This window comes from Myotis lucifugus, unplaced genomic scaffold (assembly GCF_000147115.1).
Source record: "Myotis lucifugus unplaced genomic scaffold, Myoluc2.0 scaffold_314, whole genome shotgun sequence".
Classification (NCBI taxonomy): domain Eukaryota; kingdom Metazoa; phylum Chordata; class Mammalia; order Chiroptera; family Vespertilionidae; genus Myotis; species Myotis lucifugus.
In genome coordinates, this window is record NW_005871362.1 from 1285313 (window position 1) to 1353499 (window position 68187).

General features: G+C 42.6%; 1 protein-coding gene across 1 annotated transcript; it reads right to left on the bottom strand.

Annotated features, from left to right (window-relative positions):
- Nucleotides 1–11745: 11745 nt before the first annotated feature.
- LOC102422817 (carcinoembryonic antigen-related cell adhesion molecule 1-like) lies at nucleotides 11746–59344 on the bottom strand. The gene is made up of 4 exons (XM_006100493.1): nucleotides 59095–59344; nucleotides 55281–55526; nucleotides 20733–20978; nucleotides 11746–11873 (listed from the first exon to the last, which is right to left on the bottom strand). Exons 1-4 carry the CDS (start codon nucleotides 59342–59344, stop codon nucleotides 11746–11748), a joined length of 870 nt encoding a protein of 289 aa, XP_006100555.1.
- Nucleotides 59345–68187: the final 8843 nt, after the last annotated feature.

Genomic DNA, 68187 nt, shown 5'->3' on the forward strand with positions numbered 1-68187 from the left:
ATGTGGTTTCATGGTGTAGAAAGACTCATTACTAGGAATTCTTAGTTTATCTAGCTGAACTATGGACCATTGGGGATAGGGCAAGACTGTAACCTTGAATGAAAGTCAAGGTCATATTTTCTCAAAAGTGAAAAGCAGGTAAATGGGAGCCAGTCAGGTTCCACTGGTCTTCACTAAGAAAAACACTTTGTCCCAGAACAGTGTTGCTAAGTGATTTGAGTATCAGCCTGCAGTTCTTGGTCAAGGTCATGTGTCTGGGTTGTAGGTTCAATCCCTGGTCCCAATCAGGATACATGCAGGAGACAGCCAATTGTGTCCCTCTCATATCGATGTTCCTCTCCCTCTCTCTTTTTCTCTCTCCCTCCCTCCATCCTCTCTCCCTTCTACTCTTTCTAAAAATCAGTTTAAACAATATCCTTGGGTTAGGATTTAAACAAACAAACAAACAAACAAACAAAAAACACACTAAAAAATAAAGAAAAACATTTTGGGTCATTCCTAACCTATAAGCTATCATGATCCAAATTTTGCTGCCTGTCTCATTTCTCTGTCTTTTTCATTGAGTATCATATTTGCTTATAGTTTGAGGGCACACTATACACCTCTTAAGTTTTCACAGTCTGATCATGAGATGGGTTCTCATTTACAATGGTCCACTTATTTCCCATTAGAAACACTCAAGGGTCATTCATTATTAATCTGATTCCTGTTGGTTGTGCAATTGGGAACTGTAATCATATTTGGGGACAAGGCTATAAGAACCCAATGGTGTATATTACAATTATCATCTAAAAATTTCATAGACCAGGAATACAGTAAGAATATCATAAGTAAATTTCCTGTGCCTCAGCAGCAGTTATAGAAGGCCAAGTTTTATAACTACTTCAGCCTCATTTGAATTAATATGGTTAGTAGTCTTTGTTGGGTTAGGGCAGCCGTGGGCAAACTACAGCCTGCGGGCCGGTTCCAGCCAGTTCGGCTGTTCTATCTGGCCTGCGGAGCCCAAAGAGCGGAGGGTTCTCTTGCTTTCCCCTCTGCTCCTTCACCAGCAGCAGTGTTAACATGGCAATGTCGGGAAACATGGCCGCAGCTCCTTCTTCTGAGTGGGCGGATTTATATCCGCCCATTCAGTAGAAGGAACAACCTCTCAATCTTCCAGAGGATCCTTGTAATGCCCGCGGACACATATGAAATCAAATGTCCATATCTAATACTTGGATGAAACCCTTTCCTAGTAATGACAGCCTGAAGTCTTGTACTTATGGCCATCACCAGAAGCTGGGTTTTCTCCTTTGTAATGCTCTGCCAGGCTGTCACAGTAGGGGTATATATATAATGTCTATGCATTCCCAGTGTCCCGACATCACCCTGGGAATGCGTAGACAAGTTATCCTGGTGATGTAGGGAGACACACCCCTGGAGAGCACAGTATCAGAACCTTTCTGAGGTAAGATTAAGAGCTCTACTCAAACACAATTTTTTCCTGTTCCCACATTCTGTACATCACAATGACTTGTTAATAAAACAACAAAGACTTTCAGGGCTTGTATCCACTGCAGTTTTTTTTCCCACTGCGGACGCGTGCAGCAGGGAAAAAGACACACAGAGGACATGTCACACTAGCCATGCTGCGGCTGCATTTTTTTGCTGATACAGATGTGATATCAGTAATGCTACCGTGGCTACTAACCGCATGTGTTAGCGGCAAAACAAATGCATTTTGCGCTGCATTTGCTTCTCCCCCTTGTGCCTGTAAAAACGTGTGCTACAGGGCATTTTTGTTAACATGCACCACTGCACATTAGCATCAACGCAAACATGATGGAAACCTGTGTACCCTGCATTAACCCTTGCTGCGCTGCATTGCAGTACTGCACCACTCTGCAAAGGCAGCAAGGCTAGTGTGAACGAACCATAATTCAGTGGGTTGAACAAAAAGATTGCATAGAAATGTGATGAACTAAAGATTTTATTACAGAATCGCTAATTTCAATGTTTCAGAAGTAATTGGACAAATGAAAAACTGAAAATCAAATGTTCATATCTAATACTTGGATTAAACCCTTTCCTGGTAATGACAGCCTGAAGTCTTGTACTTATGGACATCACCAGATGCTGGGTTTTCTCCTTTGTAATGCTCTGCCAGGCTGTCACAGTAGGGGTATATATATAAATATCCTGCCATTTCCAGCTTTTAATAAGAAAAAATGTTGCAATGGGCATTTAAAAGTGGCACTTGGTTGTTTTTATAGAGTCCAGTGGATGCAATCTGACATTGATAATGGGCTCTTTCACACTATGTGCACTGTGGCTCTTTTTTGCAGGAATGGAAGTGCTAGTGGTATCTACTGGTTACCCATGTCTTGCACTGCCCTAGCACCTCCCATACAAGTGTGTCTGGAAGACACAGCAATGTGCAGCTATGTGTGTTACCATAAACAAAGGGTCTGTGTGAAAGATACACAGGTTTCCTATGGAGGAAAGGGGTTGTTCTCTATGGTCAGGGTGTGCCTCTGTCCCATGTCTGAACTTTTTCAGATGATTTTGTTATATATATATATATATATTTCTTAGAAGACCAAACATGTTATAGTAGAGCAAATTTAATCACTTGTTTTTGTACTTTACTGTCTTATTTTAGTAAAGAATTTAATAAGAGAACAGTACTGTTGGTTTTAGCCCAATATTAAACATGAGTGGACCAAAGAAAAGGAAAGTGGACAGTGAATGCCGAGTGTTTAAGAGGGAGTGGACAACAAAATATTTTTTCACCGAAGTCCGATCAATGCCGGTATGTCTGATATGCCAGGAAACACTTGCAGTCTTCAAAGAGTACAATCTCAGCCGTCACTTTGCCACAAAGCATGGCAACTATGCTAGCAAGCAGTCACCTTAAGAAAGGGAGGCTACTGCACAGAGGTTGATGGCTAAATTACAGGCTCAGCAAAATGTCTTTCACAGACAAACTGCAATTCAAGAGACAACTACCAAAGCAAGTTTTATGCTATCATTCAAATTAGCAAAAGCTAGCAAACCTCTCTCTGAAGGCGAGTTTTTGAAAGAATGTATCATAGAAACAGCAGGTCTCTTGTGTCCAGAGAGCAAAGGCAAGTTTGAAGAACTCAGCTTCTCTCGCAAGACAGTGACTTGTCGAGTGGGACTGATTGATGAAGACTTGGCCAGCAAGTTAAATAGTAAGGCAGAGTTCTTTAAGTTTTATTCACTAGCATTGGATGAAAGTAATGACGTAAAGGACACTGCTCAGCTCTTAATTTTTATCCGAGGGATTAGTGACAATTTTAAAATTACGGAGGAGTTTTTAGCCATGGAGCCACTGAAAGGAAAAACACGGGGAGAGGACTTGTATGACCAGGTGTCTACTGTCATCGAGAAAATGAAGCTACCATGGAGTAAACTTGCTAATGTCACGACAGATGGATCTCCAATTTTAACAGGAAAAAATGTTGGACCGCTAAAAAGAATTCAGGAAAAAGTGAAAGAGGAGAACCCTAAAGAAGATGTTATTTTTCTTCACTGTATTATTCACCAGGAATCACTGTGCAAGTCTATATTACAACTTAATCATGTTGTTAATCCAGTCGTAAAGCTTGTTAATTTCATTCGAGCAAAGGGACTTCAGCACCATCAGTTTATTAAGTTTCTGGAGGAAACTGATGCGGATCACCACGACTTACTTTACCACTCTCATGTCCGCTGGTTGAGTTTGGGCAAAGATTTCCAATGAGTGTGGGAGCTCAAAGAAGAGATTGGTGCATTTTTGAAATTAAAGGGGAAGTCTGACGAATTTACTGAGCTGAGTGACAAGAATTGGCTGTGTGACTTTGCATTTGCTGTAGATATATTTTCACATTTGAATGAGCTAAATGTGAAGCTACAGGGAAAAGATCAGTATGTACATGACATGTACACTAATGTGAAAGCCTTTAAATCGAAGCTGATTTTCTTTTCCAGACAAATTTCAGACAAAGTCTTCACTCATTTTGCCACACTAGCCACACAGAAGGAGACCATCCAAAACGTGAAGAAATACAGCAAATCACTGGATGACCTGCATGCAGAATTCTGTCGTCGGTTTTCTGATGTTGAAAAAATTGACCAGTCACTTCAACTGGTGGCCTGTCTTTTGTCACAAAACCCTGAAACACCACCAGAAGAGGTGCAACTGGAACTCATCGATCTTCAGTCTGACTTTGTCCTAAAGGAGAAATTCAGCTCTCTTGAACTAAGAGACTTTTATGCTTCACTTAATGAAGCCACTTTTCCAAACATCCTGAGGATGGCACAGAAGATACTGGTGCTGTTTGGGTCAACCTATGTTTGTGAACAGACATTTAGCGTCACGAACATCAACAAAGCCCCTCACAGATCCAGTTTAACTGACGAACACCTCAGATCTATCCAGAGAATAGCCACAACAAAACTAACTCCAGACTTTGATGCATTAGCTAAAAAAGGAGACCAACAACACTGTTCCCACTGAAGTTGATGTTTTAAAGACCAAAAAACTTTCAACTCAGTCTACATTGCCATCTACATCTACATCCCGGGCATAATTTGGAAGTTGAACTAAAGAAAATGTTTAATTTACTGTTTACACATTTTGTTCTTTTTTATTTGTTTTAGTTTTAAATTATTTTATTATATTTAAGTTTAATTTGAAAGGCTTTTGTACCTTTCCTTTGTTAGGCAATTTTATTTTGCCTTTGCCATCTTCAATATAAGGTATGTTATTGTGCTATGATTCCTCCATTTTTTTGAAGTTTCAAATTATAATAATTAGTGTTTACATTCTTATTGTTAAAATGTTTGAAATGAATAAAACTATTGAAATAAAAAAAGACTGTACCCTTTTATGTAATGATGTTTACTTTGAATTTATATGAGTTCACACAAACACACCATCCATGCTTTTGTTCCGGCCCTCCGGTCCAGTTTAAGATCCCATTGTGGCCCTCAAGTCAAAAAGTTTCCCCCACCCCTGGGTTAGGGTATAAGCATATCCTCATAATTAGGTTCTGGCATTTCTACATAACATTTCTCAATATTCCTTTTCCACTAACCTCTACAGCTTCCCTTGTTTTCAGTTTGCCTCTTTTTACTCATTCAGAAATAATTAACTTTTTATGTCAAACTACTTACTTTTAACTTCTCTTAAAAACACCCAGCCTGGCTGGCGTGGCTCAGTGGTTGAGCATCAACCTATGAACCAAGAGATCACAGTTCGATTCCCCGTCAGGGCACTTGCCTGGGTTGTGGGCTCGACCCCCCAGTGTGGGTTGTGCAGAGGGGAGCCAATCAATGATTCTCTCTCATCATTGACGTTTCTATCACTCTCTCCCTTTCCCTTCCTCTCTGAAATCATTAAAAATATTTTTAAAGAACACTCCCAGATCTCTTTCCTCCTTTTGCAATAGCATTCCCTCTACATTTCAAAAAGTTATCAGAAATAAAAGCCAGGCCCTGAGCGAATTTGCCTAAGACCAGCTGGTAGTGTGCAGGTACTTGATTTCATGCAGGAAAGATTGCAGAATATGAGTTCAGGTGATTTTGAGACTATGTTTATTAAAGCTGGGGGTAGTGACACAAGGAAGGGCCTGGGATACAAGAAGCAGTAGGAGAGAGACAAGGTCTTGCTGCTTTGGCTCTCTGGAAACTTTATGGGACAGAAGTGAGCCTATGCAAGGCTGCTGTCAGCTCACTGGAGAGTCAGAGGCAAGGAAACTTGGGGACAAGTTCAGGGAGTAGCCCAAGATGAGCTAGTGCTGCCTATTGTTCCCATTGTTGCAAGTCTCCTGGGTATCAATTAGGGTTTAGGTGAAAGAAAATTCACTGGAAAAGGAGATTTGAGTGGGTGTGCCCCAAGAGGAGCACATGCTGGCTTCTTTGCCTTGAGGGGTTCTATCTACTTTTCAAAGGTGGGGATTAGGGGAGGTCTCAGGGAAGATCTCAGTAGAATATTTATCAGCATTTCCAGATTTGCCCTTTCAGATCCTTGTCTCCACTGTTGTCAATGGCAGGACAGGAGGTCTAAGCCAGATGACCAATGATATGCCAGGGGAGGAAAGGCCACCCTGAAGGCAAGGTCTAGGATCAGTTTTGCCCATTGCTAGGTACCTGAGGCTTTCTGCCCTGGTGACCTTCTGCATCTGGCTGTAAATTACTAGGCCAGTTTATTCAGCTATCTATCTCAGATTCCCCATTCAACATGAAAGGAATATTCCTAACTTCTTACTGTAATTTGCATACATTTCTTGTGAATGACTTTCAAATATTTCTGACAGACTAGTGATGTGTCAAATGAACCAGTCACTAATATTCTTAAAATGGAAGGCTTCTAGTAAATAAGGTTTTTGTTTGTTTTTTTAAAGGTTCTTATTTATACAAGACAAAATAGTTACAGTTGAGCTAGAGTTGGCAGAAAAAAGAGGGTTGTTCAACAGAATAGAGTCATCCATGGGATTAGCAGCCAGTTACACCAGAGGAGGGAAATGGAAGGATGAGGGAAAGACTCCAGCTTACTTAACCCCCTCACATAGACCCTGGATCAAAGGTTCTGGAACCCTTTTCCTGTTCTCACCTCAGGGTGTCTTGGGCTAGGAGAGGTTTGTGAACTCCCTCAGAAGAATGAGTACAAAAAGATTGGAGAAAAAAAGAACGAAGCAATTGCTTCTTTAAAAATCCATCCCCATTAACAACACCACCATAAATTAGAAGATTTAATATTGTTAACTGTCCATACTACTCAAAGCAAACTGCAGATTCAATAAAATATATTGTAATCCCAAAGGCATTTTTAAACAAATAAAAATATCATTCTTAATTCATATGATATCTCAAGGACACTGAGGAGACAAAACAATCTTCAGTAATTTCCTGAAAACCAGTATTTAGTATAGACTGTATTGTATCTGTTTAATGCTACGCACATTTAAGCCAACTTTCTGTGATTTCTTTAAATTCAAATCTCTGAAGTACATCATAGATGGAGAACTTTTCTCTTTGAGCTACAGGGGTGGTGGAGGGGATGTCCTGGTCATTAGAGTAGAGAAAGACAAAACCCTTTCACATTCCTTCTCAGCTCCTTTAGGTTAGTTTGTTGTGGTGCCGCCCTCTGGTGGCCGTATTACAACTTGCACCTCTCAAATAGGGCCAAACCATTTTTTCTTAAGAAATTTTTTAAAAATTGATTTAAGAGAGGAAGGGAGAGGTAGAGAGAGGCAGAAACATCAATGATGACTGAGAATCATTGGCTTCCTCCTGCATGCCTCACACTGGGGATGGAGTCTGCAAACTGAGAATGTGTCCTGAGTGAGAATGAAACCAAGAACTCCTGGTTCATAGGTGGACACTCATCCACTGAGCCACACTGGCCAGGCTCAAAACATTTTTTCCAGCTCGGGGACTCTGCTAGGGACGTAATCAAGTAAAGTGAGTGCCATTAAGAATTTCAACAATGGTGGGTAAGGACACATATGTAATACCGTAATCAATAAAGAAAAAGAGAGAATTTCAAAATGCAAAAGCAAAGTATTAAACCTACTGCAGGCCCTTCTAAGTGACTTCACAGATTTTGATCCATGAAGGTGGCCCCCCCCTAGCAAGGGAAATGGATGTGTTCATCCTCTAAGTTAATTTCATCTCATCTTTAAGTAATAAAATACCTAGAGACTTACAGTCATCCTCAATGTGAGAACAAGAGACTCTCCCTCTAAAGATGAACAAAACAATAAGATTTCTAAGTACCTTAGTAAGACACCTGTGCTCTGAAGGGTGGAAGTGCATGCCTGCTGCTGTTGATGCTCTATGACAACAACATCAGTGATGACAGTGACAACAGTGTCAGGGTCAGTTCTAATGATCAGCAGTTTAAGCAAAGTATGAACTGTAAGGTCATTCAGGACTCTGACCATGCACGGGTCTGACATATCTATGAGGCCTTCATGGCTCCTATAGTCTGGGCCATGCTGGATGGTACTCTCCAGAGTAAAGGAGAAATTTCTGTGCTTGTACCTTCATCTAATCAATGTTAGGAGAATGAAAGGTGCTTTGTTAAGCCTCTTGTAATACCTCATAGAGAATGACATGCACATTCTTACGGTTTGGTTCTATTCTAAGGCAATAGAACAACAGCCATTGACCAGCTTCTAGGCCTCAGGAGAGACAGAGAGTCTGGACATGGGCTGTAAGGTGACCCAGTAGCCAGAACTGCTATTCATGATCTGGGTTCTATCATAGCCACCAACAGAAGGTTAGGTGGGGAGAGAAGCATCCATCACATCTAGAAGTGACAAAACCAGGATTAGATGAGAACAGGTGGCCAAGACCATGGGCACCTACCAATCAAGCCCTGTGACTGTCACAGAGCTATCACCTGTGGAATCATAGGAAGTTCACTTTGACTGGTCAAGAAAGAAGGAAAAGGCTCCACTCACTCCAGTTTATCCTGGCCCTCAATTCCTCCTCCCCCAACACACAGTCAGCTACTCCATTGCCTGTCCCTAGTCTCCTAGTCAGACTTACTCACTGACTCACAAATGCCCTGGGACACGGCTAACTTCTTGACTTAACTGAGCCACATCTAGGGATATGAGAATTAAATTTGCCCTTTCATGGCTCTCCCAGGTCATGTGGAAACTGCTGCCTCTTGGCAATGCTTTGAGATCCAGCTACACATGTCTCTACTGGGCCAAAACTGGACACCTCAGGCCCTCAATTTTGTCTTCAACTCCAAGCCTACCCTGCATTCCCCACCTTACCCCATTTCCATGCAACCCTTTTTCTAGGCTGACTACCCTGCACTACAACTCCCTTCCTGATACAAACCCCGAACTCCCAGGAATCATCGTCTATGTTCATAATGTCCCTATTCTACAATTCCTCATTTCTCTTCAGACTCCTAGTCACCAACTGGATGCTCATCTCCTTCTCCCCCTTGCCCCTATCACATGTCCTCTACCAGCCTGGTGCTCCCTCTTGTCCCAATGTCAGGGCATTATACGAAGTCTTCAACTACCTTGTCATTTCCTTTACCCTGTGTCTCACCCTTCATGCCCATCCAAGTCTAGGGGAATGGGACTCCCCCATCTTTCGCTACACCAGCTCCAGTGGTTTCTCCCTCAATAGCTAAGTCGGCCTCTCACTCATAATTCTAAACTTCATTCTGAGTCCCACCAAAGCTCTATTCCATGGCACCCTAGGTCCCTTTGAACACATAATGCGTAACATCCAAATATTCCCAGGCTTTATAATTTCTCATCCTTACACTGAGAAGACACCATCCCTCCATGTCCCCCCATCATACCCACCTTTTCTTAACCACAATCTTGCTCTGGCCAGGTCTCCAAGGATTTCAGCTAAATACCACAGAGGCCACATGGAGCAGAAAAGGAAGTAGAACCAGAAGAGAGATTTATTTCTGATTTCCCAGGTTCTGGTTATGGACTCTTTAAGAATAGGAATATGGAGTTTGTGAAATCAACAAAGAATGAGGACAGTGATGTCTGCCCTGTGCTCCAGGTCACAGAGGGCCCAAAATAAGTTCATTACTGCAGGCCTGAGCGTGACTGACATGACAAAGATCCTGCATATTTACTGGATTTCTTAAGTTTTATGACATAATATTTTTAAAATCTCTGTGACTTTTCTCTTGAAAGTGCAGTTAAAATGCATGTGGAATGAGAACTCTTAATGGTTAGGCTGCTGTGCAGGTGCACTCAGATTCTGGGACAAAGGCCACTCCAAGGCAACCTGGGGCCACGGAATGATCTGGGGAGTCAGGTCATCTGTTTTGGAGGGTAAGTCAGAGGTGAGGGAGGCAAGTTAGAAACATTTATTTGGAGGATTATAGCCAGATAAGGAAATATTGGAAAATTTGAAAATAAGGTAAGATGAGCAAGATGACAGGATCAGCTAATTACAGGTAGGTGATCTCAAAAGAAAACATGCATTGGGCAAATTGAAAGAGTCAAGAAACATTTTATTGAAGACTGACCATGCAATAGGACAGTGAGACTGAGCTCAACACCTTCAAAATAAAAGGCTGGGGAGATTTTAAGAATGGCAGCAGGAATCATAGGCATCTGTGTTTGCTAGTTGGCTTTACACAAAAGAAAAGTAAAACTTCTCATGAAATCCTGACAGGAGGTCCTTTCACCTCTTGGCTATTAATGTCCTCACCCAAGTTAGGCTGCTCCCCTCCCTCAGCGACTGGGACACAGGGACACCACGAGGATTACATTTCAAAAGAGTGGGCCCAGGCTCTTGAGACAAATATTCTATGGGACATAACACTGGCAAGAAGTTTTTAAGGAGACTTATGTATATTTCAAAAGGGCAGAGAAAAAATCAGCAATTGCAAATTGCGATTACATTTCTGAAGAAAATGCTCTAAAAGAATGGAAGTCAGAGGCCTGCAGTCAGGAAGAACCCATCTAAACATAAGTGACTCTGAGGCAACATGAAGGCCCCTTTGGTCATAACAAATCTGCTTTCTGCACAGTGGAGGGAAACACCATTAAATATCTTTCAGACAAGATCCAGTTTGCATCTTCATCAGTTCCTGCAATTTATAAGCAGGTGAAAAATAGCTGAGAGTCCCTGAACAGAGCCAGGATCTGATCTCCCAGAAGGCTGTGCATTGGAGTTTTCCATGGAGACATTACATTTCCCTCTATAGTCACCTTCCCTTTGATCAAACGAAATCTCCAAGGAAGAAGAGTATTTGAGATCCTACAAAATGGCTGATGTCCCTCAATTTGGCTGATTAGTGATCTAAGTGCAGAGGAATGACATTCACACATAGTTTGCTCTGTTGCACATGTTTCTATGAAACCTAAGATGAGAGTTCTAACAGCCTCTTGAGGCTAGGAAGCCTCACCTTTACACTTCACCTGCAGTCTCTCTCTCTTTGGGAGATGCCCTCTTCCCCATGAGATTTCAAAATACCCCTCAGGAGAAACTTAGCTCCATAAAAGTGAAGTAATTTCTAATTCTCAGGATATCAGGGTGAACTAGGACATTTGAGCCAAAGCCTTGGTTGTATTACCAGCATTTCTAATTATATCCTATTAACAAGGAAGACAGTATCCTACTGAACTTATGGAAATCGATCCACTGCCACAAAAATAAAAGGTATTTAAGAGTGCTTTAGAAATATTGGGGAGAAGTAAAACAGGGAGGAAAGATCAGTGTTGATACCCACATGGGAGTCCTTCTGTACATTCTTGCTGTACAAAACAGTGTCCAGGTACCCTACACAGGACCCATTGGAGAAAGGACAGAGCTTGGATGCCTGGAAGCTTATCACATGCTCCCACTGGTCATCACATGACCACTGCGCTTTATGGGAGGGACTCGATGTCATCTTCACTGTGGAGATGGTGCAAATGGGACCAACCAGAGGTGAGATCAGGTGTGGAATATTAGCTTCAGTCAACAGTAACCTCAATGCCAGCTCTCATTTTTGAGCATTTTTTGACTCAGTTCAAGTCTTCTACGGACTTTCCACATTCACAACAAATATATTTAAAGGGTGAAAAAAATTTATTCAGGGTTTAATAACATAGAGGAGGAAAGCAGGGTCACTAATATTTTACATGCAGCTCAACAGCTTCACTTTCAGGAGAACTGATGGGGTTGGACACTTCACACTGGTAGTTCCCAGCATCCTCCCTCCTGACAGGGTCTATGGTGAGAGTTCTGTTGCTCCAGGACAGCTTCATGCTCTTACAGACCCATGTTATTGAAGAACCACTGGGTGAGGATCACAGTTGAGTAGCAGTTCAGGACCACAGTATTCTCATGTCCTGTGACTGTGATGTTGCTCTCTAGTAGGGTGGGCACTCTTGTGAGCTCTGTGAAAAGACCAAGGACTGATTGAGAGTGGGCTTGGCACTTGGGGTCCTGCTACATTCTGAGACATCTCAGCCACTCATAGTCCCCAGTGAGCTCTGTGAGGTCACCAGGGGATGGTACTGACCTCTGCAGAAGGACAATTGTCTTTTTTCAGGTGACAATGTGTAAGGAGAGCGCTGCACTTCTTCTTTAACCCCACATAACCCCAGGGTGACGGCTGACCTATTCCCCAGACATCTCTGTAATATCAGGATAGGGAACACCTTCCCAGCTGATGTTTCCTATAACCTCATCATCAGTTAGTATTTTCCTCTCATGAGCTTTTATTAATTCTTTCTGTCATTAACTTCAAAAAAGATGAGGTCCCACTCTTTATGTAAAATTCCATGTATGTTGTGGAAGGCAGGCTACCACCTCTGTCCATCTCTGGGGCAAGGAAACTTTATAGAAAGTGAAAAGGCATTTAACTCTTTTTAAATAATTCATTAGGCAATAATGATGGCCCAACACAGTCTTCATGATCTTGGAAGTTCCAGCTAAATGACTTTTCAGTCTAAAAGGACTTTATTTCCTGGCCTGCAAATTGAATATCATGCCATAATAAGTCTCTAGAGAGAAGTGGTTATAGTTTTAAAAAAAGACATGAACTGTAAGAATAGAAGGAAACTATTCAATAAGATAAATGCTACACATGAAAGCCCACAGCTAACCCAACATTCCATGGAGAAACTTGGACAATGTTACTAACATCATGAACAAGACAAGAATGTTGTTTTTCTTTTTTCAAAAATATATTTTATTGATTTCTTAAAGTGAGTAAGGGGGAGGGATAGAGAGTTAGAAACATAGATGAGAGAGAAACATTGATCAGCTGCCTTCTGCACACCCCCTACTGGGGATGTTCCCGCAGCCCAGGTACATGCCCTGGCCCGGAATTGAACCTGGGACCCTTCAGTCCGCAGGCCAATGCTCGATAGAGCCAAACTGGTTAGCGTGTGGATGCTGTTTTTCCTACTTATTCACAATAGTAGTTTAAGAACTGGCTGGAAAAGTCAGGCATGATAATAAAATAAGAGGTATCCAAATTAGAAAGGTAGAAGAAAAATAATATTTTAAAAAAGACAACAAAATCAGATATAGAAAAACCTAAAAATTTCACCACACATACACACGCACACCATAAAGTTTTTAAGACCTGATAAAAAAGGCAAAGTTGTTGGAGACAATATCAACACTCAGTATCATTTCCATTTTTTTAACAAAAATGAACAATGCCAAAATAAGATTAAGAGAACAGTTCCATTTAAAAGAGCATCAAAGAGACTAGAATACTTAGAATTAAGTTAATTAATAAGATGAAGATACATACACTGAAAACTACCAAATGTCTCTGAAAGAAAGTAAAGGTGAAACAAAATACCTTGAAAAATATCCATGTTCATGGGTTGGAAGACCCCCAAATATCTTCTTATTTGATATGATCTTTATCTAATTCTCTATGCCTTTTTTCAAAAATAGGAAAATCCACTTTAAAATTCATAACGAATTACAATGAAGCCACAAATTGTTTTGATAACCATAGAAAAAAAGAACGAAATTGGACGTCTTACACTGACTAATTTCAAATTTTACTACAAAGCTGAAGTAACCAAACTATGATGACATTAGCATAAAGACTTCTATTTGTCAAAAGACAAAATCAAATGGTTTTGACAAAGGAGCCAAGACTGTTCAATGGAGAAAGGACAGTCTTTTAAACAAATCGTGTTGAACAGCAGCATCCACTTGCAAAAAAATGGAGTGGACCATTGCTTATACCACTAACAACAATTAAGTTAAAATGGGATTGAATCCTAAATGTGAAACCTAAAACTATAAAACTCATTAAAGAAATTATAGAGGCAAACATCATGACATTAAATTTGAAATGATTCAATATATGACTCTAAGAATACAGGTAAAAAAAGAAAAATAGATAAATTGGATAGTATCAAAATGAAAAACTTCTGTTCATCAAAGGACACCATCAACAAAGTGAAAAGTTACCTATGAAATGGTAGAAAATACTTTGAAATCATATATAAGATAAGGGGTTAATATCTAGTATATTCAAAGAATTCCCCCCACTCAACAACAAAATCAAATAACTTGATTAAAAATAGTTAAAACACTTGTACACTTATTTCTTCAAAGATGACATACAAATGGCCAGCATGGTTATCCTATATAATAAAGAGCTAATATGCTAATTAGACCTGATGGCAGAATGACCTTCCAGAATCACCAGGGGGGCAGGGGATGAAGGTGCAAGGCAGCTGGCTGAGGCAGCCCAGGCCGTGAGGGCCAAGCCCCTTGCACAAATTTTGTGAATTGGGCCTCTAATGAATTGATATCCAACATCACTGATCCTTAGAGAAATCTAATCCAAACAGCAATGAGATATCTTTGTATACACATTAGGATGGTCACTATTGGAAACATAGAAAATAACCTGTGTTGGCACAAAATGGAAAAATTGGAGCCAGGCTCACTGTGGATGAAAATGCAAAATGGTGCAACTACTATAGAAAACATTTTGGAGGCAGATAATAAATAGACTTACCATGTATCATGTGGTCCAGCAATCTCACTTCTACTTTTATATCCAAAGGAATGCAAAGCAGGACTTTGAAGAGATATTTACACATCCATTTTCATTGCAGAATTATTCACAATAGCCAAGAGGTGGAAGCAACTCTACTTTTAATAGACAGTAACATAAAAAATGTAGCACATACATATACAATGGTACCTTATTCAGCCTTATAAAAATGGTAATTCTGTATAGTATGCTCCAAAACAAGCCAGCCAAAAGAAGACACAAAAGTGTGTTCCACTTATATGTATCTCAAGTATTCAAATTTACAGAAACAAAGAATGTTGGTCACTGAGAGCAAGAGAGGCAGCAAGGATAATGCCAAGATTTCCTGGAAGGATAGATTTGACCTTGACTGAGAAGAAGAGGATTTGGGGAGGATCTGGTTTGGAGGTGGGGAGAATAAAGATCTTTGTTTTGCACACGTTACAATAGAGGTGCCCAATTATGTCTACGAAAGATATCCCAGATATGGTTAACTCATTTTCTCCTAAACCCATTGGGAAACACACACACACACACACACACACACACACACACACACACACAAACAAAAACAGAAACAAAAAAAAACAACAACTCAGAAGCTGGAGATAGCAAGAATATCTGACAACAGAATAGATGTGTGAGTTCTGGAGAAGGGAAGCGGTTTTGTGCGGTGTGGGTTTTGACTCTCCCACACTCAGGGCCATGGAGCTGGTGGGTCCTGGACTGTGGCTATGGAGGCTGCAGAGGGACTGTTACTCAAGACCAATGCAGCATGTCCATTTCCCAGTGTTTTCATCCAGGAAGTAACAGCAACACTTTAGCAAATCAAGTCACCAGTCCTGCCCTTAGAGATCATTCGGGAAACTGCAACTTTAGTCTGCTTCCCAACACATAAAAATTAAATTAAACAAGTAATATTTTCTTGAAAAGGAAGGCAGACCACTTATGGTCTGGTTAATGAACTGAACATAGTAATTTTTGTCTCTTTCATTTTATATTATTTTATTTTATTTCTATCACCATTTATTTTAATTTTATCCTCCTGGGCTTCAAGGACAAATCTTAATCAGTTTGTAAGACCCAGAGAAGGTAAATTGTTTTGAGGTGACCCTCTACAACCCAAGGAGATTTTACTCCCTCTGCAGGTGGAACATGAAATAGTTATTCCATGTCTGATATTCACACTGTAAGCAAAGCCAGGTCCCAGCTCTCTCCTGTTGGATGTTCTGTCTTTTATTTGTGACAACACTGAATGTTGCCTGATAAGCCCTGTGTCTCTCTGTGTGTTCTGTTAAAAATTATCACAGGAAGGTTCTGGTTTCTTTGGGCCATACTGAGGATATCTGCCCCAAACAATGAGAGCTCCCCTGGATGGAAGCAAAGTTCGTTAAATGACATTCTTTGAGCTTATTTATTAATTTTTTTACTTTGTGGCATTATCTACTGCAAGGTCTTTCCTCCTTGAAGATGAAACTCAGCTGATTTCATTTTCAGCACCAATTCTCTCTCTCTCTCTCTCTCTCTCTCTCTCTCTCTCTCTCTCTCTCCAGTCTCTCCAGTATTTTTTTGAAGACCAATATTTAGTGTAGGCTTATTGTGTCTGTTTAATGCAAATCACATTTGAGCCAACTACCTGAGATTTCTTTAAATTTGAATCTCCAGAGAACATCATAGACAGAGAACCTTCCTTCTGTGAGCTACAGAGGTGGGCGTGGGATGATCCTGCTCATTAGACACTTGTAATGCCATAAATAGAGTAGAAAAAGCCAAATACTTCTTTACATCCCTTCACAGCTTCTCCAGGTTTCCTTGCTGCTGTACTGCTCTCTGGTGGTCACATTACAGAATTTTCCGAACCAATGGTCAGGTCTGGGGGCAGGACTATGAAAAGTCACATGAAAGTTCTGGGCTCTAGTTCAAATTAAGAATTTCAGGATTACAAAAGCAGACTATTAAAACTACCACAGGCCCTTCTAAGTGGCTGTACAAATTACCAGCCCATGAAGCGGCCCTGGATTCCAGGGCAAATGTATGTGTTCATTCTCCAAGTTAATTCAAGGCCAAACTCAAGTCATAAAAATGGCGAGATCTAAAAGCTCTCCTGCTAAAGGTGAACAACACTGCAAGTTTCAAAATGCCTCAGTAAGACACTTGTGCTCCAAAGGGTGGAAGTGATGCCTGCTAACGTTGATGCTCTAACACAATGACATCAGTGATGACAGTGACACCAGAGACAGGGTCAACTCTTTTGATCAGCAGTTTAAGGAAAGCATGAGCTATAGGGACATCCACATCTGTGACTATTCAGGAATCTGCCACATCTATGTCTCCACTAATCTGGGCCATGCTGGACGTACCCTCCAGAGAAAAGGACAAGTTGCTAATTGATGTTAGAAGAATGAAAGGTGCTTTGTGAAACATCTGGTGAGACCTAATAAAATAATTATTCCTAGGCAGACTCCTTGTGAAATAGGCCGTATCTTCTACAGCAATAAAAAAACAGCTCCCGCCCTAACTGGTTTGGCTCAGTGGATAGAGCGTCAGCCTACGGACTCAAGGGTCCCAGGTTCGATTCTGGTCAAGGGCATGTACCTTGCTTGCGGGCACATCCCCAGTAGGGAGTGTGCAGGAGGCAGCTGATCGATGTTTCTCTTTCATCAATGTTTCTAACTCTCTGTCCCTCTCCCTTCCTCTCTGTAAAAAATCAATAAAATATATTAAAAAAAAACAGCTCCCAACAAGCTTCTAGCCCTGAGGAGAGATGGAGAGTCTGAACGTGGTCTATAATTTTACCAGGAAGGCAGAACTTCTCATCATAACCTGGGTTCTACCACACCCACCAACATAAGTTCAGGTGAGGAGAGAAGCATCCATCACAGATGCAAGTGACACAACCTGGATTAGACAAGGACAGGTAGGTATCTATCCCTCCATCCCTGTGACCTACCACAGAGCTCTTACCTGTGGAATCACAGAAAGTTACTGTCACTAGTCAACAAAGAAGGAAAATGATCCAACATTCCAAGTTCATGCCAGCCCTCAATTACTCCTCCCCCAACACAAACATACCCTTAGCCTTTTCCTTGCCTGTCCCCAGGCTCCTATTTAGACTTACTCACTGACACACAAATCCCCTGGGACATGGCTAACGTGTTTACTCAGCTGAGGCATGTCTTGGTGTATAGGGGTGAGATTGGCCTTTCATGGCTCTCCCAGCCTGTGGAAAAACTGCTTTGAGGGCCAAATGCACACATCTCTCCTGGGTTTGAACTGGAGGCTGGACAACTCTGGCCCTCAATATGGTCCTCACCCTCAAGCCTGCCCTGCATTCCCCACTTTCCCTAGGCTCCATGCCAACCCCTGTTCTAGTCTGACTACACTGGACTTCTACTAATTTCCTGGCTCAAATACCACATTACCTAGGCTCATCTTCTGCATTTATGGTGTCCCCATCCCTCCTCACTATTCAGAGTCCTAACTCCCTACAAGATGCTCATCTGATTTTCCTTCTTGTTTTTCTTATTTTATGTCTACTTTGTAACTCTTGCCAGCCAGTATATTTGGTGCTCCTTCTTGTCCCAAATGTCAGGACACTAATATGAATCTTCAAGAATCTTCTTCTTTCCCCCAACCTGTGTCTCACCCCTTTCGCCTGTCGAAGTTTGGGAGAACGGCACTCCCACTTCACTACACCAGCTCCAGTGGCTTCTCCCTCAACAGGTAGAAGGTAGCCCCTCACTCATATCACTGAGCCTCATCCAGAGCCCTCCCTAAAAGAGCCGACCTGCAGGGCACCATTAGGCCTCCTTGACCTCATATAATGCCTAACATCACCAAACCCACAGGCTTTACAATTTGTCATCCTGGCTCTGAACAGATCCTATCTCTCAACAGCTCCCCTCTAAGCCCACTTCTGCTTACCCACAATCCACCTCTGGCTAGCTCTCAAAGGAGTATAACTAAATATCCCAGAGGCCACAAAGTACAGGAAAGATTTATTTCCATTTCCCAGATTCGGGATGAGGATTCTCTAAGAACCGGCAGCTGGCAATTGTGAAAACAATGAAGAAAACATAGTATGAGAACACCTGTCTGGCATGAGCTCCAGGTCATGGGGGACAGAAAACAGCACCTTTAAGTGACAGCCTGTGGGTGGCTCACATGTCAGGGACCTGCACGTTTACTAGAGTTTGTAAGGTTTAAGAAAGAATATTTGTTAAAATCTCTGTGATCTAGTTCCTTGAAGGTGCAGTGAAAATGAATGTGAACACTGTAGATGGCTTGGTCCCTGTGGACATGTGCCCTTTCAGGCCTGCATGTCTTCTCAGATTCTGGGGCAAAGGCCATCCCGAGGCAACCTGGAGCCTCAGAAGCATCTAAGAAGTCACATCAGATGCTGTTTGGATGCCAAGTCAGAAGGAAGGCAGGAAAACTGGAGACTTATGTGGAGGATTTTAGCCTGATAAGGAAAGAAATTGGAAGATTTGAAAATAAGGTAAGGATCGACAATGTGAGCAAAATGACAGGATCAGCTAGTTATAGGTAGATGATGACAAACTAAAACAGGTATCCAACACATTTAAAGAGGCAAGGAAGACATTCTTCAGAACCATGCAATAGGGCAGTGAGATGAAACTCAACACCCCTGAAAGAAAAGGCTGGGGAGATTTTAAGAAGAAGAAGGAATTATAGGCATCTGAGTTTGCTAATGGGCTTTACAGAAAGGAAATGTAAGCCATCTCCTCAAGTCCTTGCAGGAGGTGTTTTCACATCTTGGTTGTAAATGTGCCCCTCAAGTTAGGCTCCTACTCTCCCTCAGAGTCTGGGACACAGGGACACCAGGAGGATTACATTTCAAACGGATGGGGCCAGGTCCTTGAGACAGTTATTCTCTGGGTCATAACACTGGCAAGAAGCTTTTGAGGAGACTTACGTATATTTCAAAAGTGCAGAAAAAGAATGTGCAATTACTACTTACATTTATAAAAGAAATTGTCTTAAGATGGAAGACAAAGGCATGTTTTCAGGAAGAAACTGTGTAAAGGTTAGTGACTCTGAGGGAACTGTAAGGCCTCTAGTTCTGAACAAAACTGCTTTCTGCACAGTGGAGGGAAACAAAACTATATCTCTTTCAGCCAAGACCCAGTTGACATCTTTATCATTTCCAGCAATTTATAAAGAAGTGTAATTTCCCAGCAATGTATAAACAGATGTAAAGTAGCGGAGAGATCCTGAACACAGCCAGGATCTGATCTCCCAGAATGCTGCGATTCTAGAGTTCTCCATGGAGACATTACATTGCTCTCTACAGTCACCTTCGTTTTGACCACAGGACACCTCCAAGGAAGAAGAGTATTCTCCATCCTACAACGTGGCTGTTGTCACTGGATTTGGCCTGATTAGTGACCTAAGTGCAGAGGAACTGACATTTACCACATAGTTTGCTCTGATGCAGGTTTTTCTATGAAACCGAAGATGGGAGTTCTAACAGCCTCTTGAGGTTAGGAAGCCTCAACCTCTAGCGTTGAGTAATGCCCTCATCTCCAAGAGATTCCAAATAACCCCGCAGGTCAAGTTTAGCTCCATGAAAGGTGAGGTCATTTCTAATTCTGTGGGCATCAGTCTGAACTAGGACATTTGAGCAAAAGCCTTGGTTGTATTACTAATGTTTCCAATTATGCCCTATTCACAAGAAAGACAGAGTCCTATTGAGTTTATGCAAATAAATCTATAGCCATATACATAAAAATACTCAAAAAACTTAAGAAATTTTTTGAAATAAGTCAAACAGGGAGAAAAAAAAAGATCAATGTTGTTACCCACATGGGCGTCCTCCTGTCCATTCCCATTGCCAGCAACAGTGGCTGCTCATCCACTACATGTCCCCCTGGAGAAGGGACAGAGCTTGGATTTATGCAAACTCATCACCTACACCCAGGGTAATCACACAGCCACTGAGATTTTCTTGAAAGACTCGGCTTCACCTCCACTGTGGAGATGGTACAACTTAGACCACACAGAGGTGGAATCTGGTATAGACTCTCATCTTAAGTCAACAATAATGACAATGTCAGTTCTCTTTTTTGAGCATTTATTGACTCAATGCAACTCTTCTAAGGACTTTCCACTCTCACAACAAATCTATTTAAAGGGCACGAAAGATTATTCAGAGTTTAGTAACAAAGAGGAGAGGAGGAGGGTCACTAATATTTTACAACCAGCTCAACTGGCTCACTTTCAGCGGAACTGATGGGGTTGGACACTTCACACTGGTAATTCCCAGCATCCTCCCTCCTGATGGGGTCTATGGTGAGGATTCTGTCGTTCCAGGACAGCTTCATCCGCTCCGTCAGCCACAGAGTCATGCCATTGAAGAACCACTGGATGGAGACTGCATTTGTGCCACAGATCAGGACCACGGAATCCTTATGCTCCATGACTGTGGTGTTGCTGGCTAGGAGGGTGGGCGCTCTCAATCGCTCTGTGGAGAAATAGAGAGCATGGCTAATTGAGAGTGGACTTGGGTGCTGGGACATGCTAGCTCCTCAGACATCTGAGCCACTCAGAGTCCACTGTGAGCTCTGTAAGGTCACCAGAGGATGGTTCTGATCTCCACGTAAGGACAATTGTCTTTTTTAAGGGGACAATGTGTAGGGAAATGGTTGCACCTCTTCTCTGAACCCAGATCACAACTGACCTGTTCCCATTGACATATTTGTAGTATCAACACAGGGAACCCTTTCCCAGCCCACGTGTCCTATAACCTCATTGTAAGGTGGTGTTGTCCTCTCATGAGCTTCTACTGACACTTTCCTACAAGTTCTTTTGACTTAAAAATTCCATGTATGTTGGGAAAGGCAATCATAACACTACTGGGGCCAAGAGGACTTTACAGAAAGTAAATGGGCATTCAATTATGGTTAAATTACTCATTAGGCAATAAAGATGGCCAACCCAGTCTTCATGACCTTGGAACTGGATAAGTTCCATCTATAGGATTCCTCAGTCTGAACAGGACTTTATTTCCAGGCCTGCTGATTGCATATAATGATAAAATAAATCTCTAAAGAGAAGTGGTTATGATTTTAACAAAAGACAGAAACTGTAGGAATAGGAAGAAATTACTTAATATGGTAAAGACCACACATGAGAGACCACAGCTAGCACATTACTTCACGGAGAACCTCTGAAAACAGTACTAAGATCATGCATAAGACAAAGATGCTGTTTTTCCCCTAATTGAACTAGTTAGAAAAATCAGGCAAGTAGATGAGATAAGAGATATCCAATTTAGAGAGGAATAAGAAAATATCATTTTAAAAAATACAACAGAATCTTATTATAGAACACCCTGAAGATTTCACCACATATATATACCTATAACAACTATTACAACTAACAAAAAGATGAAGTCACCAGAGACAAAATCAACACTCAGCATCATTTCAATTATTTAAACCAAAACGAACAATCCTCAAATAAAATAAAGAAAACAGTTCCATTTACAGTAGCATCAAAAAGACTAGATACTTAGGTTTAAACATAATAAGGTGGTAGATGAATACACTGAAAACTACCAAACATTTCTGAAAGTAAAGAAGAAAAAAATAACTGGAAAGACATCCATGTTCATTGATTCCAAGACCACCAACTATCTACATATTTGAAGCAGTCCCTATCAAAATCATAATTACATTTTTTCAGAAATAAAAAAAAAATCCATTCCAGAATTTATGTGGAATTTCAATGGATCCCAAATATTTGCAACAAACTTAAAAAGAATGAATAGAAATTGGAGGTCTCACAGTTACTAATTTCAAATCTTACTACAAAGGGAAAGTAACCAAAATAATTACACTGGCATAAAGACTTCTATTTGTCAAAAGACACAATCAAATGGTTTTGATAAAGGAGCCAAGACTGTTCAATGGAGAAAGGACAGTCTTTTTAACCAATGCCGTTGAACAACAATATCTACATGCAAACAAATAAAGAGGAGCATTGCTTATACCATACACAACAATTAAATCAAAATGGATTGAATCTTAAAGCTAAGAACTAAAATTATAAAACACTTAGAAGAAAACATAGGGGTAAGCAGTATGGCATTGGATTTGGCAGTGATTTCTTCAATATGAAATTAGATACTCAGTCAAGAAAAGATTAGATAATTTAGATTTTTGTCAAAATGGAAAACTTCTGTTCATCCAAGGACACAATCAACAGAGTGAAAGGTGATCTGTGGAATGGTAGAAAATCCTTTGCAAATCATTAATAAGATGAGGGGTTAATATCCAGAATATATAAAGATCTCCTAAAACTCAACAACTGCAACACCAAATAAGCTGATCTAAAACGGGACAAACCTTATGAATACACATTTCTCCAGAGAAGATATACAAATGGTCAATAAGCCCAGGAAAAGATGCTCAACATCACTATCATTAGAAAAATATAAATCAAATTCTCAAAGTTGATGCTTGTGATATTAAGTGTGGGTAACTCCACTGAGCAGGTAACAGGAGAACACTGCCCTGTGTGACACTTGAGTCCTCCAAGCCTTCTTCAATCAGAGTTGGCACCTCTCACCTCTCAGCCAACTTAAAGGAATAAAGCAGGTCTATGTATCACAAGACAAATTCCTGGGGCTCTGAGCCCTCAGAGAACCTAAACCCTCTATGTCTGGGGTTTAAGACCCTCTATGGCACAGCCTTTCTCAGGACCCAAGACTGTTCAATGGAGAAAGGACAGTCTTTTCAACAAATGAAGGGAACCATTCAATAGATTAGCAGGCTTTGGTTGTGGAAAAACAGAGAACCGAGAGTTAGAGACACCCCCTCTCCCCTAATCCTCCCACATATCTAGTTCTTAACTGACAAGCTGACTGCAATTTTTTCTAGCTGCACAGACCTTCATTCCCCAGCCGAGGTGTGTTTCTAAGAGGCACCATTTCCCAGGACATCTTAGACTCTAAGACTTAGAGACTCAGATTGGAGCAGAAATAAATTAGGGGATCAGGATCAACCCTGTTGTCAGCTGACTGCTCAGACCTCAGGGCCAATAGCTGGGTCAGGTTTTCCAAAGTGAGTGTGACTGACATGAGCCAGTGAGCCAATAAATGATAGAGCAGAGTCCAAGGAATGACCTAGAAAAAAGTGAAGGGACAGCAGGGTCTGATTTTGGCAGCAGAACCATATGCTTTGCCCTTGGTCATTAAAGTCATTCTCCCTCTGCTGAGGGCAGGTGAGGCTTGTCCAGATGCAGAAGGGGTGATTAATGGCAAGAGGGGAGCATGGATTGCTGACTTTCTGACCCTTGTGGACCATTTGTGTTTGGTGGGTATGAGATAGAAATTTGGAAGGATCTTACAATTCCCCCATATGCAAAAATTATTATTAATCCCCCAGGGCCTAAGAACAAAAGCAAGAAGGACTATTTCTCTAGAGAACAGCAAATTGTTTGAGACATGGGTCTCAACCCCTGGAGTGACAGGGAGCCTTTCCCATGTGGCCAGAATTCCAAGGACTCTGCATCCAGGTTTCAAACTCTGAAGATGTTTTACCTCATTCCTTCCTTCAGTAGCCATTTATTTCTTCCTAATTCATCAAAACAACCTAGCAGTACATCTTGATCCCTTAGCTGGTTACAAGTGTAAAATGGGGAGCGAGCAGGCAAAGTCTTTTCCTTTATATCCAGTGGGAGTGACACCAACCCATCAGGAAACAAATCTGTGGTTTCACCTTAAGTGCTGGGAGGAGTGTATCAGACCTGAGGGGAAGGTCTGGGTGTTCCCAGCACTGACTGATTGTTACTGCAGGTAATTTGGTTCTAGAGTACAAATAAATTAATTCTCCATTTGGTCTTATTTTCTAGACCACAGTCTCTCTCTTTGAACTGGGATGCCTAAGGGAAGATGTACCAATATTTGCTTTAGGGATCCCTCTGGGATGGAGGAGAGGTAATGGCTTCAGACAGACATTGAGTCACTCTAATGGTCTGTGTGGCTCTGCTTTAGTGACTATATCTTCCTGTGCCTTCGTTCCTCTCAATGCAGTATGATGAAAATTTGACTGCCAGGGTGTCAGTGTATTCACAATAAAATATTCACAGTATCTGACTAAACATTGGCACAGGAGAGCTGCTCAAATGAGGGACATCTATTATTGATCAACTCCAAGAGAATCTCCTGGGCTTATCCCTGGTGGATAAGGAGCTGCCAGGAGCATCTTTCCTCCTTTTTGTTCCCTGTGATTCTGAACTTTCTCTGGATTCTCCTAAATGTTTCAGTGTAGATCACAAATGGCCTGGCGACCTTGTCCATCTATGCTAGCCACAAACAGTCTCGGGTGCAGCACCACCACTTTCCAGATGTGGCTCATGGGGCTGAGCTCTGGCTTCTGAGCAGCTCAAAAGCCTTGTGACTCAGACAACTGGGAAACCATTGCGACCACTCAGCCATTCCCAGGAAGTTAACCCAAACCTGACACAGGATCCCCAGGGTCCCTGGAGTCAGAAACCCTGGGGCAGGGGTCTGGGCGGGGCTGCCAAAGCTGAGCTTCTTTATGAGGATTGCAGGGGGCTCCCCAAAATGGGCCCTGGCAGAGTCCTGCAGGGTCTTTCTCAGGGTCATGGTCATGGGGAGGGGCCGAGGGAACTGGACTGAGCCGGTCTCTCTCTGCTTAGCAACTCCCATCAGGCTGGCCCTTCTCTCTGGAGAATGTCTGCAGGGCTAGATTTCTGAAAGGGAACTCTGATCTTAGAAAGGTTTTCTCCACTGTGTGTGTCCTGCATTAAATGCCCAAACCCAACCTGAGAGATGATGCAGCGGGGGATTAAGGCAGAGTCCAGGGCTGTCAGTCCTATGTATTCCCCCATCAACACCCAGAGGTCAGAGAGCAATCACTCACCGTATACATTGAGCCCTCCAAATCCTATTTCTTTTTTATGCTCTGGAAGGAATACTACTATGGTGTAGACTCCTGTGTCCTCCAGGGTGACCCTCTTTATCACCAAGAATCCATCAAAGTTTATATACTCTCGACCGCTGTGTGCAGGCCCTGTTCTATGTCCTGGGAACAATCCAAGACCTGCAATTTTATGTTTGAAGTTTGCCCCTTCCCCCCTGTACCACATGTAGCCTTGAGCATTGGGAGGCATATTGCAGATACGTAGAGTCACATCCTGTCCTTCGGTTGACACAATAGAGAGTTGGGAAGTGGTGGGCAGGCTCCAGAAATTTAAGAGTGAAACTAGGAGGGAAGAGAGAAATTGATCAATATTTGGATATATATGTTGGGATGGAAAGATGAGGCCCTGGATTCAACAGGTCTCTTCATCTCAGCCTTGGTGTGTGTGTGTGTGTGTGTGTGTGTGTGTGTGTGTGTGTGAGTGTGTGTGTGAGTGTGGTCAAGGTCAACAGCATGACCACCAATAATTCAGCACCTGTGAACCTGTTACTTTTTGTTTTTCTCAGTCTCTTTTCCAGGTGTTTGTTCAGCTCACCCACTCACTGCCCTCAGACCCCTGCTGATAATTACGGGTTTCCATGGGAGGCCCCTTCATGGAACACTTCCCTAAATACTCTCTGTTAATCACATTCTGACCTGTCTCTGCTCTGTTGTTCTTTTTATAACACTTGTGGGTACCTGGCATCACATGTAGATATTTTCTTATCTCTCCCCACCCACAGAACATGAGCTCCATGGGGACAGGGGTTTGTCAGATCTTGCATCCCCAGTACCTGCAACAGGCTGCAAATACCTGTGGGTGAATGAATGTTCCCAGAGTCCTGCAGCTCTTGGGGTGTATTTCTCCTTGGCTGGTGGTAAGGATAATATTTAGCACCCCTGATTAATTTTTTTTCTGGTACCACCTGACATAAATTTTTATTATTATGGTCAGTTTTCAAAATTCAATACTCAGTGATGAATAACTTAGGAATTAACAGCAACTGAAGTTTCCCTGCCCCACTCCACTTCCAGATCATGAGATTTCCCAGTTACCTGTTACCCATCTCCCTTACCCATCCTACTCTGCCCCCTGAGCTCTCCCCTCAGGTCCACACAGAAGCCCTCCCTCCAATCTCAGAGCGTTGTTCTCCCCAGGAGACCCCAGCAAGTCCCCGTGTTTCCTCCTTCAGTCCACCCCCAGGGATTGTTCCTTCCGTACCAGCCAACAGGAGCGAATTCCAGCTGACAGGTCCTCTACAGATAGGGGCTGAGAGTGAATCCATGGTGTCTGCTGCCTGCACTGTCCCTCCCTCTGCGAGAAGAGCTTGGATTCCAGGAAAACTCAATGGCACTGCTGTACAAACTGTTGGGATCTGCTGTCCCTCTTCACTGTGCACTGGGCCTCCTTCTGGTGCAAGATCACTTACCTGCTCACTTGGACCAGGGCGGAGTTTGTGCCTAGGACCCACCTACTCCTCCCCTCAGTGTTGCCACCCTTTCCCCCTCCTTCCAGCTTACCATCCCTCTAAATGTTCCTTCCCTAGGAGCTGCTGAGGTATCTGAACACACACACACACTCACATGCTCTGTTTGGAAAAACACCAGCCAGGTGCATCCAGGTCATGGGCATTCCCCATGGTTCCCAGTCAGGTGCACAGTAGCCTCCCCCACAGCCCAATCTCTTTCACATTTGACTTTTCCCTTCAGAGCAGGAGTTCTGGGGCCACCATAGGAACTCTTCTCACAGGGCTGTCACCACCACTGTGCATTGGATCACCTGTGAATCTTTGTAAAGATTGCGATGCTCAGGTGACACCATAGATGCTGCTTCAGCAGCTGTCCAGCTAATGTGGATGCCCAACCAGAATGAGATCTGGTGATGTGGTGATGGGACACCCCTCCTCCTCTCCTGTGCACAGGGAGGGTCTCCACATCCTGTTAAAATGCAGATTCTGACTCTGCAAGTGTGCAGTGGACCAGAGACTCTGAATCTGATGAGGTCTCAGGGAAGGTGCGTCTTACTGGCCTATAGAGCCCACTTACAACAGCAAGGCTGATGGGGCCACATGTCCCCTGAGAGGATGACCCTCTCATCCCAGCATTGGCCTCTGCTGTGTCGTGGACTTGGGTATGTCAGCACCACACAGAGAGCCCCACAGGCCTCAAATTGGGGATTATTTCTGTTTGTGACACAGAAACCCAGCTGGGCACCAGGTCTGCCACGTGTTCTCAGATGTGCTGGGAAGGTTAGATTTCCTCCCAGCAGGAATGCCACAGAGGTAACTGAGGGTGAGAAGGGGTCAAGCTGGGTGAAGACTGCAGAGGGGACCCTTCCTCTATCTCAGGTTGTCACCAGCCTGGCCTTTGCTTTCAGGCATAGAGACCGAGGACAAGGAGTCTCAGAAGACCCTGCAGTTCTTGGGAGTGAAGAGGAAGGTGCCCTGAATGTCCTGGGAAGAGAGGACTGTGTTGGGAGCTCAGGTGGCTGTGGGCTCCCTGGTTTTCAGGGGTAGTTTCTGGGAGACCCTCCCTCTCTGTTGGCTCAGCCTGCTCTGTTGCTCCCTGACCTTGGGCCTGTGTCTGTCCTCTGCCTGGGGGAGTTTCCTTTCATTACCCCACCTTGTTCATGGGTGCTGACAGGCATGGGACAGAGAGCAGCAAATAGAGCCCTAAGAAAGCAGGTGCTCTTGGGCCTGTTAAAGTAAGAAACTTCCCAACGTGTGAAGATATTCATGAGTTTATTTGAACCAAGCTTACATGATATGCCTGGAACAAGATATCAAATCCTGAGCTTGGCAGTTGTGAAACTTATTTTATACATTATTATAATTAAAAAAAGAAGATGGAAAAATTTTATGAAATCCATTAGGAAGGGAAGAAATCTCTAGAATTGATAAATAGCAAAATAGAGAAACACTTTTTTTTGTTTTTTTTTTACTTTGGTGGTTCCAGGATAATTAACATTTACAGCACATAGAGAGGTTGTGCAAGCAACCAGGTAACCTAAGAAGTATGTTGTCTCATATGCTGGTCCCAGAGTCTGTGCCTTCAAATCGTCTTGCAAAAGAACAACTACTCTGAAGTATCAAAGGTATGTTATCCAAGATGCATAAGAACAGGGAACAGGGCTCACTTAACGTAAAGTCTAACCTTTGCTAACGAAGCTGTAGGCCTGGGACATGACTCTCTGCCATCACCTGCCCTGTTAGGAATTTGTGATCAGACCATCCTGTGCAGTTATTTTTGGTCACTGAGCTCCTCAGGACTGCCATGTGACCCACTGGGCTTGTCAGAGTTATTTTACAGCCCATTTTTGTTGTTGTTGTTGTTTTATTCACAATCCCTAGAAGTAGCAGGTGGGATACAGCAGGCATGAGGGCAGATGCCAAAAGCATCTGTGGGAGCAGGGGATGGAAATCAGGCTCCTTCTCCAGTTCCTTAGGCAGAGCCAGGTTCATGTGTGAATTCACTGTGTTGTCTGTGTGTCTAAATGTCGGCCCCTGGAGACCTGCAGCCAATGTAAGGTGCTGCACCAGGGATGCAGACCAGAGAATGAGAGCTGACCCTGAAACCTGGGCAGAGGAGGACTCTGGCCTTCAAGCTTAAAGGCCAGTCAGTCGGGGTCCAGGCACTGTGGGTCCAAGGCCACCTGACTCCAACCCAGAGCAGGGTGAGGCCATTAACAGGACAGGATCTGGGGCTGCTTCCATCTCAAATGGGCTGAGGGTCTAGAGGATTATGAGTCCAGTGTCATGAGAACTGTCCCTCTGGTCGATGTGCTGTTTCAGGAGGAACTCTCTGTCCCAAAGGTTTCAATTAATGAACCTGGTGATGTCCCTTCTGATGCTTTAATAGAGTGTGCCAAACTGGAGGGCTGATCCCCCAAATGCCCTTTGTGTCTCCATTATCCTTTGGGGTTTTTCATACAAATCACCTTTATCCCTGTCCATCCTCTGCTGTAGTCCTCCCCACAGGGCCAAGGTTCTGAAGCAGCTCCACTTGGAGTGTCAACCACAGGAGCTGTGTGTCCCTTTGTTAGGGGAGGGGAGGTCCCTGTGGGACCCTCTGTCCTCTGAGATGGAAGCAACCCCAGATCCTGGGTTCTTCTGTACCATCTTGTTTCGTAAGTTCCCCTTGCTCCCCAGGACATCATGGGTGGGTGAGATGTTGAGGGACTACAAGCAGGTGTCCCACAGAGCAGGCACCTTGGGTTTGGTAGTCATCCCAGGATTCCTTTGAGGTCAGTGTGAGCTCTCTTTCCCCCTGGTAGTACCTCTACCTGGGGTGACAGATCCAGAGTGCCTGCCAGATCAGGGCTCTGTGAGAAGACAAAGAACACAGGCTGCTGTCCAGGCCCCAGGAATATGAGAAATCACTCACAAGGTGGAAATGGGGAGGTCTGTGATTTTCTGGGAATGAAGGAAGGTCTGACTTTTCACTTTTAGTTGGTCCTATCTCCCACCCCCCTTATTGTGTGAGGGGGAAAAAACCCATCCCTGATCATTCCGACACACTTGTGGCCTCCTCCCATGCTAAAACCAATGTCTTCGTGCCGATAATGAACATAGTTTGACCACTAGTGTCACACAGGGTGATAGGCTTCCATTGGGTGGTTTCTCTCACCCATTTAATGAGTGTTTACTGAGCATCTGTGATGTGTCAGACTTGGGATGTACCCTGGGACCTGAGAGGATAGGACATAGGTGGGACCTGTGCTCATGGAGTTTACCTTGTAACAAAGACAGGCTCTCAGAGAAATCACACCACTAAGGAGTTAATTATAATCCAGAGAAGGACCATGAAGAAAGAGTTGTATGTACTTGAGTCTCAGATTGTCTGGGGATCACAGAGAGCATTTCTGAGAAAGTGACCTCTTGCTGAGACCTGAAGTATGAGGGGCCATTCACACTTTGGACAGAGGTCTTGGGGAAGAGCTGACTTCAGAGGACTGGACTTTGGTGGGCAGATGCGTGGCTGGATGGAGGAGCTTTCAATGTCCAGTGTGGGCAGTGTGAAGAGTGAGAAGGAATGTGGACTGAGTAATGCTGGTGAGGTTGGACCCTGCTGGGCTGTGGGTGCTGCTGAGTTGGGGCCAGCGGACACCTGAGGAGGCCACAGGCTGTGGAATAGCTCACCCCCATTTGATGGACAAGCTGAAATATGTGTAAGAAAAAAGTCACGTTATAGTTTTGAATTTCTATTCACCTTATACTTTAACCAATATTTCATATGTGTAGAGTAAAATTTTAACATATTTATTGCCTTTTAGTTGGTATGAAATAACCTTACCATATTGAAAGTATACAATTTATTAAGATTTGCTAAATGCATGCTCCAGAAAAGTTGTTACAATGAAGAAAATGAACATGTTCTTCACTCTTAAAGCCTCCTCTGGCCCTCTTATAGTCTCCTCACACTGTCTCTCTTCCACTCCTTCCAACTCTTATCTGCTTTCAGTCATTATAGATGAGTTTTAATTTTCTGCAGTTTTCATAATTTGAACCATATAATATCTAATTTTGGGTGAATGTTGGCTTCTAGAATCAATGGCATCATCTTGAAATAGTTCTTTCCTTTTTAATCCCTCAGTTCTATTCCATTGTAGGATACACCAAACTTCTTTAACCATTTTCCTATTCATGGACATTTGTGTTGATTCCATTTTGGACTATTACAAGTAAACCAGGCATTAACATTTGTGCAGCAAGGTCTTTAGCACACAGAAATAGGTGCATGTAAAACCAATGCAGGGACAGAAAAATCGAAGTCAGGGAGTTGACACAGGAAGTCTGGTTTCAAGGTACCACTGCCACAGCCCCACCCAGAGGCAAAGAAACACCTACTTCTTCACATAAAGCTCTGTCTTCAGAGCCCACCCACCAGGAGCAGGAATCACAGCCCCTTCTCCCTCCCAGAGTCCAAACTACACACATGTGCATCTCAGAGGCTGAAACTAATTCTCACCTGTCTTCCCAGTCATTAGAAGTGGGAAAGGTGGTATTTAACCTTTCAGCCCCTCTGATATAGGAGGAAATATAGAAAGGGGTGGAGCATAGATGTCAAGTGCCAATAGACAATACATGGCATGGTTGAGTCCACTTCCAGGCTGTGTGACTCTGGGCAAGTGCTCCCACCTCAAAAAAGCCTCAGTTTCCTCATGTGATTTCATAGAAAGATATTTCCTGGTTCTTAGAATAGAGCAGTTTAAATTCTTGAAATTTCCTGATTGATATGGATAATAAGAGTGTTTTTTTTCCTGATGAGGCAACACTTGACAGGCTTCTGGATAGTTCCAGGGTATGGACTGGTTGCCATAAAGGCCAAATCTTGATAAGAAGCCTGGAATTTTCAGTTGCCAATGTAAGAAACATTAAACCTGTAGAGAATTTTTGAGTTTGAGTCAAACTGACAACAATTTCTTGAAGCAAAATCTCAACGAAAAGTGGCAGTTTTGCACCTTATGTTATACATTACAATCAAAGCAGGAGGCATAAGGAGTTAAATAAAATCCATTGGTGATAGTTGGGAGAAAGCAAAATAGGGAAATCTGTGATATTGGATAAAAAGTAAAACAAATGGACACATACTTATTTTATACTGGTTGATAGAGGATAGTTAGCAGTTAACAATTAACATGATGACAACAGCAATTTGCTGTTCTGTCGCTTCTCCTCTGTACAGTAATGATATTTGGGGACAAGGCTGTAAGAACCCAATGGTGTATATTAAAATTACCATTTGAAAACTTCATAGACCAGGAAGACAGTAAGATTATCATAAGTAAATTTCCTGTGCCTCAGCTGCAGTTATAGAGGATCATGTTTTTATAGCTACTTCAGCTTCATTTGAATTAATATGGTTAGTAGTCTTTGTTGGGTTAGGTTGTAAGCATATCTCCATAATTATTTTCTGGCATTTCTACATAAAATTTCTCAATATTCCTTTTCCACTAACCTCTACCGCTTCCCTTGTTTTCAGTTTGCTTTTACTCTTTCAGAAATAATTAACTTGTTAGGTCAAACTACTTATTTTAACTTCTCTTATAAACACCCAGTCCATAAATCAAAATAAAAAGCTTTTGCACAGCAAAGGAAACCATCAACAAATAACAAGAAGACCCACTACATGGGAGAACATATTTACCAATCATATCACCGGTAAGGGTTTAATCTCCAACATTTACAGGGAACTCATGAAACTTAACAATAGGAAGATAAACAATCCAATCAAAAAATGGGCAACGGACCGAGATAGACACTTTTCAAAAGAGGACATACAGAAGGCCGAAAGACATGTGAAAACGTGCTCAAAGTCACTAATTATACGAGAGATTCAAATCAAAACGACAATGCGGTATCATCTCACACCTGTCAGAATGGCTATCATCAACAAATCAACAAACAGCAAGTGTTGGAGAGGATGCGGAGAAAAACGAACCCTTCTGCACTGCTGATGGGAATGCAGACTGGTGCAGCCACTGTGGAGAACAGTATGGAGCTTCCTCAAAAAACTAAGAATGGAACTCCCATTTGTCCCAGTGATCCCACTTCTAGGAATATATCCCAAGAAATGAGAAACACCAATCAGAAAGGATATATGCACCCCTATGTTCATAGCAGCACAATTCACCATAGATAAGATTTGGAAACAGGCTAAGTGTCCATCAGCAGATAAGTGGATTAGAAAACCGTGGTACATCTACACAATGGAATACTATGCTGTGGTAAAAATGAAAGAACTCTTGCCTTTTGCAAGAGCATGGATGGAACTGGAGAGCATTATGCTAAGTGAAATAAGCCAGTCAGAGAAAGATAAGTACCACATGATATCACTCATTTGTGGATTATAGAGAACAACATAGACTGATGAACTGGGACAGATCCAAAGACAGAGAAACAGTGATCAGACTATCAATCCCCAGAGGGAAAGTAGGGGAGGGAGGGGCTAAGGGGAAGAGATCAACCAAAGGACTTGTATGCATGCATATAAGCCAAACCAATGGACTTGGACAACAGGGGGAATAGGGGGGATAAGGACATATTTATAATACCTTAACTAATAAAGAATTTAAAAAAAATAAAAACACCCAGTCCAACTGGCATGGCTCAGTGGTTGAGCATCAACCTATGAACCAAGAGATCACAGTTCAAATCCCAATCAGGGTAGTTGCCTAGGTTGTGGGCTCGACCCCCAGTTTAGGGTGTGCAAGGGGTAGCCAATCAATGATTCTCTCTCATCATTGGTGTTTCTATCTCTCTCTCCCTTTCCCTTCCTCTCTGAAATCAATAAAAATATTTTTAAAGAACACTCCCAGATCCCTTTCCTTCCATTTGCAATAGCATTCTCGTTACGTTTCAAAATGTTATCAGAAATAAAAGCCAGGCCCTTAGCGAATTTGCTTAAGACCAGCTGGTAGTGTGCATGTACTTTACTTCATGCAGGTAAGATTTCAGAATATGAGCCCCCGTGATTTTGAGACTACATTTATTAAGGCTGGGAGAAGTGAAACAAGGAAGGGCCTGGGATACAAGAAGCAGTAGGAGAGAGACAAGGTGTGGCTGCTTTGGCTCTCTAGAAACTTTATGGGAGAGAAGGGAGCCTATACAAGGCTGCTGTAGCTCACTAGAAAGTCAGAGGCAAGGAGACTTGGGGACAAGTTCAGGGGGTAAGCCCAAGATGAGCTATTGTTTCCTTGGTTGCTAGTCTCCTGGGTACCACTTAGAGTTTAGGTGAAAGAAAATTTATTGGAAAAGGAGATTTGAGTGGGTGTGCCCCAATATGGGCACATGCTGGCTTTTTTTTTCATGATGGGTTTTATCTACTTTTCAAAGGAGGGGACTTAGGGGAAGTCTCAAGGAAGATCTCAATAGAATATTTATCAGCATTTCCAGGTTTGCCTTTTCAGATCATTTTCTCCACTGATTGGTAAACAGCACGACAGGGTATGACCAATGGTATGCCAGGGAAGGAAAGGCCACCCTGAAGTCAAGGTCTAGGAACAGTTTTGCCCATTGTCAGGTACCGGAGGCTTTCTGCCCTGGTTACCTTCTGCATCTGGTTGTAAATTGCTAGGCCAGTTTATTCAGCTATCTGTCTCAGTTTCCCCATTCCACATGCCAAGGAATATTCCTAGCTTCTTACTACAATTTGACTACATTTCTTGTGAATGACTTTCAAATATTTCTGACAGACTAGTGATGTGTCAAATGAACCAGTCACTAATATTCTTAAAACGGAAGGCTTCTAGTAAATAAGGTTCTTTTTTGTTTTTTTTTAGGGGTTCTTATTTATACAGGACAAAATTCTTCCATTTGAGCTAGAGTTGGCAGAAAAAAGGGATGTTCAACAGAATAGAGTCAACCATGGGTTTAACAGCCAGTTACACCAAAGGGGGAAAATGGAAGGATGAGGGAAAGACTCCAGCTTACTTAACCCCCTCACATAGGCCCTGGATCTAAAGTTCTGGAACCCTTGTCCTGCCCTCACTTCAGGGCGTCCTGGGCTAGGAAAGGTTTGTGAACTTGCTCAGGAGAATGAGTACAAAAAATTGCAAAAAAAAGGAACAAAGCAATTGCTTCCTTAAAAAACCATCCTCATTAACAACAATACCAAAATTAGAAGATTTAATATTGTTAGCTGTCCATACTACTCAAAGCAATCTGCAGATTCAATAAAATATATTGTAATCCCAAAGGCATTTTTAAATAAATAAAAATATCATTCTTAGTTCATATGATATCTTAAGGAACCCTGAGGAGACAAAACAATCTTCAAAAATCTCCAAGTTTCCTGATTTCAAAAAACACTTCAAAGCTAAAGTAAGAGTAGAGTGATACTGATATAAAGATAGACATACAGACCAATGGAACAGAACCGAGAGCCCAAAGTAAACACCCTTTATATTATCAAATAAGATGGCTGCACCCACCAAGACCACACAATGGGGAAAAGACAGACTTCCACAAAAGTTATTGGAAAAATTGGATATTCTCAGGTAAAAGAATCTTATAGGACATATAAAATTTAATTCAAAATGTATTAAAGATCGCCCTAACGAGTTTGGCTCAGTGGATAGAGTGTTGGCCTGCAGACTGAAGGGTCCCAGGTTTGATTCTGGTCAAGGGCATGTACCTTGGTTGCAGGCACATCCCCAGTAGGGGGTGTGCAGGAGGCAGCTGATTAATGTTTCTCTGTAATCGATGCTTCTAACTATCCCTCTCCTTTCTCTCTGTAAAAATCAATTATATATATATATATATATATATATATATATATATGTATATACTTTAAAAAATGTATTAAAGATCTAAATGTAATACCAAAAACCATAACACTCACAGAATAGTCAGGGGAAAAACTTCCTGACATTGTAGTTGACAATAGTTTCTTGGATATGATACCAAAAGCTCAGGGAACAATGGAAAATAGAAAATGGGCTACAGCCTGGCCAGCGTGGCTCAGTGGTTGAGCATCGAACTATGAATCAGGAGATTGAGGTTCAACTCCCAGTCAGGGCACATGCCAGGTTGTGGGCTCCATCCCCAGTAGGGAACTTGCTGGAGAAAGCTGATCGATGATTCTCTCTTATCATTGACGTTTCTATCTCTCTTTCCCTCTTCCTTGCTATCTATAATCAATAAAAATATATTTAAAAAGAATATGGGGCTACCTTAAAATTAAAAACTATTGGCCATCAAAAAACAATAAACTGAGTGAAAAATAAACCTTCAGAATGAGAGAAAGTATTTGAAAATTATATATATCTTATTTAATAAAGGGGAAATATGCAAATTGACCATCACCCCATAACTGTCAAGATGGCTGCGCCCACAACAAAGCCAGGGATTCCGTAATACAAGATGGCTGCACCCACAGCAGAGGCTGAGTTCCTCTATTGAGCCTTAACGAGCAATCAGCAGGGACCTGAGGCTGCGTGGCGCTGGGCCGGGGACAGGAGTACTGAGGCCGTACCTCCTGCCCCGCAGGGTCTTGACGGGATCTCAGGTCACGTCCTCTTTCAGGCATGGCTTGATGGGGGACCTCAGGCCCCACCACAGCACCGGGCTGAGCGACCTGAGGGCCCGCCCCCCCATCCAGCAGGGCTTGACGGGGATGGGACCAGCTGGGTCTGGATCTATCCCAATGGGGGTGGGGCTGGCCAGGTCTGGGTCTCGTGCGATTTCGAGGCACACCTGAGTGGGCAGGGACTTGACTCTGGTTCCCGTGGCACGCCCCAGGCTCTTACAGGAGGAAGATTTTATATACATTTTACTAATTTTCTTTGATCTCTGACACTTCTATTATAAAGGCAAATAGCAATATTAAAATATGTTCTCTAATTTATTCCCTTTTAATATGCACAAATTTTGTGCACTGGTTCATTAGTATATATATGTTAAGAGGTACATCTAGGGTATATAAAGAAACCCTACTATTCAACAATAATAAAAAGACCAATTTGCCTGATTAAGAAATGGTCAAAACACTATAATAGACATTTTTCTAATGAAGACATACAAACGGTCAAAAAGCTTATTAGAAGATGCCCAACATCATTTTTCATTAAAGAAATCAAATCCAAAAAAAATGAAATATCCGTTCATACCCGTTAGGATGGTCTTGCAACTTTGCCAATATCATTTATTAGATTTAGCTTTCTGGTTGAATATTGTGGGTTCTCTATGTGCCATATCATGTCATTTGTAAATAATGACAACTTTACATCTTCCATTTCAATTTGGGTGCCTGTTATTTCTTCTTGTTTTCTGATCACTGTAGCTAGAACTTCCAGGGCCATGCTGAATAAGAGTTGTGAAAGAAGATATCCTTGTCTTTTTTCTGATCTTAAGGGAAACACTTTTATTTTTTGCCCATTGAGTATAATGTGATTGTAGATTTTTCAAATATGGCCTTTATTATATTGATGTATGTTCTCTCTATTCCCACTTTGTTGAGAGTATTTATCATAAATTGATTCTGGATTTTATTGAATGGCTTTTTGGCATCTATGATATGATCATGTGATTTTTATCTTTTATTTTGTTTATGTTATGTAACACATTTATTGAATTGCAAAGTTTATATAGACCTTGCATCTCTGGAATAAATCTCACTTTAGCATGGTTTTTTATTTTAAGATTAGAGGCCCAGTGCACAAAAATTTTTGCACTTGGGGTGGGGGGTCCCTCAGTCCGGCCTGTGCCCTCTTGCAGTCTGGGACCCCTCAGGGGATAACCACCTGCTGGCTTAGGCCTGCTCCATGGGGGATTGGGCCTAAGCTGGCAGTCAGACATCCCTCTGGTAGCCCGGAAGCCTTCGTGGGATGCCCACTTGCCCAGGCCTAAACTGCAGTCAGACATCCTTAGTGCTGCTGAGGAGGCGGGAGAGGCTCCCATCACCACCGCTGTACTGGCAGCCATCAGCCTGGTTTGTGGCTGATCAGAGCTCCCCCATGTGGGAGTGCACTGACCACCAGTGGGCAGCTCCTGCATTGAGCGTCTGCCCCCTGGTGGTCAGTGTGTGTCATAGTGACCAGTCATTCCCAGTCCTTCTGCTGTTAGGGTCAGTTTGCATATTACCCATTTACTATATAGGATGCACCGGTGGGGGCCGACTGGTTTGGCATGAAGTGTGTCTGGGATCAGGGTGGGGGTCCCGCTTGGGTGCCTGGCCAGCCTGGGTGAGGGGCTGATGGCTGTTTGCAGCTGGTCACACCCCCCTTCAGGGTAGGGGTCCCTACTGGAGTGCCTGGCCAGTCTGGGTGAGGGGCTGAGGGCCGTTTTCAGGCTGGCTGGCAACTGAAGCTCCCAGCCTCTCCTTTTTTTTCTTTTTTTTTTTTTGATAATTCTGGAATTTATTTACCTTCTATAATTGAAACTTTGTTATGCTCACTGGGGCTTCCAGCTCTGAGGCCATGGCTGGCTGAAAGCAGGTATCTGGGGTTTGTTTGGCTTCTATAATTGAAACTTTGTTGCCGTCTTGCTTGCTCCAGCTCTGAGGCCGGGGCTAGCTGAAAGCAGGTATCTGGGGTTTGTTTAGCATCTATAATTGAAACTTTGTTGCCTTTGGAGCTTAGAGCAGGCCGTGGCAAGCAGGGAACCTTGGCTTTCTCCATCACAGGAGCAAGCAAGCCTCCTGCTCGCTTCAGCTGTGTGGCTGCCGGCTGCCATCTTTGTTGGCAGTTAATTTGCATATCCCGATGATTAGCCAATGGGAAGCGTAGTGGAGGTATAGTGATTAGCCAATGGGGAGCTTAGCGGAGTTATGGTTAATTACCCTTTTTGTCTTTTATTAGATAGGATGAACATGTCTGTTCATCAGGGATATTAACCTAGAATTTTCTTTCTTTGTTGTGTTTTTACCTTGTTTTGGTACTAGGATAATTTTGGCCTCATAAAAGAGCTTGGAAATCTTCCCTCTTCAATATTTTGGAATTGCTTTAGGAGGCTTTTTTTCTTGAATGTTCAGTAAAATTCATCTATGACAGCTTCCTGTCTCAGGATATTTTCTTCTTAAATTTTTTTTAGAAAAATTGTATCACTGTTTTGCTTTCAATAGCTGTTATTGGTGCTTTCAGGTGTCTATTTTCTCCTGATTCAATTTTAAAAGATTGTATGCTTCTAGGAATTTTTCCATTTTGCCAAGGTTGACTATTTTGTTGGCACATAGTTGTTAATGATATTCTCTTACAATCATTTGTATTTCTGTGATGTCAGTGGTTGCCTTGCCCCTTTCATTTTGGATTGGACTTATTTGGATTCTCTCTCTTTGTTTCATGATGAGTCTGGTTAAAGGTCAATCAATCTTGTTTATCCTTTCAAAGATCCAGCTTTTGGTTTCATTGTCTTTTGTTCTTTTTAGAGTCTATGTAGTTTATTTCTGTTCTGATCTTTATTTTTTTCTTCCTTCTATTTACTCTGGAGTTTTTCTGCTGTACTTTTTCCAATTATTTTAGGTGTATGGTAATATTGTTTATGAGAGATTTTTCTTGCTTCTTGAGGTAGGCCTGTAATGCCATGAACTTCACTTTCAGGACAGGTTTTGCTGTGTCCCATAGATTTTGGGTCATTATGTGTTCATTTTTTTTGTTTGTTTTCAGAAAAAATTTTGACTTCTTCCTGGATCTCTTGGTTATCCATTCATTACTTAATAATATGCTATGTAACCTCCATGTGCTTGAATGTTTTTGAGATTTTAAATAATGTATTTTTTATTTTTCCATCACCTTTTATCTTCTCTGTGCCTTCTTCCACCTCCACTCATTCCCCTCCACCCCACAATCACCACATTGTTGTCTATATCAATGAGTTCCCCCCCCCTCTGTTTTTTTTTAATATATTTTATTGATTTTTTACAGAGAGGAAGGGAGAGAGATAGAGAGTTAGAAACATCGATGAGAGAGAACCATCGATCAGCTGCCTCCTGCACATCTCCTACGGGGGATGTGCCCGCAACCCAGGTACATGCCCTTGAACGGAATCGAACCTGGGACCTTTCAGTCCGCAGGCCGACGCTCTATCCACTGAGCCAAACCGGTTTCGGCTGTTTTTTTTTTTTTTTTTATTGGTCAATCCCTCTCCCACCTCTTGAGCTGTATGCCTGCTATTATTTATGAGTCACAGCTTCTTTTTTTTATTTACTAAAGTTGATTTCTACTTTCATTTGATCCATTAAGATGCTTGATATGATTTCTATCTTCTTGAATTTGTGAAGACTTGCCCTAACACAGTGGTTCTCAACCTGTGGGTCGCGACCCCATTAGGGGTCGAATGACCCTTTCATTGGGGTCGCCAAAGACTATCAAAAAACACATATATAATTACATATTGTTTTTGTGATTAATCACTATGCTTTAATTATGTTCAATTTGTAACAATGAAATAGGGGGTCACCACAACATGAGGAACTGTATTAAAATGTCGTGGCATTAGGAAGATTGAGAACCACTGCCTAACATGTAGTCTATCTATAAGAATGTTCCTTGTGCACTTCAGCAACATGTATAATATTCTGCTTTGGGATGAAATGTTCTGTAAATATTGATTTAATCTATCTGATCTAGTGTGTCAGTTAAGGTCTCAAGTTCCCTTTTGATTTTTTGTTTGGAAGATCTATCCATTGACAGTGGGGTGTTTAAGTCCCCTACCCTCCCTGTATTGCTGTTGATCTCTCCTTAAAGGTCTACTAAAATTTTAAAAGATATTTAGGTGTTCCTATATTGGGAGGATATATGTTTATAAGGGTTCACCTCTTGTTGGATCAATCCCTTTAGTATTATGTAGTGACCTTCTTTGTCTCTTTTATGGTCTATGTTTTGAAGTCTACTTTGTCAGATATAAGTATTGCTACACCAGCTATATTTTTGTTTCTATTTGCATGGAATATTTTCCCACCCCTTAACTTTTAGCCTATGCATAACTTTTGTTATGAGGTGGGTATCTTGTATACAGCATATTAATATGGACCATATTTTCTTATCCATTCAGCTACCCTTCATTTGTTTATTGGAGCCTTTAATCCATTTACATTTAAGGTTATTATTGATAGGTACTTATTGCAACATTTTTTATGTCTATGTTCCTCTCTCTCTCTCTCTCTCTCTCTCTCTCTCTCTCTCTCTATATATATATATATATATATATATATATATATATATATATTTCTTCTTCTTCTTAAAGCATTCCCTTTAGCTTTTCTTGCAATGCTGGTTTGGTGGTAATTAACTCCTTTAGTCAGTCTTTTTTACTCTGGTAAACTTTTTATTTTGCCTTCAATTTTTAAGTGATAGCTTTGCGGGATAGAGCAGTCTTGCTTGCAGGTTCCTGGTTTTCATTATTTTGAATTCATTATGGCAATTCCTTCTAGCCTGAAGTGTTTCTGTTGAGAAATCATCTGACAGCCTTATGGGAACACCCTTTTTGGTAACTGTTTCTATTTTGCTGCCTTTAACATTATCTCTTTGTCTTTAATCTTGGCCATTTTAATTATGATATGTCTTGGTGTGGGTCTCTTTGGGTTCATTTTGATTGGGACTCTGTGCTTCCTAAGCTTTTTTGACATCTTCCTTCACCAGGATAGGGAAGTTTATTTTATCATTATTTCTTCAAACAGGTTCTCTAGCTCTTGCTCACTTTCCTCTACTTCTCGTACCCCAGTGATGTAGATGTTGTTATGTTTCATGTTGTGCCAAAGTTCCCTTAAACCAGTGGTTCTCAACCTTGGCTGCACATTAGAATCACCTGGGAATCTTTTTAAAATCCTGATTTCTGGGCCTCATTCCTCTGGAAATTCTGTTTCTTGTTACTAATGATGAAGCCCAGAAATCAGGATTTTATAAAGATTCCCTGGTGAATCTAATGTGCAGCCAAGGCTGAGAACCACGGCCTTAAACTGTCCTCATGCTTTAAAATTACTTTTTATTTTTGTTGCTTTGATTGAGTGATACTTTTTCTATTTTGTCTTCTAATTCACTGATTTGATACTCTGTTTCATCCAGCTTACAGGCTATTTCTTCTAGTGTATTCTGTATTTCAGGTATGGCATTCTTCATTTCCAACTGATTATTTTTCATGGTTTCTATGTCCTTTTTCATGCTGTGGTTCTTACTAAATTCCTTGAGCATCCTTATAACCATTATTTTGAACTGTACCTGATAAATTGTTTGCCTCCATTTCATTTAGCTCTTTTTCTGGATATACCTTCTGTTTGGGGCATGTTTATTTGTCTCCCCCTTTTGGCTGTCTCTTTGTGTTTGATTCCATGGATTAGATAAAACTCTATAACTCTCTATGACTCCAAGTTTGGTGGGGTGGCCTTCTGTATTAGGTGTCCTGTGGGACAGAGTGATGCAGTCTCCTTGATCTCCTGAGCTGGGTGCTCTAGGAATATCTTTAGGGTGGATTGTTTAGCTGTTCCTATTGTGACTGGGACTTCATTACTGTTGGCCCTTTCATGGGTGAGATTCACCCTTAGGCTCGTTGACTATGAGGCTCAACCTTGACCGATGTGTGCAAACTGCCTTGTAGGTGCAGTCTCCAGGTGTCTTGATGGTCTCAGTGATACAATCATTAATCCTTCTGGCTGGGTGTTTAAAGGGGTCAAACTTTATCACCATGTATGAGCTGCTGTGCAGAGGATGGCCGTTCAAGGTGGAGTTATTCCCAGCAGGGTCTGAAGCCTGCCAGAATCCACCTTTGTGTGTGCCATATATGGACCTAGTTGAATTGAACTCTGGTGTGATCTGAAGCCCACCACTGGTTGTGTTGGTTCTGGGTCCTTCTGGGTGGGTTTCAGATGCAAGAGGCTCTCAGACATTGTGTGTACATGTGTGTAGTTACTTCTCTGATAGTTGTTTGTGTCTATGTCTACTAGTGGACCCCCTGCTTGGGGATTACACAGTCAGGCACTCAATGATGGGAAATTAGTCTCTGCTTCAAAGCTAAACTCCTCAGTCTCCACCAGAGACACCAATTCTTGTTCCCTGTAAGGGGGCTTGCTGCAGCTTCAGGTTGGGTAGGGCCTGCAGTCTCCTCTGCAAGAGCAGGTTCACTTGCCTGGGCTCAGGGGGATAGATCAGAATACTCTTTGGTTGAAGATGTTTTTGGCCCAGCCCACAGGAGGGTGCTAAGAACTTCCTCTCAGCCCCTGTGGGTGTCACATATTGAATGTCTCTCTCTGAGCCACTCCACTATCCCCCATAGGGCTGCACCCAGTGGGGGTATCCAGGACTTCAAAGGGCTGGAACAAACAGTCTCCTTTTGGGGGTGTTGTCTGCAGGTTGAAGGATTTGGGATGGGTGGGCTCTACTTCTTCTTAGGGCTGCCTGGCAATACTTACCGGGAGCTCAGATCAGCCTCCCCAAAATACATCACAAAGCCAAGCACTGGCCACCTGTCTCCCCAATAAAATCCTCCCTAGGGAATATAGCCCCAAAATCCCAACTTTGTGTGGCAATGACGCCTTTATGCCACCAGACCAAGCTGGAAGGGGTGGAAAATCATCCCTGCACAAGACTCCAATCTCTCCTCACAGCAGGTCTCAGCAAGGTGGGGGCCAACATTCCCAGCTCCACTAGAGCTCTGAACTCTGCAGTGTGGGCCAAAAATCCCAGACCAGCACTGATCCCCTAGCCTATCACCCAACAGTCTGAGTAGTTCCACAGGTCTGTGGAGGGTTTCCAACCATGTGCTGGAGGTAGGAGAGACCTTTCCTCTTTCCCCAAGCAAACAATTTAGTCATTCACTGGGCCTCTGCACAATGTCTTCCATGAATGTAGAGGGTCCCTCAAAGTCACTGCTGGGTGCAGCCTGCAGACCCCTCCACTGAACTCAAACATGGCAGTGCAGCCTCTCCAGCAGTGAGAGCCCAGAGCAAACTTCTCAGACTGGGGCTGCTAACAATAGGAACACCCCTTCACTGGGAAGGTGCAGTCTAAGTCTCCCAGGCAGACAGAGTCTCCCTGGCTCCCCGTGTCTGATGCTACGTGGGCTCTTTTTTCTATCTCTGCTGCTCTGGGTTTGGGATCCTTGCATGGGGTTGAAACCCCACACTGCCAGCAGGAGGGAGCTTTGGAGCTGTGATATCCCTCTGGCCTCAGCCACCACACCTGCTCAATGGGGGCTATCCCTTTCCCAACACTACTCCTCTTGCCACTCTCGACATGGCTTCTTCATTGTTCCTTACATATAATATTTCCAATCAGCTACACCTCACTTGGTTTTTCAAGTTGACTGCACAGTATTTACCTCTAAATCTGGTCCCTGGCTGGGATAAAGGGCATGCAGCCTCCAGCTACTTCCCATCTTGCCTCCCTAGAATTCCCCTTTTTAAAGGCTGAACAATAAATATTCCATTGCTGGTGTATACCACATTTGCCTCTCCATTCACTACCCATGGACACTAGGGTTGCATTCACATTTCAGCTATTGTGAGTAAATTTGCTATGAACATGTGTATACAAATATTATCTATTTGAGACCCTGTTGTCATTTTTTTGAGTATGTACCCAGAAGTGGAATTGCTTGGTTATATGGTAATTATATATTTAACTTTTTGAGGAAATTCCACACTGTTTTCCAAAGCGGCTGTAGCATTTTACATTCTTACCAACAGTCCACAATCTTTCCGAACTCTCCACATTGCTGCCAAAACTTGTTATTTTCTGGTTTTCGATAATAGCCATCCTAGTGGATGTGAGATGGAATCTCATTGTCTTTTTTAAGTCCCTTTTTAAATTTAGGCATAATTAACTTACAATATTCTATTAGGTTCAGGTGTAGAACATAGTGACTTGATATTTATATACATTACGAAGTGATCAGCATGATAGATAGTTCTTGTGACCCTCTGTCACCATACAAATTTATTGCAATATTCCTGACTACATGCTCTGTGCTGTTTGGTATATTATAGTGACTCATTTATTTTATAACTGGAAATTTGCACCCTTTAATCCCCTTCACCTATTTTTACCATTCTCCCACACACATCTCTCTAGAAACGACCAGTTTGTTTTCTGCATCTGTGAGCCTGTTTTTGTTTTGTTTTGATTCTTCATTTGTCCTGCTTTTTATTTATTTTCATTTGTTATATATTGTTATTGATTTTTAAAATATATTTTATTGATTTTTTTACAGAAAGGAAGAGAGAGGGATAGAGAGTTAGAAACACTGATGAGAGAGAAACATTAATCAGCTGCCTCCTGCACACCCCCTACTAGGGATGTGCCCACAACCAAGGTACATGCCCTTGACGGGAATCTAACCAGGGACTTTTTAGTCCGCAGGCCGAGGCTCTACCCACTGAGCGAAACCGGCTAGGGCTATTTTTATTGATTTTTAGAGAAAAAGAAAGGGAGAGTGTGAAAGAGAAATTTCAATGTATGAATGGGACATCATTCAGCTGCCTCCTGCACACCCCTATGGGGGATCAAGCTCACAACCCTGACATGTGCCCTGACTGGGAATCAAAACAGCAACCATTTGGTGCATGGAACAATGTCCAACCTACTGAGCCACACTGGCCAGAGCTGTCTTGCATTTTAGATTCCACATCCAGTAATATCATATACTTACGTCACTTAATATAATACCCGTCAGGGCTGTCCATTTCAGCACAAATGGCAAGATGTCATTCTTTTATATGGTTGAGTAATATTCTATTTTATTTTTGTATGTATTTCTTACATTATACACATCTATATTCATTCATTTATTGATGGACACTTAGGTCGCTGTCATATTTCTTCTTTATTTGTGTTTGAATTTTCTTTGGGTAATCGGAAGTGGAATTGCTGGGTTGTATTATAGTTCTACTTTTAATTTTGAAAAATCTCATTGTTGTTTCGATTAGCATTTCCCTAAGAGACAATATTTCTTACTACAGTTTGAACCTGACACACAGCACTGGACCTTGGCCCCCATGCTGGATTCACCTGCCCTGGGCGACTTGAACTGACCCTCCCTTTCCTTGGGAATCTTTGCAGCCTGTGTCTTACTATACTTCAGCATCCCCACCTGTCAGTGGTCTGAGCACCCAACTCCCCAGTAGCTGCCCTTCTAAGTACACATATGAGGAGTTGCCTTATCTTTCATATAAACTACATCTTCTACAAATATATAATTAGTGATTTCTGATAAATGACACTTTGCCTTTTATAATTAATAATGTCACCGATTAAAATAAGATTATATGTTTTTTCAAATAATAAAATTATCATGTCTACTTAAAAATGCAATGCCCGGTTTTTTAAGAGTAATGAATTTGTCCTTATAGTAAATGAAACAATTGTGTCTTCTTATTAATTGTATAGACATTGCCCATTCAAAAGTGTGATATGCTTTTAAACATTCAGTGACCTTTGCCTTTCAAAATACCCAGATCATGTCTTGTGGACAGTCAGTGATCCTGCCTTTAATAAAAGTGTCCTTTCCTGGGGAAGTGTAAAAATATTTTAGTGATGGCAAAGAGAGGAATAAGGCCACACATGCCAACTTGGATGTATCTCAGAGAAAGGATGTTCAGTAAAGAAGCAGCACTGATCCATGTGTCTGATCTACGTAGTGTGTAGGTAAGTACAGAGGAAGACAGAATAGTCCCACTGAGGCTTGTGCCTTCTGAAGTGACAACCCCAGTATGAGCCTCTGACCCCCAGCATGAGGACAGTGCATATCCTTTAGAGTCATTCCAGAGATGGAGTGAAGAGAGGCAAAAAGCCAGGAGGGCTGACCCTCCAAAGGACCCCAGTGTCCCTTCTCCACGGAACTTCACCCAAGATTTTGTGTCTTTAGTACTTTGTGCAAAAATTGATCATTTATCATCATCATTGGAGTTTGTCATTTTCAGGTCCCTCATCATGTCAGACATGCAGTGATTTTAAGTTTGGGGTCTTCTTGGTTACATAGCGAAAGATATCAGTAAGGAGGCTCATCTTATGATTCCTACATGCTGACAGGGCTGGAATTATTCACATTTTACAGACAGTGAAACCGAAGGGACTGTCTTCACTTCCCAACATGATATTACTCACCAGTGAGTAATTAATTACTTGTGTGAGCAATGAGCAAAATTTCTGCACAGGCTTATAGTTGTTGGAGGAGACACAAAAGTCACTGGCTTCAGAAGCTGATATTGTAGTGATGAGGGAGAAGCAATCAACAAATGAACAAGCAGCATTTCTAAAGGGGTGTGAAGGAGAGAGGGAGTGGGTGGATTGGGATTTATTTTCTTATATAAAACTAGAGTCCAGGTGCATAAAATTCATGCACTCAGGGTGGAGAGGTCCTCAGCTCGGATTGCCAAGCGGTGCAGGCCAGGCCAAAGGACCCCACTGGTGCATGATCAGGGCCGGGGAGGGACACGGGAGATAGGCCAGCCCGGGAGGGACTGAGGGAGGGCTCCAGGGCATGTCTGGCCCATCTCACTCAGCCCCAATCAGCCGGACCCCAGCAGCAAGCTAACCTACCAGTCAGAGCATCTGCCCCCTGGTGGTCAATGCATGTCATAGCGAGTGATTGAGTGTCCTTAGGATATCATTAGCATATTAAGCTTTGATTGGTTGAACAGATGACAAGAGGACTGGACACTTAGCATATTATCCTTTTATTACATAGGATGGTCAAGGAAATGCTCAAAGACTATGTGACATTTGAGCAAGATCTAGAAGAGGGATAAAGGGGTCATGTAGCTATTTGGAGAAAGATTATTTTGGAGAGAGAAAATGGCCAAGGCAAAGACTCTGAGCCAGGAGGATGCTTGCTATGTTTGAAGGTCAGGAAGCCACTGTGGCCAGAATAGATGAGATGACGTGAATGGCATGAGAAGTGTAGACAGGGACCAGACGTTTTAGGGCTCTAATATCAAAGGGTGATCTGAAAGGAGATAAAGAGCCAGGGACAGAAAGTAGGCCAACCACATCACTGTGTCCTGTTTATTTCACCTGATATGTTCTTAATTGCAAGACTTTCTCAACAAAAGCACTGAGTTGTTTGATCTTCAGGTGGAAACTCCCTGTCTTGTGCAGACCAGCCTTTTAAGCAGCACTAATGTGGGACCTTGTGGGCTGTGATTGAGGTGTGAGTGATAGGAGGGCTTTGGGAAGAAAAGAGATGACTTGACTTGGGTTTTTAAATCATTCAACTCTAAGAATTCACAGGTCCTACTCTGGGGAAATGGCTATAAGGTGGGTTAAGGAGGCAGCATTGAAACCAGTTAGAAGACTGTTACAATAACCTCTAGTAAGAGTGATGGTGGCTTGGACCTGAGTGTTCGTGTTCTATCTGTACTGTGTACACTGACTGCATGTGTGCTCATGTACTAGAGATTACTGTGAGAGCAAGGGAGGCATCAAGAATAATGCCAATATTTCTGAGCCGAGCTCCTGGAAGGATGGCATTGATCTTGACTGAGAAGTAGAAGGTTCTAGGAGGATCAGGTTGGGAGGTGGGGAGAATAAAGATCTTGGTTGTGCACATGTTACACTAAAGGTACCCCAATGCTGTGTAGAAGAGATGCCCCAGATTGGCTTAACTTATTCTTTCCTAAATCCCTTGGAAAACACACAGAAAACAGAAAAACTGAAGGCAGCAATTTCCTGAATCTCTGACAACAGATTCAATGTGTGAGTCTGGAAGAGGGAAGTGGTTTTTTGAGGTGTAAGTTTTACTGCTCTCAGCACTCAGGCCATGGGGCTGGAGGGTCCTAGAGGCTGCAGGGGGCTATGGCTTGAGACCAATGCAGTCCATTTCCCAGTGTTTTCACCTGGGAAATAACAGGTATTCGCTGGAAAATCTCCAGTCCTGCCCTTGGAGACCATTCTCGAAGCTGCAATTTCAGTCAGCTCCTGTATATATAAGTTCATAAATAAAATTTAACTTAAATAAATAATACTTTTCTAAAAAGGAAGACAGATCATTTACGGACTGGTTCATAAAGCAAAGATTATAGTTTGTCAATTCTCTGTTCCTGATATCAAAAACAAAACAACCACATTGAACAAGTCCTTGCCCATCATATGTCATTCGGACAAAGAACCAAGTAGTTTGGGTTTCTCAGACAAACCTTAATCAGTATGTAAGAACCAGAGGGGGCATATCGTGTTGATTTGATCACTTAAAACCTTAAAGAGATTTTAACTTTTTTTTAAAGACCTGATAAAAAAGCCAAAGTTGTTGGAGACAAAATCAACACTCAGCATCATTTCCATTTTTTTCAAGAAAAATGAAAAATGCCAAAATAAAACTAAGAGAACAGTTCCATTTAAAATAGCATCAGAAAGACTAGAATAATTATAATTAAGTAAATGAATAAGATGAAGATATATACACTGAAAACTATCAAATGTCTCTGAAAGAAAGTAAAGAAGAAACAAAATAACTGGAAAAACATAAATATTCATGGGTTTGAAGTACCCCAAATATCTTCGTATTTGATACAATCCTTATCTAATTCTCTATGACTTTTTTCAGAAATAGAAAAATTCATTTTAAAATTCATAATGAATTTCAATGGGCCACAGATTGTTTCAATAATCTTGGGAAAAAAGAACAAAATTGGATGCCTTACACTTACTAATTTCAAATTTTACTACAAAGCTGAAGTAACCAAAATATGGTGACACTAGCATAAAGACTTCTATTTGTCAAAAGGCACAATCAAATGGTTTTGACAAATTAGCTAAGACTGTTCAATGGAGAAAGGACAATCTTTTCAACAAATGGTGTTGAACAACAGCATCCACATGCAAACCACTGGAGTGAACCATTGCTTATACCATAAACAACAATTAAGTCAAAATGGGATTGAATCCTAAATGTGAACCCCAAAACTATAAAACTCATTAAAGAAATTATAGAGGTGCCCTAACCGGTTTGGCTCAGTGGATAGAGCATCAGCCTGCGGACTGAATGGTCCGAGGTTCGATTCCGGTCAAGGGCATGTACCTGGGTTGTGGGCACATCCCCAGTAGGAGATGTGCAGGAGGCAGCTGATCGATGTTTCTCTCTCATCGATGTTTCTAACTCTCTATCTCTCTCCCTTCCTCTCTGCAAAAATCAAAAAAAAAATATGATGATATATATATATATATATATAGATGAGGGGTTAATATACAGATTTTATAAAGAACTCCTCCAACTCAAAAACAAAACCAAATAACCTGATTAAAAAATGGTCAAAACACTTGAATACATATTTCTTCAAAGATGACATACAAATGGCAGAGCATGGTTATCCTATATAATAAAAAGCTAATATGCTAATTATACCAGATGGCGGAATGACTTTCCAGGCAGGGGGTGAGGCTACAAGGCAGCCGTTCAAGGCAGCCGAGGCTTTGAGGGCGGATGCAGCCGGGACTGGCAGGACAAAGCCCCTTGCATGGATTTTGTGCATCAGGCCTCTAGTGAATAGATATCCAACATCACTGATCTTAGAGAAATCTAATCCAAACCACAATGAGATATCATCCTACACCCATTAGGATGGTCACTATTGGAAACATAGAAAATAACCTGTGTTGGCACAAAATGGAAAAATTGGAGCCGGGCCCACTGAGGGTGAAAACGCAAAATGCGCAGCTACTATAGAAAACAATTTGGAGGCAGATAAGAAATAGACTTACCATGTACCATGTGGTCCAGCAACCTCACTTCTGCTTTTATATCCAAAGGAATGGAAAGCAGGACTTTGAAGAGATATTTACACGTCCATTTTCATTGCAGAATTATTCACAATAGCCAAGAGGTGGAAGCAACTCTATTTTTCATAGAGTAACATAAAAAATGTAGCACATACATATACAATGGTACCTTATTCAGCCTTATAAAAATGGTAATTCTGGATAGTATGCTCCATGAAACAAGCCAGTCACAAGAAGACAGGAACAGTGTGTTCCACTTAAATGTATCTCAAGTATTCAAATTTACAGAAACAAAGAATGTTGGTCACTGAGAGCAAGAGAGGCAGCAAGGATAATTCCAAGATTTCCTGGAAGGATGGATTTGACCTTGACTGAGAAGAGGAGGATTTCGGGAGGATATGGTTGGGAGTTGGGGAGGATAAAGATCTTTGTTTTGCAAACCTTACAATAGAGGTGCCCCAATTATGTCTAGGAAAGATTCCCCAGATCGGCTTAACTCATTCTCTCCTAACCCCTTGGGAAAAAAAAAAATCAGAAGCTGGAGACAGATATTCCTGTAATCTCTGACAACAGATTCAATGTGTGAGTTTTGGGGAAGGGAATCGGTTTTGTGCGCTGTGGGTTGTGACCTTCCCGCACTCAGGGCCATCAAGCTGGTGGGTCCAGGACCAGCCGTGGGCAAACTATGGCCCGCGGGCCAGATCTGGCCCATTTGAAATCTCTAAAACTAAAAAAAAAAAAGACCGTGCCCTTTTATGTAATAATGTTTACTTTGAATTTATATTAGTTAACACAAACACTCCATCCATGCTTTTGTTCCGGCCCTCCGGTCCAGTTTAAGAACCCATTGTGGGCCTCGAGTCAAAAAGTTTGCCCAACCCTGGTCCAGGACTGTGGTTACGGAGGATGCAGAGGGACTGTTGCTCCAGACCAATGCAGCATGTCCATTTCCCAGTGTATCCATCCAGGAAGTAACAGGAAGGCTTTAGCCAATCAATTCTCCAGTCCTGACCTTAGAGATCATTCGGGAAACTGCAACTTTAGTCTGCTTCCCAGTACATTAAAATTAAGTTAAATAATTTATAGTTTTCTTAAAAAGGAAGGCAGGCCACTTATGGTCTGGTTAATGAACTGAATATTGTAATTTTTGTCTTTTTCATGTTATATTATTTTATTTTATTTCTATCAGGATTTATTTTAATTTTATCCTCCTGATATAAAAAAATAACAAAACAAGTACAAAGAATATGCCAGTGCCCATTATATATCATTTGGACAAAGAGCCAAGTCATTTGGGCTTTGAGGACAAATCTTAATCAGTTTGTAAGAACCAGAGAAGGTAAATTGTTTTGAGGTGATCATCTACAACCCAAGGAGATTTTAACTCCTTCTGCAGGCGGAACATGAAATAGTTATTCCATGTCTGATATTCACACTGTAAGCAAAGCCAGGTACCAGTTCTCTCCTGTTGGATGTTCTTTCTTGTATTTGTGACAACACTGAATATTGCCATGATAAGCCCTGTGTCTCTGTGTGTTCTGTTAGAAGTTATCACAGGATGGTTCTAGTTTTTTGGACCATACTGAGGATATATGCCCCAAACAATGAGAGCTCCCATTAATGGAAGCAAAGTATTCTATAAATGACATTCTTTAAATTAAGTATTCTATAAATGACATTCTTTAAATTTACTATTCATTTGCATTATCTACTGCAAGGTCTATCACCAATTCTCTCTCTCTCTCTCTCTCTCTCTCTCTCTCTCTCTCTCTCTCTCTCTCCCTCTCTCTCTCTCCCTCTCTCTCTCCATCCTGTCTCTCCAGTATTTGTCTAAAGACCAATATATAGTGTAGGCTTATTGTGTCTGTTTAAGGCCATTCACATTTGAGCCAACTACCTGAGATTTCTTTAAATTTGAATATCCAGAGAACATCATAGACAGAGAACCTTCCATTCGTGAGCTACAAAGGTGGGCGTAGGACGGTCCTGCTCATTAGACACTTTTAATGCCATAAATAGAGCTGAAAAAGCCAAATACTTCTCTACATCCCTTCACAGCTTCTCCAGGTTTCCTTGCTGCTGTACTGCCCTCTAATGGTCACATTACAGAATTTTCCCAACCAATGATTAGGTCTAGGGGCAGGACTATTAAAAGTCACATGAAAGTTAATGGCTCTTTGTTCAAATTAAGAATTTCAGGATGACAAAAGTAAACTATTAAACCTAACCCAGGCTCTTCTAGGTGGCTGCACAAATTACCAGCCCATGAAGCGGCCCTCCCTACAAGGGAAAATGGATGTGTTCATTCTCCAAGTTAATTCAATGCCAAACTCAAGTCATAAAAATGGGAAGAACTAGAAGCTTTCCTGCTAAAGTTGAACAAAACTGAAAGTTTCTAAATGCCTTAGTAAGACAAGTGTGCTCCAAAGGGTGGAAGTGATACCTGCTAACGTTGATGCTCTAAGACAATGACATCAGTGATGACAGTGACACCAGAGACAGGATCAACTCTTGTTTTCAGCAGTTTAAGCAAAGCATGAACTATAGGGCCATCCACATCTGTTGCCCATTCAGGGATCTGCCACATCTAGGGCTCCACTAATCTGGGCCATGCTTGACGTACCCTCCAGAGAAAAGGGCAAGTTGCTAATTGATGTTAGAAGAATGAAAGGTGCTTTGTGAAACCTCTGGTGAGACCTAATAAAATAATTATGCCTAGGCAGACTTCTTGTGAACAAGGATATATCTTCTTCAGCAATAAAACAACAGCTCCCAACAGGGTTCTAGTCCTGAGGAGAGATGGAGAGTTAGAAAGTGGTCTGTAATATGACCAGGTAGGCAGAACTGCTCATCCTAACCTGGGTTCTACCACACCCACCAACATAAGTTCAGGTGAGGAGAGAAGCATCCATCACAGATGGAAGTGACACTCCTGGATTAGACAAGGGAAGGTGGGTACCTACCACTCTATCCCTGTGATCTACCACTGATCTCTTACCTGTGGAATCACAGAAAGTTACTCTCACTAGTCAACAAAGAAGGAAAATGCTCCACACCTTCCAAGTTCACGCCAGCCCTCAATATCTCCTCCTCCAACACAAACATTTAAAGAGGCAATGAAGACATTCTTCAGAACCATGCAATAGGGCAGTGAGATGAAACTCAACACCCCTTAAAGAAAAGGCTGGGGGGATTTTAGGAAAGAAGAAGGAATTATAGGCATCTGAGTTTGCTAATTGGCTTTACAGAAAGGAAATGTAAGCCATCTCCTCAAGTCCTTGCAGGAGGTCTTTTCACATCTTGGTTGTAAATGTCCCCACCCAAGTTAGGCTCTTACTCTCCCTCAGAGTTTGGGACACAGGGAGGATTAAATTTCAAACGGATGGGGCCAGGTTCTTTAGACAGTTATTCTCTGGGTCATAACACTGGCAAGAAGCCTTTGATGAGATTTATGTATATTTCAAAACTGCAGAGAAAGAACCTGCAATTACTATTTATATTTATAAAAGAAATGGTCTAAGGATGTAAGACAAAGGCATTTTGTCAGGAAGAAACTGTGTAATTGTTAGGAACTCTGAGGGAACATTAAGTCCTCTAGTTCAGAACAAATCTACTTTCTGCACAGTGGAGGGAAACACAACTAAATCTCTTTTAGCCAAGACCCAGTTGACATCTTAATCATTTCTAGCAATGTATAAAGAGGTGCAATTACCCAGCAATTTATGAACAGTTGCAAAGTAGCTGAGAGTTCCTGAACACAGCCAGAATCTGATCTCCCAGAATGCTGTGCTTCTAGAGTTCTCCATGGAGACATTACATTGCTCTTTACAGTCACCTTCCTTTTGACCACAGGTCACCTCCAAGGAAGAAGAGTATTCTCCATCCTACAACATGGCTGGTGTCACTGCATTTGGCCTGATTAGTGACCTAAGTGCAGAGGAACTGACATTTACCACATAGTTTGCTCTGATGCAGGTTTTTCTATGAAACCGAAGATGGGAGTTCTAACAGCCTCTTGAGGTTAGGAAGCCACACCCTCTAGCTTTGGGTAATGCCCTCATCTCCAAGAGATTCCAAAAAACCCACAGGTCAAATTTAGCTCCATGAAAGGTGAGGTCATTTCTAATTCTGTGGGCATCAGTCTAAACTAGGACATTTGAGCCAAAGCATTGGTTGTATTACTAAGGTTTCCAATTATACAGTATTAACAAGGAAGACAGAGTCCTATTTACTTTATGCAAATAAGTCTATAGCCATATAAATAAAAATACTCAAAAACACTTAAGACATTTTTTGAAATAAGTCCATTCCCATTTCCAACAACAGTGGCTGGGCATCCACTACATGTCCCCCTGGAGGAGGGTCAGAGTTTGCATTAATGCAAACTGATCATGTGTCCCAGGGTAATCACACAGCCACTGCCATTCTCTTGAAAGACTTGGTTTCACCTCCACTGTGGAGATGGTACAACATAGACCACACAGCAGTGGGATCTGGTATAGACTATCACCTTAAGTCAACAATAATGACAATGTCAGCTCTCTCTTTTGAGCATTTATTGACTCAATGCAAATCTTCTAAGGACTTTCCACCTTCACAATAAATCTATTTAAAGGGCACAAAAGATTATTCAGAGTTTAGTAACATATAGGAGAAGAGGAGGGTCACTAATATTTTACATCCAGCTCAACCCGCTCACTTGCAGCGGTAACGATGGGGTTGGATGCTACACAGTGGTACTTCCCAGCATCCTCCCTCCTGACGGGGTCTATGGTGAGGGTTCTGTCGTTCCAGGACAGCTTCATCCGCTCCGTCAGCCACAGATTCATGCCATTGAAGAACCACTGGATGGAGACTGCATTTGTGTGGCAGGTGAGGACCACAGAATCCTTATGCTCCGTGACTGTTGTGTTGCTGGCTAGGAGGGTGGGCAATATCAGTGGCTCTGTGAAGAAATAGAGAGCATGGCTAATTGAGAGTAGGCTTTATTCCAAGTCCACCAACTATCTACATATTTGAAACAATCCCTGTCAAAATCCCAATTACTTTTTTTCAGAAATAAAAAAAATCCATCCCAGAATTTATGTGGAATTTCAATGGATCCCAAATGTATGCAACAATCTTAAAAACGATGAATTGAAATTGGAGGTCTCAGAGTTACTAATTTCAAATCCTACTACAAAGGGAAAGTTACTAAAATAGTTACACTGGTATAAACACTTCTATTTGTCAATACACACAATCCAATGGTTTTATAAAGGAGCCAAGACTGTTCAATGGAGAAAGGACAGTCTTTTCAACAAATGCCATTGAACAGCAATATCGACATGCAAACAAATAAAGGGGACCATTTCTTATACCATACAAAACAATTCAGTCAAAATGGATTGAATCCTAAAGGTAAGAGCTAAAAGTATAAAACTCTTAAAAGAAAACATAGGGGTAAGCAGTATGGCATTGGATTTGACAGTGATTTCTTGAATATGAAATTAGATACTCAGGCAAGAGAAGATTAGATAATTTAGATTTTTGTCAAAATAGAAAACTTCTGTTCATCCAAGGACAAAATCAAGAGAGTGAAAGGTGATCGGTGGAATGGTAGAAAATACTTTGCATATCATTAATAGGATGAGGTGTTAATATACAGAATATATAAAGATCTCCTACAACTCAACAACAGCAACACCAAATAAGCTGATTTAAAAATGGGTAAACCTCATGAATACACATTTCTCCAGAGAAGATATACAAAAGGTCAATAAGCCCAGGAAAAGATACTCAACATCACTATCATTAGAAAAATATAAATCAAATGTCTCAAAGTTGATGCTTATGATATTGAGTGTGGGTAACTCCACTGAGCAGGTAACAGGAGAACACTGCCTGTGGGACACTTGAGTCCTCCAAGCCTTCTTCAATCAGAGTTGGCACCTCTCACCTCTCAGCCAACTTAAAGGAATTAGGCAGGTCTATGTATCACAAGACAAATGCCTGGGGCTCTGAGCCCTCAGAGAACTTAAATCCTCTATGTCTAGGAGAAAGCACAGCCTTTCTCAGGAGCCAAGACTATTCAATGGAGAAAGGACAGTCTTTTCAACAAATGGTGTTGAACAGCAATAGCCACATGGAAATAAATGAAGGGAACCATTCAATTGATTAGCAGGATTTGGATGTGGAAAAACAGACAACCTAGAGTTAGAGACACCCCCTCCCCTCCTAATCCTCCCACACCTCTCCTAGTTCTTCACTGACCAGCTGACTGCAATTTTTTCTAGCAGCACAGATCTTCATTGCCCACACAAGGTGTGTTTCTAAGAGGCACCATTTCCCAGGACATCTTAGAGACTCATATTGGAGCAGAAATAAAACAGAGGACGAGGATCAAACCTGTGTTCAGTTGACTACTCAGACCCTGGGGCCATGAGCTGGGTCAGGCCTTCCCAGGTGAGTGTGACTGACATGAGCCACTTAGCCAATAAATGATAGAGCAGAGCCCAAGGAATGAGCCAGAAAGGAGCGAAGGGACAGGCAGTATCTGACTGAGGCAGCAGAACCATATGCTTTGCCCTTGGTCATTAAAGTCATTCTCCCTCTGCTGTGGGCAGGTGAGGCTTGTGCAGATGCAGAAGGGGTGATGAATGGCAAGAGGGGAGCATGAATTGCTGACATTCGGACCCATGAGGACCATTTGTGTTTGGTAGTTATAAGATAGAAATTTGGAAGGATCTTAAAATTCCCCTATATGCAAAAATTACTATTAATACCCCAGGGCCCAAGAGCAATAGCAGGAAGGACTATTTCTCTAGATAACAGCAAAGGGTATGAGACATGGGTCTCAACCCCTGGAGTGACAGGGAGCCTTTCCCAAGTGGCCAGAATTCCAAGGACTCTGCATCCAGGTTTCAGCCTCTGAAGAGGTTTTAGGTCATTCCTTCCTTCAGTAGCCAATTATTTCTTCCTAATTTATCAAAACAACCGAGTGTTAAATCTTGATCCCTTAGCTGGTTACAAGTGTAAAATGGGGAGCTAGCAGGCAAAGTCCTTTCCTTTATATCCAGTGGGAATGACACCAACACATCAGGAAAGCAATCAGTGGTTTCACCTCCAGTGCAGGGAGGAGTGTATCAGCCACCTGAGGGGAAGGTCTGGGTGTTCCCAGCACTGACTGATTGTTAGTGCAGGTAATATGGTTCTAGAGTACAAATAAATTAATTCTCCATTTGGTGTTATTTTCTAGACCACAGTCTCTCTGAGCTGGGGATGCCTAAGGGAAGATCTAAACCAGTGATGGCGAACCTATGACACGTGTGTCAGAGGAAACCTGCGAACTCATTTTTGTAGCTGATTTTTCTGTTAAATGGCATTTAAATATATAAAATAAATATCAAAAATATTAGTAATTGTTTTACTATGGTTGCAAATATAAAAAAATTCTATATGTGACACGGCACCAGAGTTAAGTTGCGTTTTTTCAAAATGCTGGTACTCCGAGCTCAAAAGGTTCACCATCACTGAAAACCAATGTTTGCTTTAGGGATCACTCTGGGATGGAGGAGAGGTAATGGCTGTAGACAGACTTTGAGTCATTCTCATGGTCTGTGAGGCTCTGTTTTAGTGACTATAACTCCCTGTGCCTTGTTTTCCTCTCAATGCAGTACGATGAACATTTGACTGCCAGGGTTTCAGTGAATTAACAATAAAATATTCACAGTATCTGAATAAACATTGGCACAGGGGAGCTGCTCAAATGAGGGGCCTCTGTTATTGATCAACTCCAAGAGAGAATCTCCTGGGCTGATCCCTGGTGGATGAGGAGCTGCCAGGAGCATCTTTCCTCCTTTTTGTTCCCTGTGATTCTGACCTCTCTCTGGACTCTCCTAAATGTTTCAGTGTAGTTCACCAATGGCCTGGTGACCTTGTCCATCTGTGCTAGCCACACTCAGTCTCAGGTGAAGCACCACCCCTATCCAGATGTGGTTCATGGGGCTGAGCTCTGGCTTCTGAGCAGCTCAGAAGCCTTGTGACTCAGACACGTGGGAAACCATTGCGCCCACTCAGCCCTTCCCAGGAGGTTAACCCCAACCTGACACAGGATCCCCAGGGTCCCTGGAGTCAGAAACCCTTGGGCAGGGGTCTGGGCGGGGATGCCAAAGGTATGCTTCTTTATGAGGATTGCAGGGGGCTCCTTAGGATTGGCCTTGGCTGAGCCCTGCAGGGTCTTTCTCAGGGTCATGGTCATGGGGAGGGGCCGAGGGAACCGGACTGAGACTGGTCTCTCTCTGCTGACCGATTCCCATAAGACTGGCCCTTCTCTCTGTGGAGAATGTCTACAGGGCTGGATTCCTGGAAGGGAACTCTGATCTTAGAAAGTTTGTCTCCACTGTGTGTGCGCTGCACTAAATGCCCAAACCCAACCTGGGAGATCATGCAGAGGGGAATGGAGGCGAGTCCAGGGCTCTCAGTCCTGTGTGTTCACCCACCCAACACCCAGAGGTCAGAGAGCAATCACTCACCATATACATTGAGCCGTTCAAATCCTATTTCTTTTAGTATGCTGGGAATGTAGAGTAGTACTATGTAGATTCCTGTGTCATTCTGGGTGAGCCTTTGTAACTGCAAGGATCCATCAAAGTTTATTTGCTCTTGACCGCTGTATGCAGGCCCTGTTCTATGTCCTGGGAACAATCCAAGACGTGCAATTTTATGTTTGTAGTTTGCCCCTTCCCCCCTGTACCCCATGAAGCCTCTAGCATTGAGAGGCATATTGCGGATAAGTAGAATCATATTCTTCCCTTCGGTAGTCTTGGTTGACACAAAAGTGAGTTGGGCAGCGGTGGGCAGGCTCCAGAAATTTAAGAGTGAAACTGGAAGGGAAGAGAGAAATTGATCAATATTTGGATGTATATGTTGGGATGGAAAGATGAGGCCCTGGATTTGGAACAGGTCTCTTCATCTCAGCCTTGGTGTATGTGTGTGTGAGTGGGTGCGTGTGTGAGTGTGGTCAAGGTCAACAGCATGAGCACCAATACTTCAGCACCTGTGAACCTGTTACTTTTTATGTTTCTCAGTCTCTTTTCCAGGTGTCTGTTGAGCTCACCCACTCACTGCCCTCAGACCCCTGCTGACACTTAGGGGTGTCCTTGGGAGGCACCTTCATGGACCAATTCCCGAAAGACTCTCTGTTAATAACTTTCTGACCTGTCTCTGTTCTGTTGTTCTTTTTATAACACTAGTGGACACCTGACATCACATGTAGATATTTTCTTATCTCTGTCCACCCACAGAACGTGAGCTCCATCGGGACTGGTGCTTGTCTGATTTTGCATCCCCAGTGCCTGCAACAGGCTGCAAATACCTGTGGGTGAATGAATGTTCCCAGAGTCCTGCACTTCTTGGGGTATATTTCTCCTTGGCTGGTGGTAAGGATGATGTTTAGCACCCCTGATTAAATTTTCCTCTGGTGCCACCTGACATAAATTGTTATTATTATGGTGACTTTCCCAAATTCAATACTCAGTGATGAATAACTTAGGAATTGACAGCAACTGAAGTACCCCTGCCCCACTCCACTTCCAGATCATGAGATTTCCCAGTTACCTGTTACCCATCTCCCTTACCCATCCTACTCTGCCCCCTGTCTTCTCCTCTCAGGTCCACACATAAGCCCTCCCTCCAATCTCAGAGCGCTGTTCTTCCCAGGAGACCGCAGCCAGTCCCTGTCTTTCTCGCTTCAGTCCACCCCCAGGGATTGTTCCTTCCTTACCAGCCAAAAGGAGCCCCTGCCATTGGACAGGTCCTCTGTGGATAGGGGCTGAGAGTGAGTCCATGGTGTCTGCTGCCTGCACTGTCCCTCCCTCTATGAGAAGAACTTGAATTCCAGGAAAGCTCAAAGGCACCACTGTAGAAGCTGGTGGGATCTGCTGTTCCTCTTCACTGTGCACTGGGCCTCCTCCTGGTGCAAGATCACTTACCTGCTCACGTGGACCAGGGCAGAGTTTGTGCCCATGACAGACCTCCTCCTCCGCTCATTTTTCCCACCCTTTCCCCCTCCTTCCAGCTTACCATCCCTCTAAATTTTGGTTCCTTGGAGCTCCTGAGGTATCTGAACACACACACACACTCACACTCACACACACACACACACACACACACACACACACACACACACACTTACATACGAAAAACAAAAGCCTGGGGCATCCAGGTCATACACATTCCCAATGGCTCCCAGTCAAGTGCACAGTAGCCTCCCCCACAGCCCTCTCTCTTTCACATTTGACTTTTTCCTTCAAAGCAGTTCTGGGGCCACCTCAGGACCTCTTGTCACCGGGATGTCACCACCGCTGTGCATCGGATCACCTGTGAAACTTTGTAAAGATTGCGATGCCCAGGAGACACCATAGATTCTGCTTCAGCAGCTGTCCAGCTAATGTGGATGCCAAAACAGTATGAGATCTGGTGATGTGATGATGGGACACCCCTCCCCTAGTCCTATGCACAGGGAGGGTCTCCACATCCTATTAAAATGCAGATTCTGACTCTGAAGGTGTGCAGTGGACCAGAGACTCTGAATCTGATGGGCTCTCAGGGAAGGTGGGTCTTAATGGCCTTTGGAGCCCACTTGCAACAGCAAGGCTGATGGAGGCACGTGTCCCCTGAGAGGATGACCCTCTCACCCCAGCATTGGCCTCTGCTGTGTCTTGGTCTTGGGTCCCTCAGCACCACACAGAGAGCCCCACAGGCCCCACATTGGGGATTATTTCTGTTTGTAACATAGAAACCCAGCTGTGCACTTCGTGTGCCCCGTGTTCTCAAATGAACTAGGAAGGTTTAATTTCCTCCCAGCAGGAAGACCACAGAGGTGACTGTGGGGGTGAGAAGGGGTCAAGCTGGGTTACGACTGCAGAGGGGACCCTCCCTCTATCTCAGGTTGTCACCAGCCTGGCCTTTGCTTACAGGGACAGAGACCCATGACCAGGAGTCTCAGGATGCCCTGTAGTTCCTGGGAGTGAATGGGAAGTTGTCCTGCATGTCGTGGGAAGAGAGGACTGTGGTGGGAGCTCAGGTGGCTGTGGGTTCCCTGGTTGTCAGGGGCAGTTTCTGGGAGACCATCCCTCTCTGTTGGCTCAGCCTGTCCTAGTGCTCCCTGACCATGGGGCGGTGTCTGTCCTCTGCCTGGGGGAGTTTCCTTTCATTACCCAACCTTGTTCATGGTTGGTGCCAGGCATCGGGCAGGGAGCAGTAAATAGAGCCCTGAGAAAGCAGGTGCTCTTGGGCCTGTTAAAGTAAGAAACTTCCCAACCTGTGAAGATTTTCATGAGTTTATTTGAACCAAGCTAATGTCATATGCATGGAACTAGATCTCAAATCCTGAGCTCGGCAGTTGTGCAACTTATTTTATTCATTACTAGAGGCCGGGTGCACAAAATTTTGTGCACTCAGGGGGCGAGGGGAGGGGGGTCCCCCAGCCCGGCCTGTGCCCTCTCGCAGTCTGGGACCCCTAGGGAGATAACGACCCTCTGGCTTAGGCCTGCTCCCGGGTGGAAGAGGGCATGCCAAATCCCTAAGTGCAGCCCCTGGTCAGGCTCAGACCAGGGCCAATTGGGGAGTTGGGGCACCGCCCCCTGTCATGCACAGAGCAGGGGTCCCCACTGGGGTGCCTGGCCAATCTGGGTGAGGGGCTGAGGGCTGTTTTCCGGGTGGTGAGTGACTGGAGCTCCCAATCGCTCCTTGTTTTCTTCTTTTTTTTTTCTTTTATTCTGGGGCAGCCTTAGCTCTGAGGCCTTGCTACTGAAAACATGGATACAATGTTTCGGTCCAGCTGGGTTTCAGTCCGCCCCCCGGTTTCTGGGGTTTTGTTTACCTTCTTATTTGCAACATAGTACATAGTTGCTTAGAGTTGCAACTGAGAGGCCGGCAGGGGCAGGCGGGGAAAGTTGGAGTCCTCAGCAAGCAAGCCTCATGCTCGCTTCTGTGCCTGGCTGCCGGCCGCCATCTTGGCTGACAGTTAATTTGCATATACTCACTGATTAGCCAATGAAAAGGGTAGCGGTCGTACGCTAATTACCATGGTTCTCTTTTATTAGTGTAGATAATAAAAACAGTAGATGGAGAAATTTGTGTGAATTCCATTATGAAGTGAAGAAATCTCTAGAGTTGATAAATAGCAAAAAGGAGAAACACATTTTTTTTTTACTTTGGTGGGTCCAGTATAATTAACATTACAGCACATAGAGAGGTTATGCAAGGAACCAGGTAACATAAGAAGTATGTTTTCTCATATGCTGGTCCCAGAGTCCGTGCCTTCAAATCATCTTGCAAAAAAACAACTACTCTGATGTGTCAACGGTATGGTATCCAAGATGCATAAGAACTGGGAAGAGGGCTCACTTAACGTAAAGTGTGACCTTTGATAACGAAGCTGTAGGCTTGGGACATGACTCCCTGCCATCAACTGCCCAGTTAGGAATTTGTGATCAGACCATCCTGTGCAGTTATTTTTGGTCACTGAGCTCATCAGGCCTGCCATGTGACCCACTGGGCTTGTCAGGCTTATTTTACAGCCCATTTTTGTTGTTGTTGTTTTATTCACAATCCCTAGAAGTAGCAGGTGGGATACAGCAGTCATGAGGGTGGGGTCCAAAAGCATCTGTGGCAGCAGGGGATGGAAATCAGGCTCCTTCTCCAGCTCCTTAGGCAAAGCCAGGTTCATGTGTGAATTCCCTGTGTTGTCTGTGCGTTTAAATGTCGCCCCCTGGAGAGCAGAAGGAGACCTGCAGCCAATGTCAGGTGCTGCACCAGGGATGCTGACCAGAGACTGAGAGCTGACCCTGACACCTGGGCAGTGGTGGGCTCTGGCCTTGAAACTGAAAGGCCAGTTACTCGGGGTGCAGTCACTGTGGGTCCCAGGCCTCCTGACTCCATCCCAGAACAGGGTGAGCCCAGTAAGAGGACAGGATCTGGGGCTGCTTCCATTTCAGAGGGGCTGAGGGTCCAGAGTAATATGAGTACAGTGGCATGAAAACTGTCCCTCTGGTGGATGTGCTGTTTCAGGAGGAACTCTCTGTCGCCAAATGTTTCAATTACAGAACCTGGTGATGTCTCTTCTGAGGCATTTCGTAGAGTGTGCCAAACTGGAGGGCTGATCCCCCAAATGCCTGTGTGTCTCCATTTTCGCCTTGGGGTGTTGTATCCAAGTCACCTGTGTCCCTCTCCATCCTCTGCTGTAGTCCTCCCCACATGGCCCAGGATCTGAAGCAGCTCCACTTGTAGTGTCAACCACAGGAGCTGTGTGTCCCTCTGTTAGGGGAGGGGTGGCTCCTGTGGGACCTTCAGTCCTCTGAGATGGAAGCAACCCCAGATCCTGGGTTCTCCTGTCCCATCTTGTTGCTGAAGTTCCCCTTGCTCCCCAAGACATCCTGGGCGGGTGAGACGTTCAGGGACTACACGCAGGTGTCCCACAGTCCAGGAACCCTCTGTTTGGGAGTCATTCCCGAATTCCTTTGAAGTCAGTGTGAGCTCTCTTTTCCCATGGTAGTACCTCTAACTGGGGTGAAAGGTCCAGAGTGTCTGCCAGGTCAGGGCTCTGTGAGAAGTTAAAGAACACAGGCTGCTGTCCCGGCCCCCAGAATATGAGACAAAACTCACAAAGTGGAAATAGGGAGGGCTCTGATTTTCTGGGAATGAAGAAAAGTCTGGGGTGGAGCATAGATGTCAAATGCCAATAGACAATACATGGCATGGTTGAGTCCACTTGCAGGCTCTGTGACTCTGGGCAAGTATTCTCACCTCAAAAAGCCTCAGTTTGCTCATGTGATTTTATAGAAAGATATTTCCTGGTTCTTAGAATAGAGCAGTTTAAATTCTTGAAATTTTCTGAGTGATATGGGCAATAAGAGTGTCTTTTGTCCCAATGAGGCAACTCCTGACAGGCCTCTGGATAGTTGCAGGGTGAGGACAGGTTGCCATAAAGGCCAAATCTTGATTAGAATCCTGGAATTTTCAGCAGCCCACGTAAGAAACATTTAAACCTGTAGAGAATTTTTATGAGTTTGAGTCAAACTGACGACAATTGCCAGGAAGCAAAATTTCAACGAAAAGCAGCAGTTTTGCACCATATGTTATACATTACAACAAAGCAGGAGTCATAAGGGGTTAAATAAAATCCATTAGTGATAGATTAGGAAGGTGGGAGAAAGCAAAACAGGGAAATCTCTGAGATTGGATAAAAAGTAAAACAAATAGACACATACTTCTTTTACATTGGTTGATAGAAGATAGTTAGCAGCTAAGAATTAACATGATGACAAAAGCAATTAGGGGTTCTGTCGCTTCTCCTCTGTGCAGTGAGGGTCCAAAAAAATGAAAATTTTTTCCGAATATTCCAAAAGTAAGTTATCACGAATGCAAAAAGACAATAGACATGTTCCGTTAATGTAAAGATTCAGCTTTGTCAGGAAAGAAGACCTAAAGCATAATTACCTACCATGACTCAATTTTAGTTAGAAAGTTATCATTTCAGGTCATCCTATGTGGTTACTTTAAGTCTCAGATTTTGCAAATCATAATATGCAGGCCTCCTCTGAGCTTGTCAGCTTTAGTATGTGGCCCCATTTTCATCCACACCTCCCCCTTTGGGTCATAAATCAAACAGAATGATTTACTGATGACCAACCTTTTGGTTGGAAAATGTGGTCCCATGGTGCTAGAAAGGCTCATCGCTAGGAAGTCTTAGTTTATCTAGCTGAACAAAGACCATTGGGAATAGGACAAGACTGTAACCTTGGATGGAAGTCAAGGTCAAATTTTCTCAAAAGTGAAAAGTAGGTAAATGGGCACCAGTCAGGTTCCACTGGTCTTCATTAAGAAAAACAATTTGGCCCTGACCAGTGTTGCTAAATGATTAGAGTATCAACCTGCAGTTCATTGTTAAGGTCAGGTGTCTGTGTTATAGGTTCAATTCATGGTCCCAATCAGGATGCATGCAGGAGACAGCCAATCGTGTCTCTCTCACATCGATGTTCCTCTCTCTCTCTCTTTAAAAATCAATGGAAACGAGATTCTTGGGTTAGGATTTAAACAAACAATAAAAAACAATTAAAAATAAATAAAAACATTTTGGGTCATTCTTAACCTATAAGCTATTGTGATCCAAATTTTGCTGTCTGTCTCATTTCTCTGTATTTTGCATCTAGTATAACATTTGCTTATAGTTTGAGGGCACACTATACACCTCTTAAGTTTTCCCAATCTGATCATGAGAAGCGTTCCCATTTACAATGGTCCACATATTTCCCATTGAAAACATTCAAGGGTCATTCATTATTAATCTGATTCCAGCTTGTTGAGCAATTTGGAACTGTAATCATATTTGGGAACAAGGCTGTAAGAACCCAATGGTGTATATTACAATTATCATCTAAAAATTTCATAGACCAGGAAGACAGTAAGATTATCATAAGTAAATTTCCTTTGCCTCAGCTGCAGTTATAGAGGACCATGGTTTTATAGCTACTTCAGCCTCATTTGAATAAATATGGTTAGTAGTCTTTGTTGGGTTAGGGTGTAAGCATATCTCCATAATGAGGTTCTGGCATTTCTACATAAAATTTCTCAATATTCCTTTCCACTAACCTCTACCGCTTCCCTTGTCTTCAGTTTGCCTCTTTTTACTCATTAAGAAATAATTAACTCGTTAGGTCAAACTACTTACTTTTAACTTCTCTTAAAAACACCCAGTTCATACATCAAAATAAAAAGCTTTTGCTCAGCAAAGGAAATCATCAACAAAACAACAAGAAGACCCGCTACATGGGAGAACATATTTACCAATGATATCACCAATAAGGGTTTAATCTCCAACATTTACAAGTAACTCATGAAACTTAACAATAGGAAGATAATCAATCCAATAGAAAAAAAGGCAACAGACCTAGATAGACACTTTTTGAAAGAGGACATACAGAAGGCCAAAAGACATGTGAAAACATGCTAATAGTCACTAATTATAAGAGAGATGCAAATCAAAACTACAATGCGGTATCATCTCACACCTGTCAGAATGGCTATCATCAACTAATCAACAAACAACAAGTGTTGGAGAAGATGTGGAGAAAAACGAACCCTTCTGCACTGCTGATGGGAATGCAGACTGGTGCAGCCACTGTGGAGAACAGTATGGAGCTTCCTCAAAAAACTAAAAATGGAACTCCCATTTGTCCCAGTGATCCCACTTCTAGGAATATATCCCAAGAAATGAGAAACACCAATCAGAAAGGATATATGCACCCCTGTGTTCATAGCAGCACAATTCACCATAGATAAGATTTGGAAACAGCCTAATTGCCCATCAGCAGATGAGTGGATTAGACAACTGTGGTACATCTACACAATGGAATACTATGCTGTGGTAAAATAGAAGGATATCTTGCCTTTCCCAACAGCATGGATGGAACTGGAGAGCATTATGCTAAGTGAAATAAGCCAGTCAGAGAAAGATAAATACCACATGATATTACTCATTTGTGGATTATAGAGAACAACATAGACTGATGAACAGGGACAGATCCAAAGACAGAGAAACAGCGATCAGACTATCAATATCCAGAGGGAAAGTAGGGGAGGGAGGAGGGAAGGGGAAGAGATCAACCAAAGGACTTGTATGCATGCATATAAGCCAAACCAATGAACATGTACAACAGGGAGATGAGAGCATGAGTGGCCTGGGGGAGGATGGGGGTTAATAGGGGAGATAAGGACACATTTGTAATACCTTAACTAATGAAGAATTTAAAAAAAAAATTAAAAAATAAAAAACCCAGTCCAGCTGACATGGCTCAGTGGTTGCCCCTCAACCTATGAACCAAGAGGTCACAGTTCAATTCCCAGTCGGGGCAGTTGCCTAGGTTGTGGGCTCAACCCCCAGTGTTGGGTGTGCAAGGGGTAGCCAATCAATGATTCTCTCTCCTCATTGATGTTTCTATCTCTCTCTCCCCTTCCCTTCCTCTCTGAAATCAATAAAAATATTTTTAAAGAACACTCCCAGATCCCTTTCCTTCCTTTTGCAATAGCATTCTGCCTACATTTCAAAATGTTATCAGAAATAAAAGCCAGGCCCTGAGTGAATTTGCTACTGACCAGCTGATAGTGTGCATGTACTTGACTTCATTCAGGAAAGATTTCATAATATGAGTCCAGGTGATTTTGAGAGTACGTTTATTAAAGCTGGGGACAGTGAAACAAGAAAGGGCCTGGGATACAAGAAGCAGTCGGAGAGAGACAAGGTGTGGCTGCTTTGGCGCTCTAGAAACTTTATGGGAGAGAAGGGAGCCTATAGAAGGCTGCTGTCAGCTCACTGGAAAGTCAGAGGCAAGGAGACTTGGGGACAAGATCAGCGGGTTAGCCCAAGATGAGCTATTTTTTCCCTGGTTGCAAGTCTCCTGGGTACCACTGAGAGTTTAGGTGAAAGAAAATTCATTGGAAAAGGAGATTTGAGTGGGTGTGCCCCAATATATGCACATGCTGGATTTTTTTTTTCTTGAGGGGTTTTATCTACTTTTCAAAGGTGGGGACTTAGGGGAGGTCTCAAGGAAGATCTCAATAGGATA

Bases quoted from the DNA above. Each gene is read 5' to 3' on its own strand.
- LOC102422817 (XM_006100493.1), bottom strand. From the start codon at position 59,344: ATGCCTCTCAATGCTAGAGGCTTCATGGGGTACAGGGGGGAAGGGGCA. The intron at 55,527-59,094 runs GTGAGTGATTGC...ATTTCTTCACAG, and splicing joins TGAACGGCTCAATGTATATG to AGCCACTGATATTGCCCACC. The intron at 20,979-55,280 runs GTGAGCGGGTTG...ATTTCTCCACAG, and splicing joins CCCCATCGTTACCGCTGCAA to AGCGATTGAGAGCGCCCACC.